Source organism: Petromyzon marinus, chromosome 17 (genome assembly GCF_048934315.1).
Source record: "Petromyzon marinus isolate PM22_M1 ecotype Great Lakes invasive population chromosome 17, UKy_Petmar_22M1.pri1.0, whole genome shotgun sequence".
NCBI classification, from domain to species: domain Eukaryota; kingdom Metazoa; phylum Chordata; class Hyperoartia; order Petromyzontiformes; family Petromyzontidae; genus Petromyzon; species Petromyzon marinus.
The window spans coordinates 15,148,972-15,220,736 of record NC_133683.1 but is presented as its reverse complement, the minus strand read 5'-3'; the positions used below and the strand labels follow the sequence as shown (position 1 = coordinate 15,220,736).

At 52.7% G+C, this 71,765-nt stretch overlaps 1 long non-coding RNA gene and 1 pseudogene across 1 annotated transcript; one reads left to right on the top strand and one right to left on the bottom strand.

Annotated features, from left to right (window-relative positions):
• Nucleotides 1-564: 564 nt before the first annotated feature.
• LOC116943293 (uncharacterized) lies at nt 565-5,978 on the bottom strand. Its single transcript, XR_004402909.2, has 2 exons — nt 4,838-5,978; nt 565-2,083 (listed from the first exon to the last, which is right to left on the bottom strand). It is a non-coding gene; the product is annotated as an uncharacterized LOC116943293 (long non-coding RNA).
• Nucleotides 5,979-29,982: 24,004 nt separating this feature from the next.
• On the top strand, nt 29,983-66,500 carry LOC116943126 (pyruvate carboxylase, mitochondrial-like; annotated as a pseudogene).
• The last annotated feature ends 5,265 nt before the right edge of the window (nt 66,501-71,765 follow it).

Genomic DNA, 71,765 nt, shown 5'->3' with positions numbered 1-71,765 from the left:
CGAGGTAATTATCAGCAGACTTCCTCACAAAAGTGCCAGTCCTCCTCGTGGCAGGGACAAGAGAACGACAGAGCCGGTCGACACGTTGACCTCACTCGCTAATGTAATATTCCGCGTGCAATATTGGACTTTTATCTCCTCCCTTTACCTTATTTTACGGCCATAGTTTACGGCAATAGTTTACTGCACTCGTCCCAAGAATGATCGGGTTCCCCTTGTCGCTCGATGCCTTTGCTCAGGGTCAGTCTTTGTGCTCGTTGGCGGGTTGGACGAGGTTGCCGGTTGCCGAACAGATCTGGGAAATAGATTTAACGGCACGTAAAGATGTGCCGCTCACACGCGGCAGGAAGGCACGACTCCCGTCACGTCGTTCTGCAGGCGTTGTCACGTGATCACCGCCGAGACGGCACAAAACCGTCGCGTCGATTGCTGTCGGATAGATGGAGGCGATTTTGGGGCAAATGGTGCGGCTCCCTGTGGCATGCGGTGAAACGGGCTCTGGGATGCAGAGAGAGAGAGAGAGACGGGGGCAGCCTCAGAGAGCAAGACGGACAGGCAGGCGGATAAAATGGGAAACGCTTTAATAAATATTCCAGCTGGTTCTGTAAAGCGTATTTGAGATAATATCGCATTTAGGCACTGCATTAATCCAAATTGCGTCTTGTAATAAATAATAGCAATATCACACGAACGCAGTTAAATAAAGTGTGCATCATTATGAAACACTCGGCGTGGCCTATCAGTGTGGCCTCCTAGGACGCAAAGCTGTGAAGAGAGAGGAGCAACAAAGAGATGAATAAATCACAGAACGAGGGACATACCCCCCCCCCCTGCCCAAGATGGAGGCGCCCTGCGCGCACGCACACACACGCACACGTGTGTTCTCCGCGCGGTACAGCGAGCAGGTCACGGGGCGGGGAGCAGCGGGGGTCGTCGGTGGCGGTGGCACCGCTGTCTCGCGAGCCGCGCGCCTGCGAGCGCGGTACCCCCACGCGAGGATGGTGAATGGCCGCGGTGCCACCCGGCCCGGGCAGTGGCTGGCGTCGCCATAAATCCTGCCAAGGGTCACGGATGGCCTCTCTTCGGCACGCGCCCCGGCGTGGCAAGCAGCGGACGTCAATTGCTGGAAGTTTTATCCCCGCCTCCTCCAGTTTGTTGAGTCGCGTTTCGTCCCACAAGGTCGGGCGGACGATGTAAAAAGTGCCACGATGAGTCTTGAGCCGCGTGTCGGGAAGAAAGAATCCGGGATTTATGGCTCTTGTGTGCCCGATGTTGTTGCCAGCTTCCAGGAGTTGTGTCCTCCGACTTGTGCTGAATGTTACAAAAGTGTGAGCAACGGACTACCTCTCCCCGGCTCTTAAGTCATAAGTTATTTTGTGTCGGTGGGTTCTAACCAGGCTGTGCACAAAACCCACTGGTTGAATTGTTTGGACGCCGTGCCCGAGCTCCACACGATGTGCTGTCGCATAAATCCGCTCTGCAGGCACGCTCGGCGAATTGTCTCTTGCGCCGTGTGCACAACCGCACTTGACCTACTCGTCTGTGTGTGTGAGCGTGTGCGCGCTTGGCGGTTGCCTGTGCTGTTGACTGCCTGCCCTCGTTCAAGTCGCGGCTCGAGATCTTTCCCTATTCTCCCTGCCCATGCCTGGTCGCCTCTTTGGCTATGTAAAAAAAAACAAATGAATAAATATTGCGTCCTTCTTTCCTTGGGATGGCCGTGTCCCATTGTTTTGTGCAGCTTCGCGAGATGCGGTTGCATCGAGACATACTGTAAATCCATATTGTGTTGTATTAATTTTGCACCTGCAGGACGTGTACATCACACTGCATCAGTAATTATTATTATTATTGTTTTACTAATCTCGACGAATTGACGCCATTGTCGCCGCAGTTTCCAGCGCAGCAGCTCGCGCCTCCCCTCGGCGCGGGTCACAATCAACACCTCGCGATGAAACTCACGCCGGCTGGCTGGGAACGTTTTCGTGATGGTGCAGTGTCAGGACCCAGGGTGGCGTGAACGGTCCCGCGGCCGTCTCGCTTGGTGGGCCGAGTGGTAACGAGGTCTCTGCAGAGCCCTCGCCTCCTTGGAAACAGAGAGAGAGGAAGAGCTTTAAAACAACGTGTTGTCTCAGTCGCCCACCTTCCTGCAGTTGTGCACGTAACGGCAACCTATTGATAGACTCGCCCCTGTCATAGGAATGTTGAATTTCCACCACTGGTTCCGTGCCGTGAACAGGATTTGAACACCGCCTCAATGCTCGTTTAAGGGAGAAATCAATTTCACCGTTTGGACAAAGCAGAAGATTGAATGTCTGTGAGAGTAAATGTAAGTTAAGCACAGCCCTATGGTCGTCCACTGCCGCATGAAGGCCTCCTCATGCTGTGCGTCACCCTCAGGGGTTGTTTGACCGTACTTCGCACACGAAGCCCACTTCACATAACCCTCACCACGGACGTTGGACGTGAGCCACGGCCGGTTATCGGACACGTTAAAACGGCTATCGGACAATTCTCTCTAACTCGGTTGCCTCGTGCGGCCGTGCGTTGAGGGTGGTCAAGATTGCGGCTGACTTCAATAACCACGGCCCCCCGCATGGCGTGTCTGCCACGGCGCGTTCTGTACCGCGCCTGGGGACGCGGTTAACCCGGGGTCGCTGTGTGAACCAAAATGGCGACGTTTAGAATCCCGCTTTGTAGGAACCGTTTTTTTGTTTATGCTCGTTAGTATCTTCGTTTTTTAAATTCGCGCAGTGTAAGAATACCACCAAGCCTGAAGGGCTGAGCCTTTTTTTTGTAATTAATGAGCCTTCATAATTAGCAATAGTGTCACGTGCGATTCCCATCAGGTAAATTTTATTAGAAGTGACAAGAGTGGAGTGTGCCGAAGCGGCGTGTGGTAAAGGTGAAATTACAGTGGAAAACAAAAACGCAAATTTAATCACGGCCTATCTTCCGATCGAATTTCACGAATTTCATAACGACACGCAGCCACCTTCAACAGATGTTACTTTCAAATGCAAGGGTAAGAGAGGAGCTCGTTGGACATCGTGCGACGCTGTAGCTGCGTTTTTGTCCGGCCGAACGTGAAGTCAGAGGCGCTGCCCTGCAATTGCTTTTTCACGTGACTGCTGGCGGAAGGTCCTCTGCTCGAGAGAGCACTTGAGAACCCCCCCATAAAGGGACATTTTGGCCTACTCTTCCACGCCGGCCAGACGTCATGGAACCGGTGGGAGTTTCCCACATTTTACCCTGCCACACCTTCCGACCGACCTAACCTGTGGTGGTCTCAAACCCATTTATGCCGAATGGGTGCGCAGAGGCTCTGGGAAGGATTCGAGAAAATGGCCCACTCGTTCCAACCGCGGAGAGCTGGCCGCACCGGCGAACTCTGCGTCGCGAGTCCAGTGTGTGCCGCTCGTGGTGACGACGCCGCTGCTGCCGCCGCCGCGGTGGTGATGGTGATGCTGCTGTAACTCGTCCGCAATTTCACAGCTGCTGCTTGAGAAGGGACACCTCGTGCGTGTGCCGCTTTGTGCGTGACGTTGTGGGCGCCCGGCGCCGTGCGTAGCCGAACGCTCTCGCCCGTGTTGTGATAATGCGTGTTGAATTGTGCAAGTGCGGCATCGTCGCTAGGGTCTTTGCTCCAGCTGGAGATGATCCGCAGCCCCCTGAATGATTCGTATTGCTTGACGTCCTCCTGAACTCGTCATCTTTGCGTGCGTCTGTTCGTTGTGCTGCAGCCGGTTCCCAGGCTGAGACGTCGCGGCTCGAACCGACGAGCGCGCGCTTCCCTCGGTCGTCTCGCGGTGGCCATTATTGGCCTCTACTACTGGGGTTGTTAGGGGTCATCCAAGGCTACGGTGGGGGGGGGGAGCGGATGGCACGGTGTTTAGTGCGCTGTGTTATGAGCCTGAGTTCCGTTCCCGGCCACGGCTAACATCGGTGGCGAGTGATTTCTGAGCCGGTCATGGGCCTGCCCCACTTTCACCAGCCCACACTGGCCAGCCTGGTGAAGTATGGTCGAACAACCGCGGTCACTGACTACAGCGTGGGAAGGCCTTCACCCAGCAGCGGACTCGCAAATAAGCGTTACGTCATTAATATTCGGCAATGTGGGGGTTGTCACAGAAGGGGCACAGACGAATTTGAGGCAGAATTCTGCTCCTTGCCACCGTAGGCTTATTCTTTATTGTCATGATTAGCCATGATCTATCCACGGGTGGCTGAAGACCATGGGCCTTTCTTGGGGTGAAGCAGAGAAAGCTGCTAAAGACCATCCGGCATGGCGTGGCCTTATTGCAGCCTTATGCTCCACATGGAGTTAAGAGGATTAAGATGAGATCCACTGGTGGACGAAGGCCTCCGTAAATTTTTTCCTGGGCAGTGATTGAAGGCATTCCGGGATCATGATGATGAAATAAATAGTGCGGACAAGAGTGGTGTAGAGTGCTTTTGGAAAACTAAGCAGATTTGTGTTTGCGCCTGCACGATTATAAAAAAAATTACTTTTCAAACGGGAAAGCGACGAACGTGGATTCGCAGAATGTTGCGACAGGCTTCTCTAACCAAGACGTTTGCGTGCGCTCGGTAAAATGTGCTCCGAGGCACGGGGAATTCTTTTGAGAAGAAAAATCCACGAAATCATCATTTGGGTTCCAAAGGGAATTTTAAATTGACAGAACGCCGCCCGTGCCGCGCTGTTATTCCGAAAGGCACGACAGCGCCACCCGTGGCTCAAAGTCTCTAAACCGTCGCTGTGAGACACGGAGAGAGAGAGAGGAGGCACAGGCACGTATGTGTATGTGTGCGCGTATGCAGAGGGCAGGCCCATGTTCACCTTCAAAGGGCAAGTCTGACAGCTTGGAGTCATGGCACGGACGGGGACGGGGGCATGGGTGGGCACGGGCGGGCAGCTGGGCAGGTTGCCTGATGCCTAGAGGCGATAGCACAGCTCCCTCCACCTCCTTCCAGAGTGTAGCTCTCTCTGCTTTAGGAAGCAATGAGGATATTGGCCTCTCCTGCGTGGCAGACGAGATGGCAACAGAGAGAATTCGCTTCAAAGCGCAGCAGAGCAATAGCGTTCCAGACCCTGGGGCCATCAATAGCAAAGGGCCCTTCCTCCAGTTTTTGTACGGCAATAGGGAATGTGAAGCCGGTACTGTCACGGGCGCCGTTTCTTACCGGTGTGCGTTGTGTGTGCAGCGTGTGCGTGAGCGGGCAGCAAGTCGTGGAGGCTGATTGCCCCCCGCGCCACGCGGCTGATGACGTCTGCCACGGAGGCGCGCACCTGCGAGCGTGCAGCTGAAGTCGACAGCCATTCCGTTTACAAAGGGAACGCTTATTGAGCGTGGCATTGCGCGTTGCGCGATCGGTATGGAATATGAGCGCGACGTGCTTGCCACGAATGTGGAGTACAAGAAAGAGAATTCTGCTTCCCACGCTGCTAAAGTTTAGGTGTGAAAATGATAAATCTGTCGCTCTAACAATGAACGTCGTTTGAACATTTACCTGCACGGAGATGAATGATGCCATTTTAAAAGGTTGTGCCACTGTTGTTTCCGAGCCCTTGTTGCCCTCTTCGCCCTGGCAGTGGCCACCGCAAACTGGACTGTACCAACCGTCCTGCGGCCACTGGGATTTGGCCTGGCTGCGAGATTACATTTTTAAAACTTCTTTCTGTTTAATTAGTGCCGCTCGCACCGTTTGTTAGAATGAGAGAGAAGGTTGTTTGCACTTTTTAATTTGTTAGGTGTCTGCTAACGGCTTCTACTGCAGCTCATTATTTGAGTGTTTTCGTGGAAAGTTTTGCATCATTTTCAGTTTCGAATTGTATTTTTTGTCGTGCGATTCCAGAGTCAAGTCAGTATTGCTGGATGGCGACGGCTTAATTAAGATGCATATAATCCTTGGCCACAATTACAGCTCTAGATATCTCAAGCTAATTGGCAGCAATAATTTAAGAGTCGGGCAGGAACATCGCTAAAACTGCAAAAATTTGGGCAGCTTTGTCATCTTGCCGAAGCGTTCGCTCAGCTCTTCTTTGCCCAAGCCAGCTTCAAAAGCAGCATTCGAGCGTTCGCACGAATCCCATTTTCAGCTTCATGGTGACATGAAGCTTTTCAGCACACTCAACGTCATTACTCGCCGGCGCTAAAACCCTCCACGTGCCGATCTGGCGCTGTGTTCCTTTCAGTCCAAAGCGCCGTCCGTACAATTCGGCAAAATGACAAAGCTTTTCAGCTTCATGGTGACACGGTGCCAGCACCGGTGCACGTTGCCCGTCGCCAAATTACAAACGCACATGGGCACTCAGGAGGGGTGTTGGTGCTGTGAATGTGGGAGACACGAGTGATTACCGCCATCGCAGACATTTTTATTCACGCGTTTGCTTGAGCTTTCTCCGATAATGCCACATTTTTAAAGTGAGATTAGTTTCCTTTGTCAGCATTTATTTGTTTCAATCATCTCCCCCCCCCCCCCATTTCGTGATGACAGCATTAGCGTGGCTGATCGGATTGCCGGCTAAATGTGATATTTTAGGTGAACTTTCCGCGCGGTGATTGCTTTTGAAATTGGCCGTCTATCGCTCTTCGCCAATGCTGCCCAGTGCCTGGGAAGCCAATTAGCGCGGCGGCTTTTGTACCGACAAACTAAATAAATAATCTCGCATCCTGTGCAAGACAAGGCTTCAAAAATGGCTCGCGGTTGGCCGCAATTGAGGTTTAATTTACGCCGCTCGTCAATGCTGTTTTGTTTTCAGTGAATTACGGTGGACGAATTGTACGGACGGCGCTTTGGACTGAAAGGAACGCAGCGCCAGATCGGCACGTGGAGGGGTTTAGCGCCGGCGAGTAATGACGTTGAGTGTGCTGATGCTGGGGCTTTCGCGAGTTTCATATTGTGTTGCAAATGGCACAAAAGGGAGAGCTTATAGCCTGACAGCTGGCGCTAGCACTAGCACCCTGGTTGGGGAACCGCAGTTAATTTCATCAATTTGATGTATAAATCTTGTAAATCCCATTAGCCTTTAAATATATTAGCGTGCTTGAGTTACGATAATTAAAATCGGATGTTCGGGATGGAGAGGCTGGCGCAGTGCAATGTGTGCCGTGTCGAACATGTCGGACTATTTTAAGGACAGGTGGCCATTACCACCCCCCACCCCCCACCACACGATTGAAGAAATGGCCTTCATGATCCAGCGTAATCGTTTACATCCCTTTCAAACTCATTTACGGCTTCCCCACGATCTTAGGTCAAATGGACCATCCCACAGGGCCTCTCTCGGAAACGAACTTATTGAGGCTGGCCCGACGAGGCTGGCCGCAGCCGACGTGTGTCAGTGATGGCTTCGTTTTGATGGACAGGTCTGCAGTTTATGAAACTTTAATGCCGCGCGGAGCCGTGCGACATCCTGGCCAGAAATACACGGGGTGTGTGTACGAGTGGGCGGGCTGGCTGGCACGTTGCAGATGATGCATCCCGCCGGCTACTGTGAGACGGGAACGGATGATGGTCTCGCGGAACCGAGCCGCCCCCATGGGGCGCTCAGAGAGACGCTGCTGGATTTGCGAGACATGCCCGCGACACCGGTGGTAGTGGGAGTTTATTTTTGGAACTATTTTCCGGGGAAACAAAATATAAAAGCGTGCGGCATCACCGCACGCCGTAATCCCTTTCCGCCCGTTACGTGCGGCCGCCAAGGTAATTTGTTCATTTAATTGTTTTGAGATATTCAGATAGATTGGGGAATGGGTTTTCCCTCTGGTTTGTTAGTGATAACAATGCGATGAAATGTGTTTTGTTACCAGGCGGGCGCCTATAATTTTTATGCATTGTATTGAACATATTTTATGAAATAGAACGTACAAAGGGGGCGGTGATGACCAGGTCACCTCCTCCTTTATCGTTGTGAGCATGCGTCGTTGGCTTTATTTTCAGTAAAATCATTAATAGGGTGATTCCAACTTTTGAACGTGCTTTTGAAGGCATTTTCTTTGTTCGTAAAATTCTACACAGCGTACGTGGTCTTGAAAAAAGCTGAACGAAGAGGTTTATTTACTAATTTTCGTGACGTTTCCCCAAAATTCCCCCCTGCCCCCCCGTCCTCCCGCCGTTTGTTTTCGCGGCATTGTCATCCCACGGGAGACGAAGACTCCACTTGGAAATCTCGCAGCGCGTTGCGATCACACATGTCCGAGCGCGACTACGCCATACATCGTCGCATAGCTTCTAACAACCCTTACCTTTGTCTCTGCACAACAGGGGGAACACTTTAGCACACACTCTCCTGTAAGGGCGGATATATTTCTCATTGCAGGCAAACCGATGTTTTCATTGTGAGAGCAAAGTGAAAACCCAACATTTAATAAAAACAAATGTTCAGACATTGCTGACAGGACTGAGACCATCAAATGGCTACACTTGAGCACCCGGTGTAATAATGGCAAGGGCCTCAGACGCTTGAGCGCGTGGGCGAGGCACGAAAAACCGGGTAGCCGAGTGACACACGCCACATAGCCAGGCGGGCACAAAGCGTCTTAGCGCTCCGACATCCCTGTGGCTCCCGGTCGCTCTCCACATTTCCCCACGAGTGTCAGATTTAATGAAGTTTGTTATGGAAGTCTGACCCCAGCGGGACGCTCGGCTTTTCCGCAGTGCGGTTGTCGGACGGCTGCCGGTATTGGTTGCCGCTAAGTTTCGCCGCAAAGTTCACAGAAGCTCCACGGCCTGCGTGGCGTGTCCAGGCCTTCATCCGTACAGGATTAGTTTAAAGGTAACCACTCTGGAGAGAATGGCTTTGTGGGAAGCCAGCAGTTGTTTCGTCGTGAGATAGAGCTCTGCCATGGGAATGCAAGATTTTCATCACTGCCCCCAATGCACATTGAACTATTGTTTATATAGAAATAATAATCTGTATTAATTATGTTTATGTCATAAAACACCTTTGTTGACATGTTAACTCAAAGCGCTGTACATAAAACACAAAAGTAAACAATAAAATTACATTAAAAATAACATACGTAATCTATATAAAAAGGCAGTTTTGAACAAATTAATACTAAGGTAGTGACGTAAATGGAGTCATGATGGCGGTTAGCGCCAGCTGCTGTCACAAGAGTGGAACTGCGTCTTAAGTCTCTCTGGCACCAGGGGAGGTATGGCACGGAAGCGGGCCCTAGGGGGCATCGTTCTGGTGATGGTCAGAGGGAGGGCAAGTGAGGACGTGACAGTCTGGGTGAACCCGAGAGGGCACGTGAGCGGAACAGGGTAGCGAGGGGGCCCAAAGGGGGCTTGAGGGACACGTGATGAGGGGCCGAGAACCTTCTGGTGAAATCCAGAAGGGGGCGTGGCAGAGGGCGGAGCGAGGCCACGCTCCGAAGCATAAAGCAGAGGTCCCAAGAGCAATCTGGGCTGGCTGTTGGAATGGAACGCGTCGGTGCTATGTCTCTTCAATCCTCGGTCTTTGGTCTTTATGCTCGGCTTCGTGGGTCAGGCAGTGTGTTACTGACTGAACCGGTTATGTAGTTACCCGTTGTGGTCTAGTTAACCAAGTGTACGTTTATGCAGTTACCCTGTTGGGGTGTTATAATGAACGTGTTGCCTCCAAGTTCGAGTGTGAGTCCCCGTGGAACGCACTACACAACGTAGAGATTTACAAACACCCACAGAAGGTTTTGTGTCCACAGTGGTAGCTCAGCCTGCGACTGTGGCTCAAGTGGTGACTCAACCTGCGAGTGTGGCTCAGTGGTGGCTCAGCCTGCGAGTGTGGCTCAGTGGTGACAGCCTGCGAGTGTGGCTCAGTGGTGACTCAGCCTGCGAGTGTGGCTCAGTGGTGACTCAGCCTGCGAGTGTGCCTCAGTGGTGGCTCAGCCTGCGAGTGTGGTTCAGTGGTGGCTCAGCCTGCGAGTGTGGCTCAGTGGTGACTCAGCCTGCGAGTGTGGCTCAGTGGTGACTCAGCCTTCGAGTGTGGCTCAGTGGTGACTCAGCTTGCGAGTGTGGCTCTGTGGTGACTCAGCCTGCGAGTGTGGCTCAGTGGTGACTCAGCCTGCGAGTGTGGCTCAGTGGTGACTCAGCCTGCGAGTGTGGCTCAGTGGTGACTCAGCCTGCGAGTGTGGCTCAGTGGTGACTCAGCCTGCGAGTGTGGCTCAGTGGTGACTCAGCCTGCGAGTGTGCCTCAGTGGTGACTCAGCCTGCGAGTGTAGCTCTGTGGTGGCTCAGCCTGCGAGTGTGGCTCAGTGGTGGCTCAGCCTGCGAGTGTGGCTCAGTGGTGACTCAGCCTGCGAGTGTGGCTTTGTGGTGGCTCAGTGTGGCCGGGCTTGCGAGTGTGGCTCAAGCTGAGCCGTCCCTCCTCACCTCAGGGAGGCTGCGTGCGTGCTTACGAGCCGGCTGAAGTGTAACAACAACAAAAATTGATGAGTTTAGAATTTGAAAGCTACTGAAAAGAGCAGTGGAAGAATGCCCCGTCAGAGAATGGCCCTGAGTTGGGAGTAGCCTAAACGTGCTGTGAAATTGTCTGTGTCACAACTCAGCATTTTGTAGTCGTTTGTCAAATGTGTCTCGAATTTAATTTGTAAAATGAATGTTTTTGAAAAGCCTCTCAGAGAGGTGCACTCCACAAAACAAAAAACCAAAGCGCATGCACCGAGCGCAAACACACATCGCTAATTTGTTTTAAATTATAAAAATGCATCAAAAGGTTCCGTGAAAATGCACGCGCGTGGCAACAATCTGTCGAATTCCATTTGTTGCCAAGGCTTTGCCGTTCCCTCGCGCGGCGTCTGCAAAGCTTGCCGTGTCGATGGCGTGCCGAAGGGATTTCGCTAAAAAAGGTTAAGATGTTCTTTTCAGCTGCATGGGAGCAGGGAGCGGGGAGCGGGGGTAGAATTACACGACGCTGGCCAACGGCTAATGAATGGCTACACGGCAGACACGGCGCTTACGTGTGAGGCCGTGCGTCCGTCTCGTCCGTTTAAACAAGATCGCTGGAAAGTGCATTAAAAGCAAGATCCAATTCCTCGTCATCCTTTGTGCCTGACCGACGTGCAGAGTCCTCGGGCTGCTGCTTCGACACTTCACTCTTTTGTTAATGGGAGGCATTCGTTGCACTCTACAGATCGCAGTCACGTCACACAAGGTGTGTTTTTAGATGTGTGATTCGTTAGCGTGGGGCATTTCCAGGGCTGACGCTTGTAATGTCATCTATTTGGGTTCCTGTTTTATATTGCAGGTGAATGCTTTGAATGACGCCGTGAGACAGAAAGAGGAGCCACGTGGATTTCAGAACGTAAGAAATTTTGAGACATCGACCGTTTGGAAAAGTAAGCGGGATTTGATCGGGCCTGGCCCTTAAAGGGTTGGTGGGCCAATGGCTGAGGCCAACGATGGAGTGGCAGCTAAAGGAGAGAATGAGCCCAAGAGGGGGACGTCCACCGTAGAAATGAAGCACTGAGAGCAGATCGTATGTACGTATGTACAGAATTGTGTGCGCACATGCGTCTACATGCATTGCAGATTTGCGATGTATTTATTTGATTGCGTTCCTGTCGCGTGAGCGTGTGCGCCCGTGTGTGCTTCTCTGAGCGTGCGCGTGTGCGTGTGTTCCTTCGAGCGTGTGTGCTCCTGTTAGTGTGTGTGCTCCTGTGGGCGTGTGTGCTACTGTTAGCGTGTGTGCTCCTGTTAGCGTGTGTGCTCCTGTTAGCGTGTGTGCTACTGTTAGCGTGTGTGCTACTGTGGGCGTGTGTGTTCCTGTGAGCGTGTGTGCTCCTGTTAGCGTGTGTGCTCCTGTTAGCGTGTGTGCTACTGTGAGCGTGTGTGTTCCTGTTAGTGTGTGTGCTACTGTGGGCGTGTGTGCTACTGTTACCGTGTGTGCTCCTGTTAGTGTGTGTGCTCCTGTGGGCGTGTGTGCTACTGTTAGCGTGTGTGCTCCTGTGAGCGTGTGTGCTCCTGTGAGCGTGTGTGTTCCTGTTAGCGTGTGTGCTCCTGTGAGCGTGTGTGTTCCTGTTAGCGTGTGTGATACTGTTAGCGTGTGTGCTCCTGTGGGCGTGTGTGTGCCTGTGAGCGTGTGTGCTCCTGTTAGCGCGTGTGCTTCTGTTAGCGCGTGTGCTCCTGTGAGCGCGTGTGCTCCTGTGAGCACGTGTGCTCCTGTTAGCACGTGTGCTCTTGTGAGCGCGTGTGCTCCTGTGGGCCTGTGTGCTCCTGTGGGCCTGTGTGCTTCTGCGAGCGTGCGCGTGTGTCTGTGCTTCTGCGAGCATGCGCGTGCTCCTGCGAGTGTGCGCGTGTGTGTGCACGCGGAGCCCGTCTTGCATGGCTGGAGTGGGGGAGCGCAAGTGGGTGTCTGCACGCGGCGTTGGCAGCCTGCTCGGCTGCGCGATATTAAACGAGCCGAAACGTGTTGACACTTCTGCTCACTGGCTCAGACTCCTTTTTCAAACGCAGACCTGAAAATACACTTACCACACTTTGTAGGTAGTTTAAATATATAAACACGCGAGTACCCAGAGAATTGCATTAGCAGTCCAGGCACGGTATTAGGAGGCGACAGCTGTCCCCTCACGCGTCGTACATTCATCAGCTGCGATCTATGTATCCACTGCTGGATGAAGGCCTCCGCCATCGCCCGTGGTCCTGCGGATCCAACGCTTTCATCTAACTTCCGCACACCTCTTTGCTCCGTCTCTGTTCAGCGGCCGTCATCCCGCACGCGTTCCCTTCCTCGGCTGCGACAAACAAAAAAATGATTTAGCAGGAAAACTAAGAGCCTCACAGATGAAACCACCAGTGCTGGCAACATCAAGGGATTAGACTTTTTTTTTTTTCCAGTCGAGGAATCTGCCCTCTCCTTCCCACCCGTCTGCACACGCACATTGATTGTGTGAGTGTGCATCCAGATATCTCGACACTGTTAGCAGGCATCTGGTTCGCTGCAAGGGCTCTCCCTGCAGCGAAGGCGCTGCTGCTGCCGCTGTGTCAACCGCATCCTAATCCGTTCTCAGCCCTCATCACGGTGGGAATTCGTATCAGACGCTCGTCAAAATGTATACAATTCTCGGCAGCAATATCAGTGTTTGTTTATGAAAATATATTTCTGTATGCGACCTATGAAACCTGTTTTATGCATGGCGGTCACCCATCCAAGTGTCATCCAGGCTCAAACCTGCTTGGTTTCTGAGGTCTAACGAGATTGGGAGCATTCCAGATAATTTGGTCGCGGGCTGTCACGAATATTCATTGCCAGGGCGAAAACGTGCAGCCTTGCAAATCATGGGTCGCTTTTCTGACAAGACGATCGCGATTGTGACCTAGAGACATGAAATGTCTACCATGGCTTCGGAAGATATGGGTGATGTGGTGCTGGCAGAGAATATCACACATTTACATGCGCGCTCGCCATACAATCTGACCATGTTGGGGGAAAAAGCGAGGTTACTTGCATAAGAGGTACAAGTGACGAATTGGATTTACATAGAAATAAATAAACGTATGTGGGGCGGTTATTTATGAGGGCTGCTCTCCATCAAGCAGTGTAGCCATTCGAGGTTTGCTTCCCATTGGAGTAATTTTTAAAGTTACATTGAAGTGTACGGGTGGCACTTTGATAGCAGATAATGCCAAGACGGATTCCGTAAAATACGCTTTGTTTGAATCAGTTTTGCACTTGATTGTTGAGAGGAAGTCACACCTTACCAGGCCTCAGCTTATGCCTGAGTGAGGCCACACGTGGCCTACACCGCCAGTGATGTCCCCTCTCAGAATACCTTCGCGGTTATAATTTTAACGGACCAGCGATGTGATCCGGTTCATGTGCCAATGTATAAAAGCTTCCTTGGAATGTAGTAAGCACCGATGCTTCAAATCATTCTTAAATGGTGTCAATTGGTTGGTTGGGTGGCTCGGAGGGCGGTTCGCTGAGGTGGGACCGCTAAGATTGTGGATTTCGAATCCAGGCTTCAGCTGCCCGTGCTTAAATCAAGTTCTTAAGTCGTAGTGAGTTGATGGTTCCAGCTCGGTCACCAATCATTATATTAGAAAAAAAAACGTTGGTTGACTGGCTGGTTGGACGTCATGACTGGAGGGAGGATCAAGTCCAAAGGTTTGTGTGGGCTGCTAGTGTCTGTAAATAAAAAACATGCTTACCCAAAATTGATGATAGCAACCGCACGGGTTTTTTTAAACTCTGATAACTGAAGCGTTGTGTTGATCTGAGCATTCATGGCAACGAGACTCAGAAGTGGGCTTTGTTTTTGTTTTTACCACTGGCCTGCATAATTCCGACCTAAGTGGTAGACGATCACAATGGTTTGCCTTGATAATTTACAAGAAAGCGGCTGCACTGCTGCTTCTGGGAAATCAATCGGATCCAGGTCAGCAGAATTCAAATCAAGTGCAAATGCTTTTCGTTACGTGTTGATGGTTCCCCCCCCCCCCGCTTCACCGCTGTATACATTTTAGGCTTTTGTTTTGGCTCTTTTGATCTTTCGTGCCAATTTTCAGTCTCTTTCTGATCAAAACATCATGCATTGTTAATGCGAGTACCTGCTAGATCTTCAGAATAGGAACTCGATTGATAATTTACAATGACATTTAAATAATGCATTAAGTTTGCTGTGGCTCCCCGTTGCTTGTTTGGGGAGAACGCTGTTATCGTATTTTCTCCAGAAGGGATTTTGGGTACCGAAGGCAGCTTTCACGGCAGATTTGCCGACGACATCGGCACGTGAAGGCCCGCTCCCTCGGTGCGGATTGTTGCCGGGTGGTTTATGTGTCGCAGGGAGCTGCTGAAGTGCGAACAAGAGGATGAATGTTCCCTGCAAGGTTGCTTCGCTTGTTAATAATGCACCGGCAATCGGGGAACCAGTGCCGGGGTCCTGAACTGGTGAAGGTGGCGGCAGTTGGTGGGCGAAGTCAGACCCCAGAGCATCACGGCTAGGCCGCGTGGGGCCACCTCCGCACACTGCCGCCCCCATCGCTCGACCACCCCCCAGCATTTCCCAGCACCCCCCCCCCCCTCGCTGTAAACGGAGCCACTTTTAACAAAGCAGAAAATAACGCCGAGCTTATGAATACTGTAAGAGTGCACCGGTGCCTGGAGTTAGGTTAGTGTAAACAAACGCATAGATACATTTAAAAGCAAGCAAACGAGCATTTGGAAAATTTCCCCCTGCCTTTTGATGTTCGCGTTCCTCTCGGCCAGGGCGCGACGCGGCTCCCGCCTGGGCGTGGGGGTCCACGCGGGGAGCGGTGGGGCACGCGTTTGCCACCCGGTGGCTCTGAGCATCCAGCCAGCCCGTGTGGGGCCTCTCTTGATGCCTTGGGATGAAATATTGCTTCTCCTTTCATCGGCGTGCCAGCGTGATATTGATCAGCGGATTCGCCTTCAAATGCCTGCCGAGACCGCTTTTGGCAGGCGCGCGGAGTAAATCCACGCGCCGTCTCGGATGCCCCAAATTAATTTCGCAGTAAACGCTGCTGATGGGCCCCCTCTGTAATGGTTCCTAAACGGCCTTGACCGCGGCTCCCGGTTGGTCCCCCGCCCCTGCGTCTGCAGCTGCCTCGACGCCGCGCGTCGGGTGGCTTTCCCTCGACGAAGCGCCGCCGTCGTCGGGGATTTGCAAGGCAACGGGACGATCCAACGAACGCCGCCGCGAACGCCAGGGTTACTCCACGGCGGCGCGATTAAGAACGCGCGCCGACGGTCGAAAGTCGACGGCCGGCGGAGTCGGTTTTTGCCTCTTTGACTTTGGTCGATCGTAATTATGACGAGTCGCTAAGTGTATTTGATAACCCCGTCCACGTAACACTGGGACGCGAATAGTGTGGAGATGAGTGTGGCACAGGGTGACCCTGCCTGTACACAGGCAGGCTCGCTTGGGCCTGAGTTGTCTCGTTAATTAGCTTGTTGCATTGTAACTCTTCGAGCGCGCCCGGCCCTCTGTTGTCGAGATTGGAGGCGGCACATTAACTGTGTGGCAGCACTTCATCGTGAGTTCCATGGCAGAGCCTTGTTGCCACCCTGAAATGGAAGCCTTTCATCTTGAGGCTGCGGCGTTTCTCTCCCCTGCCAAACAAAGTGAAGCGCTTTAAACAATTCAAGCCTGGATTTTAAAAAAATATCGTTAAGTGACAAAATGACATTTCGGTGAAAATTAGGATGCGAAAATATTTGATTTTGTTTTACTTTTCGTTATAGAATTGCTTATAAATATAACCTGGTATATGACAGCAACATTGAGTGAAAATAGCCAGGCTATTGAACCCCCCACAGATGTCCTCTCAGGAGATGCTCTCATTCCATGTGCACGGCTCCACGCAATGCCCTCACCACCCACACCCCCCTACGTACAGTGAGGGAAAAAAGTATTTGATCCCGTGCTGATTTTGTACGTTTGCCCACTGACAAACAAATGATCAGTTCTTAATTTTAATGGTAGGTTTATTTGAACAGTGAGAGACAGAATAACAACAAAAAAATCCAGAAAAACGCATGTCAAAAATGTTATAAATTAATTTGCATTTTGATGAGGGAAATAAGTATTTGATCCCTCCTCAAAACATGACTTAGTACTTGGTGGCAAAACCCTTGTTGGCAATCACAGAGGTCAGACGTTTCTTGTAGTTGGCCACCAGGTTTGCACACATCTCAGGAGGGATTTTGTCCCACTCCTCTTTGCAGATCTTCTCCAAGTCATTAAGGTTTCGAGGCTGACGTTTGGCAACTCGAACCTTCAGCTCCCTCCACAGATTTTCTATGGGATTAGGTTCTGGAGACGGGCAAGGCCACTCCAGGACCTTAATGTGCTTCTTCTTGAGCCACTCCTTTGTTGCCTTGGCCGTGTGTTTTGGGTCATTGTCATGCTGGAATACCCATCCACGACCCATTTTCAATGCCCTGGCTGAGGGAAGGAGGTTCTCACCCAAGATGTTTACGGTACATGCCCCCGTCCATCGTCCCTTTGATGCGGTGAAGTTGTCCTGTCCCCTTAGCAGAAAAACACCCCCAAAGCATAATGTTTCCACCTCCATGTTTGACGGTGGGGATGGTGTTCTTGGGGTCATAGGCAGCATTCCTCCTCCACCAAGCACGGCGAGTTGAGTTGATGCCAAATAGCTCCATTTTGGTCTCATCTGACCACAACACTTTCACCCAGTTGTCCTCTGAATCATTCAGATGTTCATTGGCAAACTTCAGACGGGCATGTATATGTCCTTTCTTGAGCAGGGGGACCTTGCAGGCGCTGCAAGTTTTCAGTCCTTCATGGCGTAGTGTGTTACCAATTGTTTTCTTGGTGCCTATCGCCCCAGCTGCCTTGAGATCATTGACAAGATCCTTCCGTGTAGTTTTGGGCTGATTCCTCACCGTTCTCATGATCATTGCAAGTCCACGAGGTGAGATCTTGCATGGAGCTCCAGGCCGAAGGAGATTGACAGTTCTTTTGTGTTTCTTCCATTTGCGAATAATCGCACCAACTGTTGTCACCTTCTCACCAAGCTGCTTGGCAATGGTCTTGTAGCCCATCAGCCTTGTGTAGGTCTACAATCTTGTCCCTGACATCCTTGGAGAACTCTTTGGTCTTGGCCATGGTGGAGAGTTTGGAATCTGATTGATTGATTGCTTCTGTGGACAGGTGTCTTTTATACAGGTAACACGCTGAGATTAGGAGCACTCCCTTTAAGAGTGTGCTCCTAATCTCAGCTCCTTACCTGTATAAAAGACACCTGGGAGCCAGAAATCTTTCTGATTGGGAGGGGGTCAAATACTTATTTCCCTCATTAAAATGCAAATCAATTGGTAACATTTTTGACATGCGTTTTTCCGGATTTTCTTGTTGTTATTCTGTCTCTCACTGTTCAAATAAACCTACAATTAAAATTATAGACTGATCATTTCTTTGTCAGTGGGCAAACGTACAAAATCAGCAGGGGATCAAATACTTTTTTCCCTCACTGTAGCTCGCTACTCACACAACTTCCTTACCTCACCACTCACACTCCCTCAGTACCTCACCAACTCAGTTACTCACCCCTCGACTCCCCCCCCCCCTCCTCCCCCTCCTCCCCCAGGAGTAGCTCACCACTAATCCCCTTTCAGGCCCGACGCTTAAACAACTCAACCGTGTGAAGTCACCCGGCCCTGCGGGGCCCAATTCATGATCGCGGCGACTTCCCCGCCACCGCCCGGCAGACCCAGGCTGCTGCTGCTGCCGCTGCTTCTTCTTGTCACTCCGAGCTCTCGCGTCCCACACTCATCAGCCACTCCGAGTCCACGAATGTTGTCATAACCAACATCATCGCTTACTCTACTCATACATGCCGCTAATTGGTGCCGCTTACAGGCTTTATAGATACGTGGCATAAAAAATACGTGTCTTCCCCCCCACCCCATCCTTCCTTTTGTAATCTTTCAACATTTTCCAGCAGTATTTAGTGTGATAGTTTTACAATTTCATTAGAAATGTTTCTATAATCGTTGTTTTAGTGCACTGTGCTTTATGATTTATTTTGTTTTCACCCCGGTGGCGCAGTGGTGAAGCACTTAGCCCGCACTCAAAGGTGTATGTAATTCGTGCGTAAGTATGAATATTGAACTTCTTTTGCACCGTACGTAGCCAACCGTGCTAATCGTAGGTACGGATACTTGCTACGTCCTTGCTTTCGAGCACAACCAAATGCAGGCATGCTACAGTATGTGTGTAATATGCCTGCGTGTAATATGCCTGTTTGTTTGTTGATATTGTTAATGATTGTGTTTTGCCTGCACCTCTGACAAGTTCTGTTGCACCATTGCCTGTTCCTCTCTACGGATCACTTTGATGTCGTCGTTATTATTCTGTGCTTGCTGGGTAACTGGCTACAGGGACCTTCCATGTCACAAATAAACAACGGTTGATCAAGTGATGTGTTCAAACCCCGTATTGGAGTCCACCAGCGCCTCATCCCTCCTGAGTCAATTAAATAAGTACCACTCTGGAGAAGCCAACGGCAGTAGTTACAAACAGACTCTTCCCCCACCACGGGATTAGGAAAGGCCACCACGGGGCTCCCTGGTGAGCACTGCCGCCTGCTCAGTTGAGTGGAACTCCAGGTCTGGGCTCGTCGTTTGTCTCGACGCTGGCATTGTGCACGATGGCTTCCAACTCCACGTCAGGCGTCACCACTGCAGGTTGTTGCGCCGGACGGCTGGCACCCTTTTGTTGAATGATCTCTCCCAGTCGGTTGATAAGCGTTGCACAAAAACGCCGGCAGCCGCCGTTGCTTGCTGTGAAATCCCGTGTCTGGAAATTGTGCTCCGTGCTCTGCAATGTTTATCTTCCCGGTTCCTCGGGGGTGACCCCCGTGACCCCCGTGCACCTCGCGTAGCCTCGCGCGGTCTCCCTTTGATTCCCAGCCACTCGTGCACGACGGAGCCTCCGTGGCGAAGCCGTGCTCCGAGCGCCGTTCGCTGGCTCCATAAATATTGAGGCGGCTTCTCCCTGTTTTCTGCCTAATTACGAGTGCCCCTTTTTTTTCGGCAGGGTTCGAACTCCCTGGCGTAATCCGTGCAGAACCGGCATATGGCGCAGACAATGTCGTAAACAAAAGTGAGCGTTTAAATCAGCCTTGTGCGTTTAATATTTCACCGGAAAGCACTAGCTTGGGGTGCGGCGCGCGAGGCGTTAATGGGTTATTAGTCGGCTGTTTGACCTCCCTTACTGCCCCCGTGTTGTCAAGCCTTCAACCCTGCCTGCGAGCTTGCTGCTGCTGGCAGCAACGTTTCTCTTTTCATTAATTCCCCCCCCCCCGCCTGCCTGCCCCCCCCCCCCTCCCTTAACACATTAGTTATGCCTCTGCGGCACAAAGGGGAAAAATCAATACGACATGCGTTGCTGCCATTTAAAGGTAAGGAAAAATAAAAACTGTCACGGCGGGGTTGGGGGAGGGGGAGAGAGAAAACCGTGGCTCGACTTGCCAAGTGAAAGCTCAAGCGATGGGCAGCAGCGCCCGACCGTTGGCATGGGGATGCCCACCAACGTGTGACCTGGTTTTTCCCCCGTATCCTTACCCAGAAGCGCTGATTTCGTCATCGTCTTTATCAGCGGCGGCGGCGGCGGCGGCCGCCACGACCGACCGCCACTGCTGGATAAAGGTCTTACGAAACCGTCACCATCTCTCGTGGTCCTGCCATGTGATGTTCCGTTTAGCCGACTGCACGTGAATTGATTTCATCGCTTCCTCTCTAATCATCACAATAACGTCATTTATTCACCCAGAAAATAATCTCTTGACGTTTTAGGAGGGTGCTGCATTGGGCCTTCCTTGTTTTGATAATTAGTTAATTCTTTTAGCTTTTTTGTGTGTGTCGGACACAACTGAGTTACCTAAAAAGAAACCCAGGTGATAACACTCCAATGTCCTTACAGAATGCTCCATGAACATACTTGCTGTATTACTCACTGGTTTTTTCGGTAAAGCCACGTATGTAGAAATACAATAAAATTGTATGAAAACAAAACAATCACGACGTTTCGATCACAACACAAGCGATCTTAATACTTTATTATGATACTTGCTGTATGCCCATCTCCTGGCTACTTCGCAGCTCAATGAAATTACGAGTCTCACAAACATCTACACGATCCACCAACACTGACCTCCCTCCCACTGCAGCATGGACCGTCCATCACCACTCCCGGCCCATTACGACCGATGAACAGGATTCCAGAGATTGGTAAAAAAAAAAAAATTTAGACATTTAAAATTAATTAACAATTCCATGTTTTCCTACACATGTTAGAACATTCATTAACGGCGCATTAATGGCACCCTTTCAGAGACGCTGCCATTATTATTATTATCCTTGTCCAAATGCCGTCCAGCACACGCAGACCCACTCGCCGCGTCTGTCGCTTCTGGTGTGGCAATACTAAATTGCCGCGATTGACATTTTCATAATTAATCCGATGACCCGTTCAGCCTCCGATCGGCTTGCGGCTGTGCCCAGGGCATTGTGGTTAAGCCGCACGATGGTGGCTCGGGTTGTGTCCACATTGCGCGGTTAATGTCAGCGCGAGGGAGGAGAGGCGTGTGCGTGGTCGATGTTTACCCGCGTTGCTCGTGCTCGCACGCTCGCGCTAAGTGCGCCGTGGACCGGGCGGCTGCCCCCGAGGTTCTCGTTAAACAACGATTGCTCCGGCTTCACGTCGCCTCCTCCTGCACATTTTAATTCCAAAGACTCCGGCGGAAACATTTGGCACTATTTTTCGTGTTTTATTATTGCCTCTTTGATGGCTAATGTGTGCGAATCCATCATCATGTGTGTTTTCTAAGCGCACGACTGCCCTATGTTCTTATGCATATTTGATAAGCGAAGTGAATGTTTGTACCTGTATGATTATTAGGCCCAGAATAATGTGTTTTTGTCGTGCTTTGACACATTGTCACAAGTTGGGGTCTCGATTCGATACAAGAATAGGTTATTTCTTGTCCGTCCCATGTACTCTGTCTTGTTTGTTCTGTCCCATTAATTGCATTAGCCCCGGGGTAATATTTATATTTCGCGGAATTATTGCTTATCACGCACATTCGTGCGCCTTGCATAATGTGCAGAGTAATCGATTCTTACATGCACAATTTGATGCGTCCATATTAGCCAGTGTTAACCAAATACTTGCCAACAATTGCTGTATGATGTTTTAAGATTACCGTAATTGCAATTGGACCTGTCCACCCAGAAGAGGTCACTCCAGGTTTTTCCGGGTCGAGGTCACTCCAGGTTGAGAACTCGTGTCCTGATGAAACACGAACCACGTTCCAGTGTTCACTTTCACCATCCGCACAACAAGCGTAACGCAAATTGTACGTGGAAATAATTTGGTTGAAAACGCTTGGCGATTGCTAAAATTATTGCCAAGTGAGTGCGGACCAAGTGTGTTCTCGCTCAGAGTAATAATTTTCGGCGTCGTTTAGCGGTCATGTCCGTGGCGTCTTTACCCAGACAGATCTCAGGTTGTTCCCCGTGGTGGTGGAAGAGCGCTCGGGGTTGTCAAGTGGCATCGCCACGTTATTAAAATGTTATTTAATAATACTGCATCCAAGTGTCCGTTGTCATATAGGAAATAGCCCAATAGGCCCTGAATGGAAATGCTGTAGCGCGTTGAAATGCAATGCACGCAGCAATTATTTCGAGCCTTTTTATATTGCTTATTTATTTATGTAGGGTTTAACTTTTATGAACATGTCAGCGTTAAGTAATGTACTAAACCGGGCTGGCAGTAGGCATTAGCTTGCCTCTCTTCGAGCGAGAAGATCTTTGGACAGATTAAGGACCTAAATTAAATCATTAGGAGGTCTACGGCAGTGCTGCCCCATGAATAAAACATGCATGTTCAAAAAGAAACAACAGTGTCCCTAATTTCCACCCACGTTCGCTTCCCAGAGGACTGTGCGCGTCGTTGACCGTCGCACTCCGCTCGCGTGAGTGACAAATAGACCTGGCGGTGAAGATACACGGGGAATTACAATATCTCCGTGAAGCTAAACAGTCGCTCGCACCCGGGCGAGGTAATCTCTGTGAGGTCGCGTGTCGCGGGCGTGCCACGCGGCTCGGAGCACGGTATTCTGGTGGCCGTGTTGCCGGCTGTCGCTAAATCAGCTCGAAACCAACACAGCGGCGCTTCTGTTGCCCTGTCGAAAAAAAATTAAATCTGCGTTAAACTTTAAAAGTTGAGCGCTAACACGAGCAGTGCGGTGCCTGTAGTGGTTTTATTTACTCCATTAGCATGTTTATTGCCGTAATCTGTTGTAATTTTCAGAGTGTGCAATATGCAATGCGGTGCCATTGCCGCGTGTAATTAATCCACTTTATTATCTGACTCGATACATAATTGTGGCCCAGGTCCCTCCAGATGTGGTGGAGTGAAAGGGGAGTGGTGAATTAGCGCCATGGTTGGAAGCGCCGTGTGCACATATCAGTCACTGTCGAGTGATTAATGCTCCTCGCGGATGAACACGATGGTCCGCAACGTCGCACCGCTGCGGACCAGTCTCTTAATGTGTTTGCCAGCCAAATTGCCCTTCACACATCGCCACACCCATGTTGCCGTGGCAAATCCAGATAACCGTCTAACTGTTGCCGCACGTGCAAGCGGGGCTTCTCCGCGGGGCTTCATTTATCACGGAATATTATTTGGGGCGCCGAAAGACCGGAGTAGGTGGCACGTGACCCCACAGTCACAGCGAGAGGGATACTGGAGGCAGTGTGCCGTGTGTGGATATATTTTCTGTGTTGCTGACCCAGACAGCCCTGGCTTTGCAATTTCCCACCTTCTGTCAATGAGAAGCTGCTCCTGCACCATGGGGCATCGCTGTGGGTCCGTGGGAGTGGCGGGCACCAAGCTTATTTCTCAGAAGAAAATCTCAATCCATAATTTGTCAATATCTCGCATTGCTTGCTCATGCCTTCTACGCGTCGGAGAGACGGGTGTCCCTTGGGCACAGAGTGATCAAGTAATACAATAAAACCTGGTGGTCCAAAGTGCCTCTGTCAGTCACTTGCACATGTTTTAGATTTCTCTGTAAACACACGGCCTTATTTTTTATGACGGCAAGTTGATTTCATTTCTGGAGTTGGTTTAGACATTTCTTGAAATAGATTTACCGTCTCTCTCAAGTCGCGACTTTTGTTTTTCTTTCGTTCATTGTTGCTCTCTTTCATTATTACCGTGGTATTTTTTGGAGTTTAGCATGTGGGCCATCACCGCCTTATTGCTTGGAGTCATCAGGGAATTGAATCGTTCGAGTCGTGACGATGATGTGTTGTTGTTTGTCGGATTATTCGATAAATGTCTGTTCTGAAACAAAACACAGATGAGCTCTTAAATGATCCATGGCCAGGTTTTTTTTTATGAGACTCAGGCTTTTTATTCATAAATCATAATTTAGAATTTCTCTCCAATGTTTGAGACTTTTCATTTTCCACGTGTTTATTTATACCTGTGTAGAGTGGTGGCACATTGATTCGCAAGCTGCGCTATGAACCCAGTGACCCGAGTTCCGTGTATGTGCCAGTGTGTATGTGTCTGTGTGTATCTGGCCATGTATATGTGTGTCTTTGCCTGGCTGTGTGTGTGTCTGGTGAAGTCGAAACGACGTGAATCTAAGCAATTTACAGGGTAGGTGAAGGCGATGGATACGGGAATAAAAACAGTTTTTTGTGTTACGTTTGTCGTCCTTCCCCCACACCTCTGATTAGCACGGTTGGCCACGTCGGGGGTGAAAGAAGTTCAGCATACACAGAAGGATGGATGCTGTCAGCGACGTAAGTGTGGGTTGAGACGACGCACATCGGTTAGCGGTGTTAATGATGAAGTGACGACGTCAATGGGGGAGGCGTACATCGGGGCATTACCGTATTCTTATGTTTACTATTGTGATGCATTCGTTTTAGGTTACTCAAGCGAGGCAGACAGACAGATGTTATTGTTGGCTCTTTGTAATCACGCCAATGTGTAGTTATTTAGTTGTTTTACCGCTGCGCGTGCGGCGCGAAATGTCGTGCGGCTCCATGAGATCGCTGCGAGGGTTCGCCCGCTCGCTGCTCCCCGCCCTGGGACCCCGCGGCGCGCCGCCTTCACGCTTAGGAGCCGTCCATAAATGACGTCACGCGATTCCCCCCCCCCCCCCGGTCGTCACACGGCGTCACAAAAAGTCAGATCCCCCCCTCCAATATGACGTCACAAAGCTCTGCCCCCCCCCCCCCCCCATAAAAAATAAAACATGCTTCAAATCTTGATTTAGAGCTTTCGTGACTGCAGGGATTCGTATTCTTGGTTCTTTCGGTAAAGTCACGTAGAAGGGAAACAATAAAATAATAAAAATATTTTTTTCCCTTCTACGTGACTTTACCGAAAGAACCAAGAATATGCTTCAAATCGCTTTAAACGATTGCCAATGTAGTGCGTATTTAATTTGGCGCTGCACTCTGATGTTGTAGGAGAAAACATTTATTAAAACGTCTATTTAATTAACGTGTTGTCTATATTTATTCAAAGTTGAGCATTTTGATGCAACGTCACATTTCTCAACCCCCCCCACCCCCCCCCCACCCCCCCTAGATGCGTGGCGTCATTTATGGACGGCCCCTTAACCAGCACGACGCACTCGCGCCGTTTTGCCGAGTCGGGGTTCGCATGCGCAAAAGATAGCGGCTATTTATTTTGCTTTCCGTCGCCCGCGTTTGCTCGCCTCGGCCGCGCGTTTTGCTCGGCGCCGGGCAAACGAAGAGGGATTGTCAGCAGCGAAAAAGCGACAGCTGCGTGGGAATAATTCCTGGCGAAAATATTATCCTGCGTTGACGAGGCGTTTGGGCAATTAAGGCATACTTTAATGAGGACAACTTTTGAAATGCAACGAACGGCGGATGCAAATTGCGCCGGAAAAAAATCGGTGAGCGAGCTTTTCCCTTTCCACGATCCCTCTGCTGAAGATCGCTTCCTGCCTCTGTGCCGTGGGCAGCGCCTGCGGAGATTCACCACCACCCCCCCCCCTCCCCCCCCCCCCCCCGAGATTAAATTAAAGACAAAAGTGCAGCCCTGCAATGGCCTGCTCATGCCACTGCTTATGGGTGGTCATCTACTCGAGGGAGCTCTAGAGAGATTTTCTTCCACACTGGCACGACCTCTTTGAAAATGTGGGAGTTACCCACACTTTACCCCACCGCATGCGACCAGCCAGTCGATGAACTGTATTGATTTATGCTGCTGGATTGCAATTCCAGTGCGCTGAAAATCGTTACGTAGCGCCAGCATCTCCCGAAATTCGATATTTTTTCAATTTGCGGTTCAATTCAAGAATTGTTTCTCTTTTTAACACTGAATGTGCTTGAATGTAGCAGCCACTAGAGTGGTTTGTGAGTGGCACGGGATCCAATTAAATACAATGTAACATGTACTGCCAACATATAAAACACATTGATTCTCGCACACATGATTCCATGCGGGTGTCGGGTTTGTGAATCAATATTAATCGATCAATCACAGGATCATCGCACCTATAACACCCGTGCTTAACGTAGAACACCAATCGAGACGACGTTTGATTCTCCCCCCTCCAGTGTTGTATTCCCATTGAACCCCACATCGAGATGCTTTGGACATTTCTGCTCAGCCACAGCGTAAGGTAGCCCATTGAACCCCACATCGAGATGCTTTGGACATTTCTGCTCAGCCACAGCGTAAGGTAGCCGCGGATTTAATTCTATTACACCGGATCGTTTTAATGGTCGCGGGTGCGCTGTGTGTGTGTGTGTGTGCGCGCCGGTGCGCGTATGAAGACGGAGATTAACACAATGAAGTTTTCCCATTAATTGAGTTTCACGGTAGATGGTGTACGCACGCACGCACGCACGAGCTCCCGCAACACGCACGAGGAACGGTGCAGCGATTTATAAGCGAGCGGCTCGTTGAGGGATGCCGCTCGCACCCTCTGTCCGGATCGACTCGCCTGCGGGCGGTGCGCAGCGCCCGCCGCGTGACCGTGGCGCGCGTTCGAATTTTCGGGGCTGGCGGTTTGGGAAACAATTTGAGTTAATCATACCTGCAAACCCCTTATCAGTGCGCTACCTTATTACAGAGAAATTCAGACCTTATTGGTCACCCCGTGCCCCTCATAAATCTCAACGTTCGTGCTGCAAAGTCCCATCACGAGGGAGAAATACAAACAAAAGAGTCAAAACATTGTTTTTTTTGCCCTTATTGAAACGGCTGTACGCCGTATGGACCTGAAAACTCAATTTCCCTGCACAAGAATACGGGGCAAACCGTTTGGGTTGACAGCCATGATAATTACCTTTTATTTTAGCGTTGGGCGACGTCGGCGATAACATTGGGCAACACCGAGGTTTAATCAGCGGAGGTGACCGGGGCAATTAAAACAACCGTGTGTATGCACTTCGTTGATGGATGCGGCTTCAGACAAAAACACGGGGGTTTAATGCAGTACAATTTGCTTTTAATAAAGCGTAAAACATACTAAGTGATGATTACGTAATCCACGCTCTCATGTAGATTAGTTAATTTGTGCGACATGACTTGGAACATGAAGCAGTTGGTCTTCCTCTGAAGTTATGCACGTGACTGCGTGGAGGAGGGTGCATGTGTGTGTATGCAAATGTGTGCCTGTGCATGCTTATGTCTAACCGTGCCTTTGCTTTTTGTACAATTGAGCTGTGGTATGGTAGTGGCCAGTGCACTGCGCTACGAACCCGGCGACTTGAATTCAATTGCCGACCACGGCCACCGTCGTTGGCGAACGACATCCGAATTGGTCCAGGACATGCCCTAGGTTGACTCAACCATTTATGGGTATGTGGAGCAATGTGTAAACTGCAACCTTACTGGTGGAATGGTGCTCGCTGTCTACACCACTCCCTTGTGTGCCGCCAGCCTTAAATACTCGCTCACGAACGGACACCGCTTGCCCCAACGGTCTGTGTGGCTGTATTACAAGATGATCGCGCGTCAATTATAATCGATTCCACATTCTCACGATACGCGCATTAAATCGTCTGTGCAATATTTTCTTCTTGCAATTTATATACAAATGTGGCACTGTTACGTTCAGAATGGCGTTACATTCAGGGCAATAAAACGAGTCGTAATCCATCCACCGATGCTTCACCAAGCAGTAACCATCTCTCACAGTCCCATGGTTTCGCGATGCAACATCTAGTTCCCGCACGAGAGCTCTAATTTCATCGCTCCATCTCCGTGGTGGCCGTAAGGCAATGAAACTTAACGAGAATGAACCAGTTTGTGGTTGCCTCATAGGCCTGCTGCTGCCAATAAATAATATGGCCACAGTTGTGACTCTTTTGTGAGTTGGTGATAGGTTGGTGATGACACGTGACATGCGCGGCATGATAGGAGAACCTATCCAGTTTTCAGGATGGTGCCTCTTTCTGCCTATAAATCACCTTTGGCACGCATGATTAACTTCATATTACATCGATTGTGAGAGATGGCGGTGGCTTGGAGAGGCCTTCATCCAGCGGTGAATTGACCGTGTCCAATAATGATGACGATTACTCTTAAGTTCTGCACGTCCGTGCAGTGGGATACATGTCTCTGCGTGGGCACGTCCTGGTCGTGTGGAGTATTGGTGTCTATGTGCGTGTGTGCAGTATTTATCTTGGGGGGGCAGCGGCGTGCTGGATCGCCCGCTGTGCTCACGTCCTCGTGGTTTAATTCGGTTCCCGAACACGCCACGTCGGTGGCGGTCGCCCTTCGTCTCAGCGGTGAGGCTCGCTGACGGCGAGTTGGCCTGGCAGGCGACGATCGCGTACGCGTCCAGGTCGATTCCTGTAACGCGTGCGCGGTGCTGCCCTCTAGTCGGTCCACTGCTGGATGAGGGCCTCCCTACGCCGTGCGGGTCGTGGGGGTTGCGTGTCCGCTTGGCCACGGCTGGTCAGTGCGTGGTGGTGAAAGCGGTGAGCGAAGACGTGGGAGCATAGAAGCACGGTCCAACAAAGTATTTGGCTGTACTTCCCCCTCGTGGCATAGTAGCCCCGCAGCAGCCTATGACCCCTGTTATGCATGGTGATCTCCTAATTTAAGCGTTATCCAAAGCTACACACGACGGTTTTACATTTGTGCAAATGCAGAAAGATGTTTTATAAGAAAACTATATTATTCTGTATTTACGGATATAAATAACACCCACCTTGGTTATTTTAAAAGAATGTCGATAAAATGCGTGGTTATATTTTTCATCGGGCGAACAGGAACATTGGCTTGCCTGGATCTCTGTTAGGTACAAATGATGAGTTCCTTGGCTTGTCCCATCCAGACTAAGATAGAGAGGCGTTGGGCCTTCCCACCCTGTCCCGTATTAACGATAAAAGACAAGAACCTTGACTGCAATGGTTTTGTGATGTGCGATTTTGTCGCAAAACAACAGCATCTTTTTTTACGGTGTGTAGCTCAACACAACGTGGCGATCGCTGTCCTTGTCCGTGCGCAGACCAACATCCCCTTCCTGCAGAATGTCCTCAACAACTCCCAGTTCGTGTACGGCACCGTGGACACGCAGTTCATCGACGAGAACCCGGAGCTCTTCAACCTCAAGCCCGGCCAGAACCGTGCTCAGAAAGCTGCTCTACTACCTGGGTAGGCCTCGGGCGTGCGCACGGTGGCACACAGCCTTGGTTTCTGTCACGGGCGGCCGAAACCCAGATCCGAACCCCAGGATCTGAGCGGAGCTTGTTCAGCGCTCTCACATCGCCTTAGATCGTCTGGCTACTTCGCTTTCGGAAGAAAAAAAAAAGACTTTTAACTGCGCGAACAAATCTTTATTAAATTGGGCAGTGAGTGCGGTGGGCATGGGCAGGACGTGTCGCTCGATGTTGCAAAGATGTGATCGAGACTAACGATGGAGTGTGGCAGCCAAGGAAGGGAACGCGCCCGAGAGGACGTCCGCCGTGGACACGGAGCGATGCGAGGGGCTCGTGTGCGCAATTTCCATTGGGTTGTGCATGGTAGTACTGTGGTGAATGCAGGGGCTTGGAGAGGCCTTCATCCAGCAGTGGATGGAACATTGCGAGCGAAGCTGCTGCAGTTTTTGTCACCTTGGCTGATGATGATAATGATCACGATTACTATGTTGATGTCTGGTCAAAGAATAAGAATGTTATTTGTAAAGGGTAGGCACCGCAGATATATTGTTAGGCGCACACCGAGACTCCCCGCTGTGTGAGTGCTGTGGGCCTGTGGGGTCCAATCCGGGCTCAATTTGTCGATGACAGCCGCGACGTGCCTTGCCTCAAGATACGGGGCGCTCTAGCGCCACGCTCCATCACCGCTAACAGCAGCTCGGTAACTTTTGAGAAGTTGCCGCTCGCGCAAATAAAGCAGTGGAAGAACAGCACGATTAATGACGACGTCGGTTGCTTTTCCATTTCGGTTTTTGGTTGGAGATGTCGGAACAATCGTACGTTGTGCCGCCCCCCCCCCCCCCCCCCCCCCGGGTCACGTGATGGTGAATGGAGCCATGACCCCGCTTCCAGTCAAGGCCAAGGTCACCGACGTCGATCCCGTGGTGCCGGACGTCCCTCTTGGTAATGGATTCGCTTCCACAATCGATCCGCTGTTCGCAGCCGGGCGAGCTAGATGGCCCGACTGGGCCCCCTCTCGTTTGTGACTCTTCTTATGTTCTTATTTACGTTGTATAATGACGCGATCTGTGCATGCCATCAGCATCGTCATCGTACTCATTCAGTATTTCAATAATTTAACTCACCACCCGCCTGTGACCTTTGGTGATGTCTAGGGGTCACTTTTTTTTTTAAAGAATCGTTTTTGTTGTTGTTTTGGATCTCATTCACAGCAGCAGGACGTTAACTTTCTCGCCTGGTATACAGGAGGTCGTGGGTTCGAACCCGACCCTGACGCCTGCTGTATATTTGGAGTTTGCATGTTTTCCCCGTGGCCGCGTGAATATTTTTTCGGGTCCTCCGGTTTTCCTTCCACATTTAGAAACTCGCGTTTAGAGTATTTGGCTGCTGTTCATGAGCCACTTCGTTGAGCTATTGTTTGTGGCCCGGTTACTTCTGAAAGAGAGCTATATTGCTCGGTGTGCCTTGCCTGGTAAAATAAAAAGAGTTTAGTTTTGTTCCATTAGTTTAATGTACGGTGTTTATATGATTTGCACGCATTGTAAATTATCCACGCTTCCATGCACGATCCTGCGCACGATTGTTAGCAATTAATCAACTCGTCGTTACTGTACCTGCCTTTTACTTCGTATCATATTGATTTATAAGATGCATTTTTTAAAAGCACAATTAGCTAAACTTATCAAAACTGTGAAATTTCAATTAATCACGATTACATTTGTTTGCCTCATTTTAAGTGATGCCATCTACGCGCGCTTCCCACACGGGGACCCGGCGTGGCATCTGCCACCTGGCTAGCGGCGTAAATAGCGGCGCTCGTGCCAACGTGCGAGAGTGAAACTTGTCACGGAGGGATCCAATCGGAGCCGAGCGCTCATTCGAGCTTTAATTGACAATAGCGATGATCCTCAAACCTTGGCTATCGCCGTTAATTCCATATTAATTCCCAGAGTGCGTAGTGAATATCTCACCAGGTTAGAAGTGTCTTTTATCCTGCATGAGGCCACGTTTACACGCGGCATTATCGGGCGAATGCTGCGGCGTGACGGCTCAAGAGGAGATTTAACACGTGGGAAGTTTCGATTCAAAGCTTTCGTGACTGCAGGGATTCATGTTCTTGGTTCTTTCGGTAAAGTCACGTAGAAGGGAAACAATATTGGTTCTTTCGGTAAAGTCACGTAGAAGGGAAACAATATTGTTTCCCTTCTACGTGACTTTACCGAAAGAACCAAGAATACACATGGGAAGTTAATGGCTTTGCGGTGCAGTGGTGGCGGCGGAGCCGCGTCTAAAATTATTACAGTTTCTATTTTTTAATGGGCTGGAGGCGCGGGTGTTGATGATTAAACCGTGGAATGCGGGGCCATTAACTCTTCCTTATGGACTTTGCAGAAACGTCCGCTAGTTACCTATAATTCATAAACGTCCGCTAATTACCTATAATTCATCTTGGGGTAGCGCAATGCTGATTGAAGTTGATCTTCAAACCGAGAAAGTTTATTGCCCAGTAATTCGAGTGGATCTTAATCAGCGGAGGGCTTCATCCAACCACACACGATGGGTGGCTGGACCTGGACAGCGATCATGGGGCTTCTGCAACCAAATGAAATGTATTCTTGTTTTTAATTGAACTCCGTCATTCACCTCGGTTGTTCGCGACGAACAAAGAGAAGCGATCGCACTTTTGTAAATCTTTAAAACCGCTCAAATATGAGCGGCTCTGGACCTACAGAGTAAGGATCGTAGCATTTCGCCACGGATGTAATTGAAGCGAACATAATGCAACGTTGAGGTGATAAGCGTGCGACTGTGCCACCGCAGGCCTGTGGAGGCACAAACCCAGCTGACCACGGAGAGCGCACAGCAAACCCCAGCACAGCGACCCCGCGTTGTTATGTGAAGTTGTAGATAATGAGCCGCTCGTCTGTGCTCGTCGGCTGGCTGCGACCTGCAAGCGAGTCCTGCAGCCATGCGCCTCCCCTTGCGGGATTATTAATTATTCACCGATCGGCGTCGTGATTCAATTCAAGAAACGGTTGTTTTATTTATACTGTGATGCATTGCAGCATGACAAAGTGGCTCTAAGGGGGCTCGCGCGAACTGACCTGCGTACAACGTATACGATCGATTCCCACGCACGATTCGACGTGTATCCTGAGCGTAGGAATCACTTTCCGTTGCTCGGTCGATGCATCGTTACACCCCTGATGCATGGCCATGCACGATGGATCGCCCTACGACTCGCGTGCGTAGGCAGGTTCATGTTCGTGGATGAGTTGACTGTGTTCCCTCCCTATGCACAGGGGAGTTCATACATCCACGCAGGGCTTAATTTCTCGCCAGATAATTACAGGCTTACTGGTAGACTCGAGTACGTGGAATGTGGCGAGTAGGCATGGCCATAGAGAGAGGCATTGTGGATGTGGTGTGCTGGGTGCATAATTATATTCTGGGTCGCTGATCCACACAGACCTGGCTGAAAGCTTGCGTCTTGTTCACTTGGCACTCACCTGCCTGCAGCTCAGCTGATTGAACGCTCTGGTCGTTGAACACACCCCAGGTGAGTCGATGGCACGTACCGCTTTGCTCCCGTCGGGATTCCGGGACGTGCTGGTGACACAGGGTCCCGAGGCCTTCACCATGGCAGTGTGGAAGCACCGCGGCCTGCTGCTCACGGACACCCCGTTTCGCGACGTGCACCAGTCGCTGCTGGCGACACGCGTGCGCACGCACGCACGCACGCACGCACGCCCTCAAGGCCATCTCTCCGTTCGTCGCTCACTCCTTCGGCAACCTGTACAGCATCGAGAACTGGGGAGGTGAGTGGCGTCCAGCTAAACCACCCTCCCACGCCGCTTCTGCCCACCTCGCGGGGTTGCGCGTATAACCCTGGAGGTGATGTCGGTAGCGTTGAATATGGCTCGGCAGTCTGGAGCGGCTCGCGATTGGAAGCTTGTAAATTCAAATCTTGGTTAGAGGCTCACTCGGACGATCATCCCTTCTTCCTGGAGTTGATAAAAAAAACTAAGCTTTGGGAAATCAGCTTTTTTTTTACAACAAACTCAACCCTGTTATTATGCCAGGTAAGGCGGCCCCACTGAGCTGTACAGCTTTGTTTTAGACACGACCTGGCCACAATGAATAACTCAACGAAGTGGATTTAAATTTCGATTTAAAGCTTTCGTGACTGCAAGGATTCATCTTCTTTGGTTCTTTCGGTAAAGTCACGTAGAATGAGAATAAAATAATAAATTGATAAAATAAAATAACACAATAATATTCTCACGACGTTTCGGCCACAACACAAGCGGCCTTCATCAGGTGAAGGGACGAGACTGTCTGGAGGACAGCGCTGGAGTGAAAAAGCCACTCTCAGATCACGAACTTTAAGCTGTGTGAGAAGAAACAAAGCGCCTTGACAAAGGAATTAGCATAGAATTTAGCATTGAAATAGCTAAGTTAAAGCATACACATCCGCAGAGGCACCCCTTGACAAAGGAATTAGCATAGAATTTAGCATTGAAATAGCTGAGTGATTAGCTTGTAACTGGTCACAGAAATAGCTATGTTAAAGTCAGAGCATATACATTCACAGAGGCACCTAGTACAAATCAAACAGGAGAATTTAGCATTGAAATAACTAGGCGAATTTAGCATTGAAATAACTGAGTGATTAGCTTGTGACTGGTCACAGAAATGGCTATGTTGAAGTCAAGGCCTACACATCTGAGCTATTCACAGTAACTGGGTATACACTACAATATATAATGAATACTATATAGTGAACCAATAAAAAAAACTAAAATATAGATTACCTCAATGTTATCAATAAACTCTATATATTCTCCAATCAGCTAAGCTACCAACAATAAGTCGTTATATATCACAATGCTATATGGCGAAAAAGAAAAAAAATGGGTGGATTCTTTCCCTCAACTTTAGCAACACGGATAGCTACGGGCCCCGTTCAGACGGACGAGTTCATCCATGGTCGGAACAGAGGAGGGGGAGAGAGACAGCTGCGAGGCGCTGTTATACTCCATGTTGTAAACCATACCATTAACCGTGGTGTGAGAGGTATTAAGAGTCAATGCCAGCGAAAGAGCTGCGGTCTGAAGGTCATCGTAAAATACAATTAATTAAGAACGGAAATAGTTTAAAACATCTTTCCAATGGTTACTAAGCCAGAATCCATCTTCCCGGTTGAAATTGTCTCTGTGCTTGTATATGTGAATGGCCTCATGAACGAATCTTTCATGGTAGCCGGTTGGTTTGCATTGTTAGTGTTTTACTTTTTGATTTAAAGCTTTCGTGACTGCAGGGATTCATATTCTTGGTTCTTTCGGTAACGTCACGTAGAAGGAAAACAATAAAATAATAAAAATATAAAACAATAATATTCTCGCGACGTTTCGACTGCCACACAAGCAATCATCATGAGGTGTGAAAACCACAGCAAGAATTTTATTCTTTTATTGTTTCCCTTCTACGTGATTTTACCGAAAGCACCAATAATGTGTTTAACGTTCGATACAACTGCTTAATTTTCTAAATAATTACACGTTTCTGTATTAAAAAAAAATATTCCTGTATTCATAGCATAATCCACAGATAAAGCCCTTTGCTTCCGTTTAAAATAATTAAAACGTCCTACGACGTTTATAAGGCTTAATTGACGCTGTTCGCTTTGGGAAATGCCGTTTGAGTTAAGATGAAAAAAAAATCTCAATTACCGTCGAGTTTTTGCACCTCGGAGATTCCGTTACAACGGCCTTTGAAAGGCACGAGACTTGAGAAAACTCGACCTTGGAGCACGACCCGGCGCTCTACCCCAACTAAGCCTGCACCCGCAGCACCGCGGATCTCGCAAAACAGCACGCGTGTGCGTGGATAAATTGAGGCTTAGCGCCGCGGGATTCCGAATTACTTAGCGGCAGGCCCGGTGGGCTGAGTCTGTAATCGGAATGCCTTACCTCCCCGCCCGTGGACCATCGCTGTGGTCATGACGACGTGTTGGTGAGCGCCGTCAAACGCTTTTGTAGAAGCCGCGCTCAGAAGCGACGCGGACACACACGTGTCGAGCGTCGCCGGAAAGAAATGACACGCGGAGGGGTTCACTTCTCCTGGCGTTGCGCGTGTTGGGGTTTGTGTTTAGGGGCGCGTGTGGCACACGGCGCCTCCGTGACACAGTCGCCGGGGATCGCGCTCGATCTCGTCGGATCTGGGAAGCTAAGCAGGGCGAAGCCCAGATCGTGCTTGGATGGGCGACCGCCACGCATGTGCAGGTGTTACAGGCCGCGAGTCTACATGGCGGGCCGCAGGGGCCACGCGGCGAGATCCATCATTGTACCCTACTTCTGCGCACGCACGTCTATGCACCCCGAGTTCCCCAACCTGCCCGGTGTGGTGAAGTATGGTCAAATAACCACGACCGTCCACACGGCGTTTGAGTCGCCACTCGCCGCTGTGGTTTTTTAATCTAACAATAGATTGCCAGATTCCATCGGAATGTATATCTATATTCGTTATATTTTTCCCAGTAATAACAAAATTGTGCTATGTTATGAGACTAAGAATACATTCCATTCTGTCACACAGCCGTTCCACCCTTCATCTTATAAAACAGCCCACGGAAGCGGACATCTCAGAGCTAAATTTGAGATTCCTTCAAGTGACTCCAGTTCATGCAGCAGGGGGCAGCAGTTTCTCGCCAGCTCTATCCCTGAGGGTCATTCTCATTGCTTGACAGCCAAACAGGTATCTGTAATTCCACAAGCTCATATTTTGCCAAGCTAAGTCCAGAACCAAATTGAATGTGTCATTGGAGACCATCAGCTTGAGAACACCTTTGAGAACCTGGTTTAATCCCAGGTAACTTAAACCTGGATTCCAACCCAGACTCTCAGCGGTGCCACCTCAGCACTCTGACCTGTGAGCCACCCCGGCTGCCACTATCGATGAGTAATTTTAAGAGCAACAAAAAACGATGCTCTCTTCAGTGTGGCCGCGAGTGGGGGCTGTCGCTTCCTGTCAGGGACCACCACCATCTACATTCGCCCTGGTCGGCCTCCCACAGCGATGGAGATAATCTCATTCCGTGTGACACAGTTTACTGACCGAGCGCTGCCTTTTCATTGCCATCTTTCCGCTTTCATTTTCGAGCTGTCACACGCGGCTCGCTGCCAGCGGGGTGGAACGAGAGCGGCTCGTGGTTGGCAGCGATGCCCGGCTGGGGCGTCGTCCCCCAAATTCACGCACGCGAGTTTGATTGCCACCACGAAAAAACGGCGAGCGCCGGTGGAGGGCGGGCGTTCGACTCATTCCCGCTCTCGCGCGACAGTGCCGGAGTCGCGTGATTGCTCGCGGACAGAGGGCACCTTGGGGATGCGGGGTCAGAGAGGTCAAGTTCGTCGCGGCCAAAGCCTTGAGGGCACTACACATCGCTGTCACATCCTCCCTTCTGCCAGAGCCCACGGTCGTTAAGTCTATCCCAGAGATTTAAGGATCACTCTTTAATCCCCATGTCTGGCTTGTCCTCTTGTGACATGGGTGACACCTCTTTTAAGGACCACTCTGACAGTCTCGTCACCTCCACCGTCCGACTTTAGATCTTCTCCTTCATCGCCAACCACTGGGTGCCACTCCAATAGCTGTCGCGTTTACCTGTCTTCCTCCACCCTGCACGTGCGTCCCACCCATCCATCACAACTTCCTCCCTCATCAAACCTAACCCGTCGATGAAATTCCTAGCATCCTGCACGTGCAACCTGTTTTCAGAGGCCAGAACTTTAGTTTGAAGTTGCTTTGCTAAAGTCTAACTCTGTGACGCGTACATTTCCACGGACATTAGACCTGCCTCAAACACCCGACCGCTCAACTCCTCCAATGCGGTTCATGTGGTCCATTGAAGACCCGCCCTGCTAACTCGGCGTGTCAAGCCGGTGAACGAGAGAATGGATGGGGTTATTTTTCTAGGCATCGCGAAAGAAGTGTGATACACCGAGAGGATGTGAGTTACTCGGGACTGTTTGAGAAACGAACAAAAAGCAGCCTGCGTCTCAACACCGTGCTGCGCGCAATGGTTGGTTCTCATCTGGGACGAGGTCTTGATGGTCGTCGTGGTTGTCACCACCGGCGTCAGCGTCATGGCCATCGTCGTCGTCGTCGTCGCCACCATCGTCGTTGTTGTGGCTGTTGTCGTTGCGGTCGTCATCATCGTGGTGGCCGTCGTCGTTGCTGCTATGGGCGTTGTCATCGCCATTGTCATCGCCATTGTCGTCGTCACAAAGCAGAACGAGTGACCGTGCAACCCTTTTCACTGTGGTGCCCTCAAGACCTCGATGAGAGTTGGGGTGCGAGCTGGCGTACGGACCGCTTCTCCCTAAGCACAAATTGACCGTTTGTTTCTCTCCATTGATGGAGCAGCTCCGGAGCAGCTGTGCACATTCAACTTCACTTTCAATTAATTTAGCTCATGCTTAGCGACGGGGCAGAGGAGGGCACTCGTTTTTGTTTGTTGTTTTTGCCGTGTGGCCATTAGTCGGCGCAATTTTAACCCAGCGCCGTTGCCTCTGAAGAGTGTCTTGGGTCGGAGCGCGTCTGTAAAGTTCCCGCCGTCATCCTCGAGCGTCCTCGTTGGTAGGCGCAGGCGTTCGTGCGAAGCCCGCCGGCCTCCCGGTGGGCCGCACCGAGGTTGCGGCAGGGCCATTAGCGACGGCAGCCGTAGCAGGCCCGAGCGCCGCGGTGGTGAGATGTTAACTACCTCGCCTGGTGTGCAGGAGGTCGTGAGTTCGATCCCGACGCCGACGCCTGCTGTATATTTGGAGTTTGCGTGTCTCTCTCCCCGTGTTCGTGTGGATTTTTCTTCGGGCCCTCCGGTTTTTCCCACCGACTTTTTTTAATCAACATCACGCGTTTAGACTAATTTCCACATGATAAGCCACTTCATTGCACTATCATTTGTGGCCAGGCCGCTTCTGAAAAAAGAGATATGTAGCTCAGTGGGCCTTACCTGGTGTAATAAAAATAGTTTAGCTTAGAGCGAGACATGTGCTGTGACAGCTCGGCGGTATTTTGATATCGTACATCGGCCACACGCCAATTTGGGAAGACGCGCGTTGAACCGCGGTGGCCTGGCGCCCGTGCGGGAGGCTTCCTCTCGTGTTGTGTGCCTGTGTTCGTTTGCATGCGTGGAGTGTGCGCGGCACGCACGCTCGCGTTATTTTTTATCATCTCGCCTTCTTCCCCAAAGAGAGAAAATTGGCGTGAAATCCGGGAAACCCCGGCAGCTCGCTCAAGAAACGGGAATTCGTTTTCACGGGATGCTAACCACGGCCACGCCACGGTGACCCGCGCCTGCACCAGCTACGCAGCCTTGCGACAACGAGCTGGGCCGTCACTGTGTGCCGGTAGATCTGACTGTGCCCTTGACGGGGGTGGTGGTGGTGGCTGGTGGTGGTGGTGGCTGGTGGTGGCTGTTTGTTTGGTGGGTGGTGCTCGTGGCTGGTGGCTGGTGGCTGGTGGCTGGTGACTGTTGTTTGGTCGGTAGTGGTGGCTGGTGACTTGTTTGGTGTGTGGTGGTGGTGGCTGGTGTTTGGTGGTGGATGAATTCTGACCCACGATGCTCTCCTCCCCCGTGCCCGTGTCTGGGGTAGGGAGTCGCCCTTCCCCTGGGATTTGAGGATATTTCCGCGTCTCTGTCTGTGTGATACGGTAACGCTTGGGGCGGTTAACGTCCCTTGTTCGTTTCTGCGGTCCACGGTGAAATTGTAAGCAACAGCCTCTACGGGAATAATACTTGACACAAATAATTACCGCTGTAAATGGTGCGCTCTCAGAAAAATGGCCTGTGCAAATGTTTAAACTAGTTATTATTACAGTCTTTGCATTGTTATCAATTTTCCCAAGAAGTCAATTTTTTTTGGTAATTAAGTGTACGCATATATTTGTGCCTTTGTTTTTGTGCAAACGAGTGCCATGGGAACAGATGCCGGCAACGAGCTAATTAATCACGGCCTCGTTTCGGTTCCAGAAAGTGGGTCCGGCGTCTGTTTCACGTTCCCTCGGTTCCCGACGATTCATCACAGCTGGGTGCGCTCACGACGGGAGTCCACGGGGAGCGGGGGGTGGAGGGAACCAGTGGTACCGTCCACGGGAGGGGTGAGGACATCTGAACTCTGATCGGGTCTTGGTAGGGCAGGAGGGCAGCCGAAGACGGGCGTCACAGGGCAACGAGAAACCGACAAAGTGCAGCGAGCGCCAATCACCGTGGGCAAACAACTGTCCTTGCAGCAGACGGCGGCGGAATTATCGTCGGTTGCGTTGGCGTCATTATTTCTCAGCTCGAGACTTGTCGGTTTTGTTCAGCTCGAGTGTCACGTTGTCCCTTCCGTTTTTCAGTGCGAGCGATGCCTCCTGCAGTGAGCGGCGGCTGCATCGTTAGGGAGCGATGTGGGCGCGTCGCGACAAGCCACAAAGCGCCAACGCAACGCTCGTTTCAACCGAGTCTCCCTTTTGTCGCCTTGAAGATGTCCTGTAAAGTGTCATCTTGACCCGTTCACTGCCGGGTGAAAGCCTCCACAAGCCACTCTGTCAGCCCTCGCCGGGGAGCGCGGAAATTGGTGCCGTCACCCCAGTGCTAAGCCGGGCCCGACTTCGCGCACTCGGCTCCGCCGCCGCGCTCTGCGGTGACCATCGCTCGTCACCTGCTGCAAACGCAGGGCCTGGGTGGCCTGTAACGTGGGCTGGGCGCTGCCCTGCTCAGGTAGTGACAAAACCGCAATGCATTCGTCAATAACACCGCTCTGTAGCAAAAAATACACGTGTGTGTGTGTGTAAAATAGATGACGTTTCAGGCAATTACCCTTTTTAATGGCGCATAGGAAAGTCCAAAAGATTCAGTGAATAATAGTTGTAATCTGCACTGTATACCATATACAGTAAAAACTTGGAATGCGAGCATAATTCGTTCCGGAAACGTGTTTGTAATCCAAAGCACTCGCATATCAAAGCACTCGTACTACTCGTATTGCAAGACCTCGGTCGTTTATCAAATTAATATTTATTTAAAGAAAATTTCTCGTCTTGCAAAACACTCGCAGGCCAAGTTACTCGCAATCCAAGGTTTTACTGTACACCATGGGGCCCAAGTTATAAAAATATTGCCACTTTAACAGTCTCAAATTGGCAAATGAATGGGTTACCCTTTTTGGGTATTCACAAACCCTTCACAAATCGAAAGGTTTCCGCATACATTCAATTGTATTAAAAGCAAAGCCCTGAAGTGGTGTCAAACACCATTGCATTCACACACAGCAGGCTGTGAGGTGCGAGCTGTCACGCTTAATAAGTGTGCCCGAGGTTAAACCTATCGTTAACTCTGTTAGGTTCTGATCTGTTGTACTCGAGCAGGAACTGCAGTGTTGGTGGAATGGTTGGGTCCTTGCAATTCGGAGATTGCCGATTTGATTCCATATTCTGGCATGACAGGGGAAAAAATGGCTCAGGCTTCTCAGACCCCCCACCAACCGCTTTTCCACCGAGCAGTATAAATGGGCACACCACAGCTGATGAGCAGGCCACGCATGCATCCGACGAGATGCATCAATCCCTCTAGCACCTGCAGACGAGCCGATTTCATTCCTCCAATCTCCGCGGTGGCCGCTCTTCTCAGGCGTATTCCCTCTGTTGGCTGCCACTCCATCGTTCGCCTCGGCTACCGGCCATCGTGGCCCCCAACCATAGCGTGTCCTGCGCCAAGCCCGCTCACTTTTCCTCACAGTCGGCCTATTGTCATCGCCTTGCACGTGTGTTTCCCGAATCCACGCACTCCTCTTGCTGTTTTTCAGTGTACTTACAAGCCTGCATCTGTCCACGCTTCTCCGCCGTGCTTTTCACAAATTTACTCAGACACCCGAAGTGAGAGCCGCAAGAAACCTGTTACCCTGTCGGACGTTGAGGCTTCCGAATCTTCCGCGCGCTTCGGCGTGAAAACATTTCCCAAGGCCCGCGGCGGCTTTAAGTTTTCACGAGTGATCACGGTGAGGTCTAGAGCCTAGGCCCTCAGAAGCGCCATTGATTGTTTTGTGGTCGTGCCGCCGCCGCGTCGTAAAAACCGCTCTCCGCCGTGAGCGCCGCCGCTCGAATTCAGCTTGAATGGCAAAGTGCGGCGCTGCGGGCGATACGGGGTGTGCGGTATTTCAAAACGTCCGAGGGAAACGCGTCCGTCTCCAACCCCCCGTGACTAAACGTTGATGCTGTGACCGCGAGGGTTGAAGCCTCTGGGTGAGAGAGCGTGTGGCGGTGCTTTTCGACACAACACGCCGGCTTATGCGTCTAAATCTGCTCGGACGCGGTGTTAATCATTAGCAACTGCGTTCGTGCCCTGAAGCTCCTATATCCATCACGATACAACTTTAGAGCAGCAGCCATAGCAGCAGCAGCAGCTTTGTTCAGCATGATGTCCGACGTTTCGCTCTGCTAGCTAAGAGCTGTTCAATTCCTGAGGACCGGTTTTGATATCGCTCTCGACCGACATGGCCGGGAGTCAATGCACTCACCGCCGCGCCCCCCGCTCTGTCCAATTCCTATGGAAGCTTTCAGCGCGTGGATCGGGAACGGCCAGTCGCCACGCCGAACCGCACGTTGTCCAGCCCGGCAGCACCGCGGCGAGCTATTTGCATGGGGTTCCTTCGTCCCTGTGTGTGGGCCTTGCTTTGGGATAATGGACCTGTTTAGCCCGAGAATTTTGATCGATATCTAAAATCCCGGAATAATTGCCGTCTTATCTGGAGATTGCCGGAGGCAGAGGAGTCAGGGGCGTCGTTCGCTGGCATTTGTGGGAATCGGATTCCGCGCACGGCTTCATATTGATCCCCCGCCTTTTCCTCCGCCGCGCATCTCCGCCCAATCCGCAGATGTTCCCACCCGTAGCTGCGCCGCTCGCGCGCGTGGCGCCGCACCGCCGCGGCTCGCGCCGCCGTGCCGCGGAGGGCTTGGGTTGCGCCGCCACGCCAGGGAGAGCACCGGGTTCAGTGCCGGGGTAAGCGCCTGTGTGCGTGCGCAGCTCGAAGAAGCCCGGTGGAAATATTCAGCCTTGCCGCGCAATAGCGGCGTCGGGCAGGTGCCCGCTCGCTCGGACGTGCCCTCCGCGGTCGCTCGTTGCCTTTCTGTTACGACGACGCACGGAGGGGATGTTCGAGGGGCGCAGCTTTTTTGCCAATTTATCTTCTTGAAGTCCAAGGATGGCGACACGCCACGGACGATCATTTCGTGCAAATTTAGCGGCTCTCAGTTTTCTTGCTCGTGGCCGGTCGCCCATGACCGCGCTCACGAATTTAGAAAATTGAAGCAAATCTCCGTTGTTAAGGCAGCAGCTGTAATGCCCCCCGCGTGCGCGAGACGGAGGAACGTGCGGGGGCGTAAGTGTCGGGGAGCAGGGAGGGCACCGCGTCACGAAAAAATGGAGATGCAAATTTCATCTGGTGCCGGCTATCGCTTGGCGGCTTCATTGTTGTCTACATCGCCGTCAGCCGACGAGCCACGAAGCTACGGCTGGCTCTCATTATCTCGCCGAGGGGGAGGCCTTGGCAGGCGCCCTGGCAGAGTCGTCCTATGAAATTTTAATGCAGAGCCTTCGCTTCGCTGCCTCTTCCAGAGATGTTTCATTATCGCGTTCGCCGACAAGTCGTGACATTTTATGTTAATTCCCCTTAATAGTGTCATCGTGCTCAATGGAGGGAAGAAGAAGAAGAAGAAGAACAAAAAGAATCTCTGTTTGTGATAAAACGATTAACAGGCAATGAACTGTAGGTTTTATTTTTAAGTAGCCGGGAAACCAAGTGTAAGCGTGCGCGTGTTTGCTCACGTGCGGTGCGTGCTTACAGCACCAATGCTGTTGATGAGATCGGCAGAAATGTAACGGAAGAAAAATATAACGCAATTAGGCCATAATTTGCATAATGATTAACGCGATGAAGGGCCATTCGGATATTTTTTTTTTTGTCTGGGGAAAATGAAAGGGGATTCCGGAGGAGTCCAGGGATTAGCGGTGGGCTCGCGCGTACAGTGATCGTGCGTGCACGTGTGCACTTGCAGGGATTGAAGCCACTGCTAGACTCCTGCCCTCGGCCGCAGTGCAACCTTTGACATGTTCACCACGATGGACTCGATGGAACTTGACCTTTGACATCTTGTCCTCCCTCGGTTGATCCATCTTAGAATACAAGTTTGCCGTTTTGGGGGGGGGGGGGGCTGGGGTGGCGAGGGGGGGAGTGAACTAATTTCTAAAAACAAAATGGCAAGTTTGCGTTATAGGCGGGCGCGGCTATGCCTAATGGAGATTACAAATTTGCGCACGGCGCTTTGTGTCCGGGCAAGCAATTAAAGTGTGTTTGTGCATTCGTTGGCAGAGGAGCGTATAATGAATTGTATTATCGCATCAGACGCGGCATTGTCTTTGCGTGTTTGCCTTGAAAGTGCGGGCACTGCCGGTGTTACGAGGCAGCCGCGCGCCGCGGAGTCGTTGGCGAGAGTTAAACGCGCTTTAATCTTCCTCGTTTCGCTCTGGGTCTGCATTTGATGCGTTTCATCAGCGAGAGACACAGCTCTCGCTCCGTGTCGGGCCCCATGTTTTTTTCTTCGATTGATTTTCATTTTTCGTTCTCACAAAACCGCCGATGCGGAGCCACGGCGGGCGCTACGCGGCGCGCGGAACCTCGCCGCGAAGCCGACAACCTGCGACACGCGGGTGGGGCCCGCCACCGCGGGGTTCTGCTGCCTCTCGGCTGCCGTGAGGACGTTGGGGGAGCGCTGGCGAGTGACGGGGAGCGACGGGGAGTGTTGGGTTGTGCTGGGGAGCGACGGGGAGCAACGGGGAGTGTTGGGTTGTGCTGGGGAGCGCCGGCGAGCGACGGGCGAGCGACGGGGAGTGTTGGGTTGTGCCGGGGAGCGCCGGGGAGCAACGGGGAGCTTTGGGGGGCGCTGGGGAGTGCCGGGGAGTGCCGGGGAGTGGTGGGTTGTGCTGAGGAGCGACGGGGAGCAACGGGGAGCTTTGGGGGGGGCGCTGGGGAGTGCCGGGGAGTGTTGGGGAGTGACGGGAAATGTTGGGTTGTGCTGAGGAGCAACGGGGAGCTTTGGGGGGCGCTGGGGAGTACCGGGGAGTGTTGGGGGGCGCTGGGGAGCGTCGGGGAGTGCCAGGGAGCGACGAGGAGCTTTGGGAAGCTTTGGGGGGCGCTGGGGGGCGCCGGGGAGGATGCGAATGCTGGCCACGAACCACGATGCGAGCCTCCTTGTGGTATGGTCAGGCCGAGTGAATTTCGTTCGTTCTGTGCGGTGTCTCGTCTTTTCGTTGGTATCGCACAAGCGGGTGCCAGTCACTCTGGACGTTTGAAGTCGCCGAGCGCGGTTTGCGCCGTGTGTGACTCGGTTGAACGTGACAGGTTTATTGCGATGACCGAATGTGTCCTCGCAAAGGTAAGCATCGCACAATCATGTTGGGTGCGCTGTGAGATGATTACAGTCGCGCGGAAAAGATAAAAAAAAACACAACCCTCCCTCCCTCCTCAAATTCCTATAGCGCATCTTGAAGAAGTAATTTAAATGTGGCAGAGTGGCTCAGAGGTCAGAGCGCTGAGCTGGCACCGCTGAGATCGTGGGTTTGAATCCAGGCAGCCACCTATGATTGAAAAACCGGGTTCTCAAATTTTGTGAGTCGATGGTCTCTGATGACTGCACGAAAAACATGACGTTACATTTGGTGCTGGATTTGTTTTGTATAAATTTCAGCACATTGCCATGTCACAAATCTTACTTTCGACGTTGGGGGGAACGTGACAGAAACGAGAGTTGGGGAAAGTTAATTAAGTCGAGTTACAAATGCCATCTCGGCATTGTTCTGTGCACCACGGCTATGCAATTATCTCATTAGGGTTTTAGCAGACCTGGATATTTTTTTATTCCTTGTAGCACTCCCAAAATTAGGGATCCAGCTCCTGAGGAGCCACTCCCCACCGTTACTCCATCTGTGGATGCCCAGTCCCCAATTATGCCGCCACTCCATACACACCCACTGCCGCCATGCAGATGCATTATTTATGCCACCCGTTGTGGGCATACGGTGGCGCGCAGTGTTTGTTAAAAATTCAGGCGGCACACGGGGCCCTGGTTTCGCAGTTTTGGCGTGAGGTCTTGAAAGAAGCTGCATGCAGAGGGAGAAAGATTCTAACTCAAAATCCCAACTGCTGCCACCACCTCCCCCGCTTCAATGTTGCATGCTCGCCTCGGCACGTGTGTGTTTGTGTGTGTGTTCTTAGGCACAAATAAAAAGACCCCCCGTATAGCCTTAATAAACTGTTGGGGCAAGTGCTGTTAGCGTGCATCAATGAAAGCCGGAACGATGTTTACACAATGCACTGAGTACTCATTTGAGGCTGAGACGACCTAGGGGAGGCCCAGGACTGGTTCAGATAATCACAAGTGGTGTTGACCGTGAGCGGGATTCGAACCCGTGTCACCGGGTCCGTAGCGCAGCGTGCTAACCGCTACGCCACCGCTCCCCACACACACGCACGCACACGCACACACGCAAATACACGCGCTCGGGCGAGTGTATTCCCACACATGCCTCTGAAGGCACTGATGGTGCTCGCCGACTCAATGGGGCATTATGCTGCGAGCACAGCCTCTGTTTGAACAGCAAGTTTACCGAGCTGCGGTGGCACGCAGTTAGCACCAGCGGCGAGTCTCAGCCAGACTCGGGGGTGGGGTGTGGGGATGGAGGCAACCGTCCAGCAGGGAAGTAAAACTATTTGTGGATTCACGTTACGGAGGCGTTTGTCATGTTGTGCGAGTTTTAATGTTCGAGACGCCACCGACGTGCTTTACGGACTGTCGCACGCCTCGAGCGCACGACCACCGGGTCACCGTTCTGAGCCAGGCCGGGCCCCGCGCCACCCGGCAACCCACTTTGGGACTACGCTTCCCCGTCGGTTCCGTAACTGGGCCACCGGGCGTCCGCTTTTGTAACGGTGCCACCTGCTCAGTTCAAAGGAACTCAAAAGCAAACGCCTCGTGAAAGACCCAGCGCGGAAGGTCCCTGGGTTTGACCTTCCACAAATCTCACGGTCTACCCCAAACTGCATCCGCACAAACCATGTGGCAGTAGATGCGGATACCTGATGCACAAATGGAACATTTAAAACTCTCCAGTTAGTGTGCGACTGTGCGTCGTCCAGAACGGACCGTGCGACGCATTGCGACGCAATTTATGAAGGAGACATCACGGCGAAAGCAGAAGAAGACCCGCTCAGAACCCGCGTTGAATGGGGCTGACCCCGTTATGAGTCGTGATGACATGGGAGACCAAAGTGGCGTCTGCGTGCCGTGACGTCACACTGTGTATTGCGGTAAAAAATACTAAATACACGGCAAACGATCGATTGATGTGAATGTATATGTTTACATATATATACACATAAATATTAACATTTGTATCTAACAACGTTGTGAGACGAGGCTCAAAAGAAAGCTGTCTGGTGTGGACCAATCAGTTTCAAATACAATGTATCATATTATCAGAGTATGTTTTTTTGGTTTTGCATTCTGGCCACAAGTATTGCGGTTAATGCAGACATGATTCCCTGTAAAAGGTTTCAGTTTGGTGTTTTAACATCTTAACACAGCTGTTTTGTTGCCAGAAAAAAGGGGAAAACCTCTTCTTATATTAACATTTGCCCAACCTCACCAGCTCTTGTGAACCGGGTTAAAGCACACAGCTGGTTTGCCCGGTTTTGAACGCAGGATGTAAGCGGTGCCGGCTGGGCGCTCCGACCTCTCCGCCACCCTGCCCCCCCCCCCCGTCACATCAGGTCACGGTTTTTGGTGTTTGCTGGCGACGGTCGACATCCACACGAGGTCCCGCCAGCCGTGTCGGGGTTAAACCCCCCCACTCAGCATCGCGCCAACGCTTTTCCGTAACCACACTGATTCATACTGTACACAGCAAACATTCAATGGCACGTAGATAATAGAAAAATATGTGCATTCCGTTTTTTGTTACTTTGGAAGCATGTTTAAATATTAATGCTGTTTTTTTTTTCAGAATCAAAATGGATTGCTTTCCAGATTCCTCCACCGAGCTCAGTCATTTGTACATATATTTTATTTAATGTATCATTAGTCTAAGAGAGTAGTTGTTTAGCCTTCGTGAATGATTTTTACGAGGTTTCTGCGATGCCCGGCGGTGCCAGCCCACGGCTCGTGTGTTCTCCACGAGACTGTTTGGCGGCGACTGAACGCTCGGTATCTGAACGCTCGGTATCTGAACGCTCGGTATCTGAACGCTCGGTATCTGAACGCTCGGAATCTGACACCGGGGGCCGTGTAGGCGAGGGCCCAGAAAACCGCGCAGCCACACGGGGGCCGCGGGTATCAAGAGTGCAGCAACACAAATATATCCGACCTGGCCACGGGACAGCCGCTCCCTTTCACCGCCGCGACTGCATCTCGCGCGTCTCTCCACGCCACCCATTAACGTCGGCTTATGACCAAGGCCTATGTGGTGGGCATCAGAAGGCAGTGCAGCAAAATCCATTGTTGTACTGTACTTCTACACTCCCACGTTCATGCAAACCACTTCCACTGGCACACGGGAGATATTTGACCAGTGCGGGCAGGTTGCAGTGGCTATACAAACTGGCCGTATGTATATATTTATGAGAAAAGAAGGTTTACGCTAACACCGGGGCTGGCTTGTCCCCTGCCTTGCCCTTGCCTCGCCCTCGCCCATCTCTCTGCCACCTCCCAGGGGCGAAGTTCGACGTGGTGATGCGCTTCCTGTACGAGCGCCCTTGGAAGCGCCTGCTGAAGATGCGCGAGCTCATTCCCAACGTGCCCTTCCAGATGCTGCTGCGCGGCGCCAACTCGGCGGGATGCGCCAACTACCCCGATCCACTCCGCCTTCGAGTGAGCGCCTCGCACCCTCCCGTCCCTCGCGGCGGCAGCGGGATAAACCGGCGCCGTGCGCCGTCAGTTTTTTTGTCGCGGGGCCGAGGCGAGCGTCGAACGTGTTCATCACGGGACCCGCGGTTGGTCCCGTGATGAACACCGACCACAGCGGGCGCTCTCACCTCCAGCCCGTCGGCCTTGCTTGCTTAGGCTGAATGGGGGGGACGCTCACCTGTGGTCAGGCGATTTGGGGGCTCGCCCGTGGACAGGTGGTGATGGGGTGATTAGTTGTAGTCGGGTGACTGGGCCCTCGCCCGCAGTCGGGCGATGGGGCGGTTAGCCAGAGTCAGGTGACGGTGATCAGCGACGACAAAGTGACGGGACCCTCACCTATAGTTGGGTGAGGGGGCGCTCACAGGAGAGGTACCACTCGCCTGTGTGTGTGTGCGCTATGAGGATGGGTCGTTGTCCAAAACATCGCCTATTGTTGTCGTTTCGTATCGGGGCATTGTTGTTAATGAGCGAGTTGAGTCTTTACAATGGTACTGCAGTTTGACGTGCACTACGTGCTACTCTGGTTCATGAGTAATGCAAGATATATCATAAGTGTAGGATTCTCGAAGTGTTGTGCCAACCTTTCATAGAACATTACTATCTGGGGAGCGTCTCGCAAGTACAACTATAGTTGGGCAGTCCATAATAAGTAACCTGGGACTCTTTTTACATCAGAATGGCGAAGGCACGCAGGGAACATGATGTGAGCAAAACAAAGCTTCTGACCGTGAAACACACCTATATTCTCGCGGGAAACTGATACAAGACGCATAAATCCAGGCGCAACAAAGATTTTAGGAGACATTTATTTCACGCGGAGAGTTGCCACCGCATCTGCCAATTTACCTCGCTTGCCCACCGACGTTGGACCGGCTGATTTATTTATGCGCGGCGCGCTTTGGCGGAATTAGAGTCGGTTTTCTGCCCCGTGCCTCATTTGGATATTCATGTTGTGCCGTGTTGCGGGGGCACGCGTGTGAGCAGCGTCGGTCCGCTTATTGATCCCAGTGGTGGCACGAGATGGATGGGCTGAGCGGGTCCGCTGCCGCTTTGAAACTCTCCCTGGTTCTGCCATGGAAGCGCTGCGTGCGCCCCCCGGCGCGGCGATACGTCAGCCGATGGCGCCGGCGGCAGGCCGGGCTTCTTCACGACTTAAAGAGGCCACGCGGAACGGAAAGCTTCGCGTCTAGGAATACCTTCGGAGGTGATGATAATTATCATGATTATAACAACGGTGACGTAAATTGATTAGTCTCGGAGAACCGCACTGAGTGTCAGGTTTCGTTCGTCGGGAGGATGCTACGTTGGGATGCTTGGACAATTTGCTTCGGTAGGCTCTCGCCATGAGTCCGGCGACCAAGGGGAAGGCCTCAGCCTAGGTGGTGGGAGACTGCTAGGCCGCATCTCAGTGGTCACGTGGCGACAGTATGTCAGCTGCGGGATCTGGTAGAGGGTATCCAGCGTTGCCAGTGAGGTGTGATGGTGGCATGAACAGCTTCAGCTACGATGACATCTTGATCTTGGATCACCCTCGCCCCTCACCGCTCACCACAACTCCAAGGCTGCGTGGGCACTACCCGGACATGCCGATCCACGTGCGCACTCGCGACACGGCGGGCGCCGGCGTCGCGCCCGTGCTGGCGGCGGCCTCGGCACGTCCACCACGCCAGCACGTGGTGGACGTGGCGGTGGACTCCATGTCCGGCATGAACTCGCGGCCCGGCATGGGCGGCCCTGGTGGCCTCGCTGCAGGGCACGGAGCTCGACACGGGTGGGCGTGGCGGGAGCGCGCGGCTCGGGGCAGACGCAGGCGGGCGGGCGGGCGGGCACCACCACCGCCTCGCAGGTGGCTCTCCTCTGAGTTTCCGGGTCGTGCCGTGCGTCGTTTGGCACGTTGTCCGACGTCGGGCTCCGCACACTCGAAGCTTATTCAGGAGCTGAATAGAGTGGCTTGCGCGGTGGTTAGCGTGTGGCGCGATGAACCTCGTGACCCGAGTCTGTGAAGAAGCTCCCCCGCATGCGGAGTGAAAAATGTCAGGCATGATGCCTGTACAAGCTGCAAACACACTGGACAGCAGAGGTATTGGACGGGCAAAAAGGCGCGTCGGTGTCGGGGGCGGGGGGGGGTGTGCGGAGAGCGAGAGGCGGCGCTGCCCACCGCGCGTGGGTGGTGCTCTTTTATCGTTTGAAGTGCTGTTTTAATTGGCTGCTGTAGTCTCATTAAGACCGTGTGCAGTTGCTATCCGTTCTGTTTTTTTTGCAGGACTTTTCCTTCTTGCTTCTCAAGTCGAAGTGCTTATCGACCGAGCGCCCACGCTCCTCGAATATATATTTTTAGTTGTGTTTTTTTTTCATGCCAATTATATTCCGATTGTGCACGCGGCTATGAGATGAAGAAATCCATGTGTCGCGTGGAGCAGTGCACCGCCACCACCACCACCACCACCACTCCCGGAAGGTGACTTCACTGAACTTCTTCTGAAGAACCTCCAGGAGCTTCTTCACAACACCAAGGGCAATGACTTTCATACGCCTGCATCACACTTCAATCAAACTGACATTTTTTTATTCCACAGCTGGAATTTTGCCAAATTAACATAACTTTTTTTTTAAAATATATATCATGGGGTTTTTTTTTTAATCAGCAGGCATGAGCAAACCAGGCCAAGGCTATGAACTCACTACACTCGAGAACTCAGTTTTATCTCGGCAGTCCCAGCTCAGTGCTCTGACATGGGATGAATTCCCTGAGCCACCTCACTGCCCTCTCACCCGTGTTCTGTCTTTAAAAATCTTGCAAAGCATGAGCCGGGTGGTGGGGAGGGGTGGAGATTGTACGCACCCGGATTGACTGCTCACGAATCGGCAGCCTTCACCGCTAGCCAACGACGAGCGTGCGACCTCCCTCGTCGCTCAGGAGATGTACGACCTGACCCTTATCCCGACCCGATCTCTGCAGAGCGCTCGCCGTCATTTTTCGTAACTTCTCAATAACACGCGGGCGCGAATCGGATTCCCCGCAGGCATCGACCTGCAGAAGGTGTTCGACTACAGCGAGTACTGGGAGGTGGCTCGCCAGCTGTACGCGCCCTTTGACTGCACTGCCACCATGACGCCGGGCAACTCGGACGTGTACGAGAACGAGATCCCCGGCGGCCAGTACACCAACTTGCACTTCCAGGTGCACAGCATGGGGCTTGGACACAAGTTCAAGGAGGTGAAGAAGGCCTACGCCGAGGTTAACAAGCTGCTCGGGGATCTCATCAAGGTGCCGCCCCCCCACGTGCTGCTTGCACGCACCGCTTGCAGGCGTCGTTTGCACACACCGCTTGCAGGCGTCGCTTGCATGCACTGCTTGCAGGCGTCGTTTGCACACGCCCCCGCGTGCACGGCAGAGTATAAACTATTAAATCTTCCCTGTGTGCTTGCAAATAAGGCCCGAGTCTCCCGTCGGTGAGCTGCCAGAACGCACCGCCATCCCCCCCCCCCCATCGTGCCCCCCATGGCTGCCCCCCCCCCACCGCCCGGCCGCAGGTGACGCCGTCGTCGATGATCGTGGGCGACCTCGCGCTGTGCATGCTGCAGGATGGCCTGACCCGCCAGGAGGTGTCGCTGCCCGAGTCCGTCGTGGAGTTCATGCAGGGCCCCACTGCGCAGCATGGTGAGAGTCCGCCCGTCGCTCCGTCCAACTCCCATCCAGCGTCTGAACCCTCAACCTTCCGATTGCGGAATGCTCGCTGTACCGCTGAGCAGACTGGCCGGTTAATAACATTACGACTGACAATGCAGTATTATTTTTCTGCGTCTCATCGACGGAGTTAAACAAATGCTGCCGAGTTGCCCGGTGCCACCAGTAAGAGCCCTGCGCCAAGAACACCGAAGGACCCGTTGTGTGTGAGCAGTCGGGTTTAGCGGTGCGACATTTCATTGCTGGTAGCCGCGGTGCCCGCGCGGGTGCCGGAGCCTGCGCGCATCACCTGGTGAGCCCGGGGCAAAGTATCCCCGGCCGCACGGCGTCCCCACATACTCTCGTTGTCATTTCACTCGGCGGAGGCTCGTATCGAGCCCCTAGGATGAGGGCAGTGGTCAAGGTCTGTATCGGGGATGCGCGTTATGAATTATTGATAACCTGTCATGGGACTTCTAAGCCACAATACCGCGAGGATACTTACACTTCAAGGGATAGACGCTTCTGGGTGCTGCACACGTGGGCTTAATTTGTTAGTGTTGTGCCCAGAAGGAATCTCGGGCAGCTTCACGAGTACACGGAACGGGAGGGGCACATTCATCAACTTTCGTGAATCTGGCGGGCAGTGATGGGAGCGCTCCGTTATTATCGGCGTTCTGTTGAGTGAAGGCCATTTGGCGAGTGCAGGGAACGGATTGGGGGTGGGGGAGGGGGTCGGCGTGGAGGCTGGGCGGTGCCGTGGCACGGCGGACCGAGGCGCGCTGCGCGAGTGATGGAAATGACGGTGGTTGGAGCGGTCCCCTCCATGACTTTCTCCCCCTGGGTAAATGCCTGCCTCGTCGGTGGGGTCGTGCGCACCGCCGGCGTGGCGACGTGGCCGCTCTGCTTTAACAACGCTGAGGACGGCGAACCACAACGACAAAGAGAAGTGCTCGTGTTTATGAAACTGGCTGGGTCTAAGATAAGTCGAGTGCTGCCGGACGGCTGAATTTGGCAATTTGGAAAGCGACACGCCAGCCTGCCTGCATCGTTTGCGCTGTGTGTCACCCGCGATGGCCTCCGGGAGCAAGGGACGGTGACCCAAACAAAACGTAAGCAGCAGACGAAGCATACGCAGAGAAGCGTGGAGAGGCGTTCACTTGGAATCACTGTTGGGAGAGACCGGAGCGCATGGTCAGGGAGCCAAGCACGAATCGTGAACACGATATTGACCGTTAGAGAACGTACGTGGGCGTGGGCAGGACACGCGGCTTGAGGAGGAGGACGATGGCCGGCGTGATTGCTGCGTGGCGTCGCCTCCACGTCCCCGAGGTTTTAGTTTGGCGCGAGCGATGGGTTGTAGCGGCAGATGCCGCGCTCCGGATGCCGCGTAACTAAAGGGATGCGGGGAACAACCGGTTGTGAAAGGTGAGGCAGATGCTGAGCCACCGAAGGCTGTAGACGCTCTACGATGGGTATAATAAATCCACACAATGCTATCATACGCACGCGTCTACCCCGAGGCGCGCGTTGCTTCTCTCGCGCGGACAAGCGATCGCCGCCTGCCCACGGACGTGCGCGCCTGCTGACCGCGTGCACACACGGACGGACGCACGTGACGCGCGCAAATGAACGCAAAACCACGAAATCGGCCAAACTGCTGCGAGTAGCGAGGGCGGCGTTTTGCGACACGAGCACCGCGGTAGAGCGCGCGGGCGACGCCGGTGGATCGCCGGCGGCTCGCGGGCCGACGTGGGAGCCATCGCCGAGGGGTTCACGTTTGCGTGGGCGCTCGCCCACCTCGTCGCGAGCCGTGAGCGCGGTGCGTCCCCCGGCTGGTTGAACCCCTCGCTCGCGACGCAATCGTTCGTCGACCCAATCGTCAGGAACTCCTCCCCCTCCCCCCCCCCCCCTCACCTCAATGAGGACTTGTGGACAACGCTCATAGCTGTTAAGCAGTGCCGGGCAAGCCGATCGATCGCCCCTGCAGGGCGTGCAGAGGAGGGCGGCTTCCGCTACCGCCCCTCCTGTTGCGCTTGACCCACGGAGGGGTCGTGGCGTCCTCCACTCCAGCCGGTCACTCGCGACGAGCCCCCGTGTCATCCCGCTCTGGCGGCGCCACCGTGGCGCACGCGTGGCGGGAGCTTGCCGGTGCTCAATTTTCGAGTTTCGTTCGCCAGCAAACGCTCTGCTCTCTGCGATGCGTGTTTTTTTCTATGGCCGTCACGGCCGCCGATGAGGCGGACGTAATTGTGCCTGCGCGGGGATAACGCCCGGTAAGCTTTCCTATTGGAAATAACGCCGCTGTAGACGTTGCATTGAGTGACAGTCTACCGCATGAGTCTCATTCACCGTTTCACATATAATGCCTTTCATGGCACCCGTTATGGTCCTTAGATCGTTCATAAATCACCCCGCGTACAACCCCGGAGCTGGAAGTAATGCACTTGGCATGCTTTATTGAACACTTGCAGTGTAGGGTAATTCTTTAAATCTCTGAAACGACTGTAAATTACATTTTAATTTATGTATCCCCCCACACATCAAAGAGGTGTCAGAATGCGTTATAAACTGGGACGCGTTCTATCGGTTACACTGAAGGTGACCACAAGGGGATGCGGGAAGACTAACGGGGCTTTCTTCCGCAGGCGGCCACCAGTGCTCGCGAGTCGTTTGCAAGGCCTGCTGCTCGTTCCCGCAAACAAAGCACATTACGCCGCGCTTGTGGCGACCTATATTTAGACACGATCGCTGCCGCTGCATCAGCGTTTTGCTAATGGTTTGTCTCCACGCGCAGGAATTAAACGCACATGGATTGTAGCGCCGCGACGGAACTGGCGGTCGCTGCGAGCGACTGACATCCGCCTCTCGTTGCCGTCTCGGGCTCGTCCCGCCGTTCGTTTTCGAAGCCAATCGAGGCAAATGCGAATTATGACGGTCGTTGGCCCGCTCGCGCCCGTTGGGTCAAAAACTCGGTTACCGTTTGGAGGAAGTTTTTAATTATACTTTTTTCCCAAGTGCGTCACGTTCACGACAATAAAGAGATCTGTTGCAGTCAACCAAATCGCTTATAATAGGGCGATAATTCAATTAGTACAGAGGTGCTGTGCAGTTCCCAATCATATTAAAGGACCCATAAAATTCCTCAAGCAAGCTCCCCAATGGTATCGCGTCACTTCACCGTGGACCCTTAACGATTGGACCGTTAATTAAACGGAGTTTATATAGCATTAGATGCCCTTAGATGACAGTGGATCATTATAATACCACTACGGATCATTAACACTAAGTATTGCAGTATTATAGTGGCGAGGTGATACCGGCTACGTGCAGCGGGCGTTAGACGTCAGGTCACAACGGCGCCGGATTTTCTCGTAGAAACAGTGGCGCGAGCGGACCGCGGCCATAGCCCCCGAGTCAAATCGCGCTGTCTTAATTAATAATTCTCTCTCGTCGGATCCTGCCCGTTGCGTCGGCTCCGTGGTTTTTGCCGGTGGCGCACATCTGGCTCGATGGCGTGCGCTGTTTAAGGAGGCGACACCGGCGCGCATGACCGGAACGTAATTGGGTCACACCGCACGACGTCACGTGGGAAGGAAAAAAAAAACAGCTTGCACCGTCGCAGGCAGAGTGTTCCTTGCCGTCGGCTGTTGCAGGATTTAGGCAAACGCCGCGAAAACTCTCTGTTTTCAGCACCCGCTCTAAAGCTCGCTGATAACAACGCCGTCAGCCTCTGCCTGTCAAAAGGTTTCACGCAGTGTTGAGTTTTTTTTTTAATTGTCATCGCCATCATCATGATCATCACTGCAAAGGAGGTTATTAAGGATATTTCCAGAAAGCACTTTTCCTCTCCCCACCCCACCCCCCCCCCCGTCTCCTGCTCCCTCTCCGTCCTCACCGTAGCGCCGCCCCCGTCTCTCGGTGCCCGCGGTGCGCCAACATGGCCGCCCGCTGGCCCGCCGCCTCCCGTTTCGGTGGTGAGCCGTCAGCGGTGATTGATGGATTCGGTGTCGCCGGCGCTTCTGCTGAGACGTTGTTTATGGCTCGAGCGCCGAGGAAGGACTCCATTGTTACGCGCCATAAATAACGGCAGCGCGGCCCTCGTGCCGAATGCCGCTCAGTGGTGCGTCCGCAAATGTCCGCGCGCTCCATCGCGCTCCCTTTGTGCGCAAAGGTGCAACGCAAACCTCTCCTGTCTCATCGTCGTCGTCGTCGTCGTCGTCATCACGGGCGGGTTCGCGCTGCGGCGGAATGGGACATTAGGCTCCCCGTTCGGTGACATCAGTCACCGGACTCACCGCTGTGCCGTCGCGATATTTTTAATCGGTGCGGAAGAGGCGGTGGGGTGGCTTGCGGGGGGATGCGATAACCGCGCCGGGAGCACTGAGCCGGCAGCGCTGAGTGGCCGGGCGGGTTTTAGCCCCAGGCTTTGGTTGCGGCAAGCTGCAGCCGTCGAGCTACTGGGTTCGAATCTGCGTCTCGGCCGCCCGGGATTCGCTCGGGCTCTCATATTGACCAGAGTTTTCTGTACAATTACAACCGATAAAGGTTTTTTTTTTTTTTAAATTAACTAAGGATATTCCAACTCTGAAATGAAAATTGCATCACCGTGCAATTACCAATCTTTGCAGAGCATATGTACGCACATATATAAAATTATGCCTCGCGTTTGAATGAGTACGCAATATGGCCAGCGGTAGAGCAAGTGGCTCGCAATTGGAAGGTTGCGAGTTCACCTCCCGGTTGGGCGTTGACTTGGCCCATCATCCCTCTGGGATCAAGAAATAAATACCACTTTGTGTGGGGGAAAGTCAACGGCAGTTGTCCTATGGATAGACTTGTTCCCACCACACGAACGTGGAACTTCCCCCACAAACCCAGATCGGTAAACAGGACATGCGCACCGCGTCAGTGCTCATTTGAGCAGGAGATCACTCTGACTTTTCCGGCTCGTATGAATCAAGAGGCAATTGAAAAAGACTCAGAGTTAGCTCTGTGCAATCATCTCCTGGGGCGGTGATCTGGCACAGAGTAGTGCGCTGCTAGATGGGCGAGTCGATGGACGCGTCTGTGCGTTGTGACGTGACGCCGCATGATTGGTGGGTGGTGCTGCAGGTTAGGGGTGTCGAGGGCCACCATCCCAAGGGGCTCAAGTGGTGGTTTTTAATCTTCTTTAAATTGGCCCTCATCAATATCCAGGGACAGTACAAAAAAACTCCCCACTTTAAATCAAGACGTCTGCTTGTCACTGCTTTAAAAAAAAAAAAAACCTCATTCAGACACTTCATTTAATATTTATACTGTTTATAAGGTTCACTCGACTAGGCGTGAATTGTGCCGGCTTGGGGAGCCCTTCATCCAGCAGTGAATTGAACATGCCTGCTGATGATGGTTAATCGATGATGATGATGATGATGTTTAAAAAAAAAAATGAATCGGCTGAACATGGCCATGCAGAGGCCCGCCGTGCAGCAGGCAGCCACGCGACCCACGCGCGCGGGTGGGGACACACAGGGGCCCGCCGCTATTGCCGCCAACGCGGCAACGGCGACGCACCCTCCCGGCGTCTTGCGATCGTGCGCCGCCGCGCTGGCGTGCCAGAGCAGCGCAGCGCCGACTGGTAAACCGCGCGAGCGCCGCTGTGCCGGGGCGCACCTTGTAATTCCCTCCTCTCCCCTCTGTCATGAGCTGCTGTCTGCAGCCGAGAGAGAGAGAGAGAAGAGGCAGGGGAAGAGAGCGTGGCGGGAGGGGAGGTGGGGAGAGCGGAAGGAGCATTGTCGCAGGGGCCGTACGGACTCCGCGAGGCTCTCACGGGGAAGGAGGCATCTTTTAAAAAAAAAGATGCCGCCGCTGCATATGTTAGCAATCGCCGGCAATTGGGGCGATCGTGCCGTACTTTTGACCATGCCCAATCAGAGCCTTCGCAAGTTCAGGTCCCTCCTAGCAATCTGTAAAAGCGATATTATTTTTTAATTGGCTTGTTGTCATTCCCGTTGGCAATATAATTAAATATCCCTCGTAGGGGGGGGGCGGCGATGAGGCAAGGTACAACGCCCCCCCTACCCCACATAAAGGTCAGGATCATCTTCCCGAAGGGGTCAGGGGTCACCTCCCACAATGGTCGAGGTCACACCAATGATGTGCTTCTCTTTAAGCATTACATCTGCCGGTCATTGAAAGGCCACGCGCGGTTACGCTGGCTGCTGAGATCAAACATCTTTCAGGCCCGGGATTTTTGTCTGTGTTCAGCTCACGCGATGAGGCTCCTTCCTGGACTTTAGTTGAGAATGCTGTAATTACGGTAGCTGATTGTGCAAATGTTTTATTTTTTTATTATCTTACAATATACATCCTGGATGAAGGTGAAGCTGTCCCCCACACCTTGTCGGTCTGGAAGTTGTTGGACTATACTTCACCACACTGGTCACTGCGAGCTGGTGAAGGGAGGGATCCAGGGCAAGCGCAGATATCACTCACCATTGATGTTAGCTGTGGCAGGGAGTCGAGCTCAGGTGAAAGGTTGCATAGTGCAGTGTTTGGCCCGCTGCTCCTACGCTCAACGTTGTTTAAAGACGAGCAATAGCAGCGACATTCACAAAACATTAAAAATAGGTCAAATTCAAGATGTAAGTGACGAATAACATTGTCCCAAAGTCTTACAACAAGAGCTTTTATTCCCTTCAGATGGTAACTAAGACCACCTGAGCTGCGGCATTCAGCAACGCAGATGTCCAATATGTCCGATCGTTTTGTTTCGTCAGTCGCATTTGGCAATGACTCTTGCTCCCCCCCTCCCAACCGTGCCTCGAGACGGCCGCGTCCCCGCGCGTCTGTAAGGCGGCAGACGGACCGGCGGGCTTGATGGCTCTCGCCGCGGAGCTACAAGCTCGTTGATAGCGTTCCAGCGGCGCGTTATTACCGCGGGGGCGGGGGGGGGGGCGGCGAGGCACGGGCGCGAGCGGACGAGAACATCGGTCTCGGAGGCGGCTCGCCAACGCCGGACCACCTGGTGGCGGCGCGGCCCCCCGCGCCGTTAAAGGTGCACGCGGAACCGCGGCGAGCGCCGCCCCCGGTCCGTATTCAATTATCGCGGCGAAACGCTCAGAGGTGTAACAGCCTCCTCGGCGTGGGCCTACAGGAATTTTAATTGCGCGCGTTGGAGCTCGAATATTCTTCGCGCAATATTCTCTCAATGCTTATCGGGCTTATGATCGTTGAACACATCGCGATTTTCTGCATCATCTGTCCACTCGGTCTTTAAGTTCTCGAAGCAGAAAATTGGGTTTGTGGTATAAAATAAAATAAATCATGCGGTAAAATGGGCCCGATTAGCGGCTCGTCTGTCGCTCGCATCCCGAATGGGTGTCTGGTGCGGTTCCCTCGGTGGGTGGAGAGCCCCTCGGAAGAGGGCCGACGATAATCTGGCACTCACCGGCCACCACAAATAATATTTATCGATCTCGTGGACGATTTGCCGTTTTGATAATATACACATTTCATTGATTTTTATTTCTTGAAGCATAGTCGCCGCCTTTCATTTGTTTTGCGCGTTTGGAAAAAAAATAGCTCACAGAGAGCATCGAGGCGTCTGTATTGTTAACAGCTTTGTCTCGCGATGATTCACAGGCGAGCGATCCACCCACCACCAGCTCATTTCACGTTGCGTGCGCTGAGCGCTCTGCAAGGAGACTCAACGTACCGGCGAATGCGCCGCGCGTGTGGCACGAGAGATCGGGGACCGCGCCGAAAGTGTCACGGTTCACCTGGAGACGCGTCCGGCTGCCGCCCTCCGGCCGATTTGCCTTGCACGCATTCCGGCACGGGTACTACGCCGCAGGGCAACGCGGCCTATCCAGTCGCGGTGCAATTGAGGGATGACTTCCAATCACGGTTTGCCTCCTAACGGAGAGAACGTTTGGCTGGATTGCGAGTGAGGATCGTGGCGACGCTGGTGGTGATGCACGCCGATCGGTATTCCGTCCGCACGATGCCCGTTTGTTAAAGTCCCGTCTCTGTGTGGTGAGCAGCACAGGGTTAAGAGGCGGCTTCTGTCCGGTTACCAAAGTGGTGCGGCAGATTCTCTCGTGCGCCAAGGATTAACGGCTTTCCCGGCCACCATGTTTCGCGTGGCTTTTCCAGGATGTGACAAAAAGTCTCTAATTTACGTAATTGGCTCCATCGGTGTACGGTACAATGGAGGTAATTTGCGGGAATGCTGAATAATTATCTTGCTCCAGGTTTGTGACCGCACTCTTCGTCCAAGGCAATTAGCAGTCGACAAAGTGTGGGCGGTTACGTCCATTGTGTCCCGGTTAGGGTCGTGCAGTGCAGTTTATACTGCACTGTGCATTTTATTTGGGTCACACAATAATCTCTGGTAATTGTGGAGAATATAAAATCACAAAATAGATAAACAGACTGTACGTCTCCTTTATATATGCGTCTCTCCACGTGAGAAATAAAAGTATTGAGTACACAATGCGTCTGCCCCACGGCCTTCTCGAAGTGCGTAATTATGCTGCCTTGATTCAAAGCAAGCTTACTCGACATGCAGTATATCGTCAGCAGAATCAGCCTTGCTCGAAGCAATCTGTGAATGTCCACATTTTATAGGCAAGGATCCCCCCTTTAAGGTATGAAATGGAACAAAGTGTTTCGTGACATTGCATCATCAGTGGCGCACGAGCACAAATGATAAAACACTAAACGCATAAGTCAATAAAACTCTTGCTTTCAAAGAAAAAATAAATATATGATAGGTGACGTTTTTGGAAATGGCCCCTTCTTCATAGCGATGGCCCTTCATAGCACATAATGTGGCTACGAAAAGCCACGTCGTGCGGCTATTAAGAATGGCCACGTGATATGCTATGAAAAAGGGTCATCGCCTGAAACGTTGCCTATTATATACTTTTCCATTCAAGGCCACGGTGCTATTGACAAACGTGTTGAGTTTTTTTTTCTCTTTAAACAATCGATCGTCGCTGTGGAGAATATAAATAACAACAGATAAGCTGACAATCCACCTCCTCTATCAATTGGGTGCCGACATGCTCAAATGCTGCTGCACTGGTCATGGGTTCCGGACTGGGGCCACCTGCCCAAAGCGTCAGTTATGAATGAGGCTATTTTGTCTCTCCATCATCCATCGCCCATCTGTCCGTCGGAGAACACTCCGCAAGTCTTTGCGAAAAAATACAATTCCCGCGAAGCGATCCGCTGTGAAGCGTCCCGCTCGGCTCGCCGGCACCGGCGCCCTGAACCGGCGCCCTGAACCGTGCGTAGCTGTTGGGTCACGTTGGCGACGAAACATTTAGAAAGAAGCACGCGTATTTAAGCATGGCTGTATTAATTAACGATCTGCGTGCCCGTGTGAACGCCGGCACGTGCGCCTAACGCGCGCCTCCGTGCGTGCGTTAGGCGCGCGCACATTTTCTGTTGCGGTCAAAGCACCGAACTAAACTCCGACTCTCTTAATGGATTGTGGCATGTATGCATGCACAATAATATTTCAACAAAAATTACATCTCTTCGTTCGAACGTTTGTTGAGGTGTTCTCCGCTGGTAGTGGCCCTGAACCGGTTATGGGAATGTTTAGATTCTGTGGCTGGGGCTGCCGTGCACACAGAGTGAGGTGAACGTCCATTGGTTGACGCTCGTGAACGACTCCCCTCACATGGCACTCCCATGGCTGATTGGTTGTCAGTTTTCCATCTGTCTACCTACTCGATTGTCTGTCTGTGTGCCTGCTTGATTGTTTGTCTGTCCCTCTGCCAAACTGCCTGTCTGTCTGCTGATATGCCTGTTTTGTCCGTCTGTCTGCCTACCTGTCTGTCTGTCTGCTTATCTGACTGCGTATGTTCCTGTCTGCCTGCATATATGTCTGTATATTTGTCTATCTCTGTCGGCCTAATTATCAATCTTTCTAAATGTCTTGTCTGTTTATCTGTATGTCTGCCCGCCCTATATCTGTCTGCTGACACGTTTGTCCATCTGTTTGTCTGCCTTACGTTTCTACTTGCCCGTTGTCCGCCAGGCCTACCGCTTGCCCGTCCGCTTGCCCGTCCGTTCACCCGTGCGTCTTTTTCCGTCGTGTCCCTCCAGATTCTGAAGGACATGGAGCGGACCGAGGGCCGCCCCGGGGCGTCGCTGCCTCCCCCGGACTTCGTGCAGCTGGAGAAGGATCCGAAGGGGCGGCACGGGAGGGACACAGCCCGGAGGACGTCGTGTCGGCCTCCGTGCACCCGCAGGCAAGGGAGTGCGCCGCACGGCGTGCTCGCCGAGCACAGAGGCGCAGCGCGCGCACCGGCAGGGTCCCACATCGGGCACCGTTGTCAGACGCGATCGATCCACCGCTGGACGAAGGCCTCTCCCCGTAATCCAGCAATCATGATCTTTCCACTGCTCGGTGAAGGCCTTCCTAAGGTGTCTCATCATTGGCCGTGGTCTATCCACTGCTGGGCGAAGGCCTCCCCAATCCGTCATCGTCTCTCGTGAACTTGCGGCACAACGTTCCGTCGAACTCCTGCACATGAGCTGAATTTATCGCTCAGCCTCCACGTTGGTTTAGCTAAGTCGGTGTGACAAACTCAATCGGTTAAATTAAATGCAATCAGTCAGAGGTGGTCGGGTCACTTGGAAATCAGAGGCACTGCGCTGATACCGCTGAAAACCTAGGTTCGAATCCGGGTTTCCGCCATCCGTGATAATTACTGGGTTCTCCACAGTAGCGAGTTGACAATATCGGCCGGGTCACCAATGACTGCACAAAAAAAACATAATATTCCGTTGGGGTTTTCGGTACGCCAACGGTGCCTTTCTTCCGCCACAAGGAGTACGCCGACTACAAAAGTCTAAAACTGGCTTTCATGGTGGGTTGGGGGGGGGGGGAGGCATGGGACGGAGCTGACCCTGAAGGCGTGTAAATATACATGCACAGATAGTGATGCCAAGAGCTGCCACCGTCAATCTTACCCGCTGGATATGAGACATTTCGGAGTGCGGTATTGACTGGGTTCTACTCAGCCAGTCCATTACCGAGCATCGAGCATTGGCAAGCCCCGAGCTTCCGTGTGGCCCAACCGCACAGGTGATGTGAGCGTTCCTATGCGGCAGTGTTTTTGTTGTTGCGCCTGTTAATAAATGTGCGTTTCATCTCGGCGTGCGAGTTAAGTTCAGAGTTGGCTGCACAAGTTAAGTTGTTTGAACGTGCAGAATTTTTAATGCAAGCTAAGATGCTTGGGCTTTGTGATGTTTTTTTTTAAAGGTTTTATTTGACGTGGAATATAACCCCCGCTCAACGGGGTTGTCAAACATCGTACGAACAAATTCAGAGATGGAATGAGGTGAAGTGGCGGCGCGGTGAGCCAGCGTTGACGGTAGACTTACACTGAGTGGGGGGGTTGGTGAGCCAGCGTTGACGGTAGACTTACACTGAGTGGGGGGGTTGGTGAGCTAGCGTTGATGGTAGACTTACACTGAGTGGGGGGGTTGGTGAGCCAGCGTTGACGGTAGACTTACACTGAGTGGGGGGGTTGGTGAGCCAGCGTTGACGGTAGACTTACACTGAGTGGGGGGGTTGGTGAGCCAGCGTTGACGGTAGACTTACACTGAGCTGGGGGGTTGGTGAGCCAGCGTTGACGGTAGACTTACACAGAGTGGGGGGGGGGGGGGGGTTTGTGAGCCAGCGTTGACGGTAAACTTACACAAGGGGTGGGGGGGGGGGTGCCGTGTCTTGCAGGTGTTCGACGAGTACAAGGAGTTCACGGCGCAGTTCTGGCCGGTCGAGTGCCTCAACACTCGCCTCTTCCTGGAGGGGGACCCCAAATTGTCGAAGAATTCCAGGTGAGGCCTCGCACCTCGTCGTACTTCGTCATCCCTCGTCGGCCCCGCGAAGGGCCGGGTCACTCACCGCGGCGCTGCCCCCGTAATTCACGGAGCCGTGGAATTGCGTCATCGTCGTAACGTTTCCATGCTCCGTCGCGGATGTTTTTTTTGCATAAACGCCCGAGGCGATTTCTCTTGATGACCAAAGGCAAGCTGAGGGCAAACACAAATACCGACTCATGCGCACGCACTCACAATCAGTTTGACCTTTATTTACGTGGTTGTACGTTTCGTGGCCGCTCGCGAGGAAGGGACTAGAAAGAGATGCGTGGAGATTTATTTTTTGCTCGGTTGCATACGGTTAAGAGTGATGCCTAAGTAATAATAACGTTGCGGTTACATCTTTAATTTCTTGATTTATTTCAAATTCGCTTGAGACGACGGTCGGCTGTTTGGAAACGCAGCGGACTCCCCCCTCCCGCACGGTTGTGGCGGTTGTTGTTGCGTCCCCGCTGCGCCGAGCGTAATTACCCCGCGTGTCGATCTCTCTCACCCATATGCCTCGCTTTCTCCTCCGCTGCCTCCCTTTGACTCGTCTATCCCACCGGGTATAAATCGGTCAATTATCTAACCTGGGAAATGGGACGTTACCCTGAGGCTTGAAGCTCATTAAAGGATGTCTTCTGTTTGGGGAATTTCTCCTTGCCGGTAGGCAGCATATGGCCCGCCATAATTGTGCGTGGGACTCGCGCGAGGCTCCGGCAGCGCCCGCGCTTGACGCGTTGCGGCGCCACGCCGGGGAATTTGCCGTCCCCCCGAGGGGGGATCTCCGGTTTGTCGCCGGCGATTGTTGTTATTTTCGCCGCGACCGCTCGACTTGCGCTTTCGAATTGTCGCGCCCCACACGTTGGCCGCTCGTCGACTTGGGTTGCATTCATCACGCAACAATGCGTCGTCCCGAGGCCATCGGTCACGCCGGCAATCCTTCCACGAACGCACGGTCTCGTTAAGAAGCGGATACCTGCGCTTATGCACGCACGGGCCCGCGCACCCGTACGCACGCGCAAAGTAAGGGCACTGACATTTTATTTTTTAAACAAACCTCAGGTCGCCGCTAAATCACAACGCGACGGGTGTTGCGCAGGTTGAGCTGGAGAGGGGGAAGACGCTGATCATTAAGGCGCTGGCTCTGGGAGACCTCAACAAGGGCCACCGGGAGGTGTTCTTTGAGCTCAACGGGCAGCTCCGATCGGTGCTCGTCAAGGACACCAAGGCCATGAAGGTAGAGACGCACGATCCAATCGTCGGCCGTGTTAGAGACGCGCTCCATTTTTTATTCGCCGTATAAATTATGTATTGCCGATGTCTCCGCGCGATGCTGTGATTCCTTTAATAAAGAACGGGGTTCAATCGCGTGGTCTTGAAAAGAGTAAAGATCGGCAGCGTCGCCAGGAAGCCCCCCGCGACGAGGGTGACAAGCGCGGTGACCGCGACGCGTGACCTCGTTGTGTCGTCGCCTCCGTATGCGCACAGCAGGGGGGCCACGCCGCCCTGCGCCGCGTTGGCCGCAATCGAGCGCCGACCTCTCCGACCCCATCGACCGCCGGCCGATGGAGGGGGAGAGGCTCACGCTCGGCTCGCGCTCGGCGTGCGTGCGGGGCCACCGGTTGTGGAGGACGCCGTGCAAGGCCGCCGGCGGTGACGGCTCACGCTGTGATCTCGTGGTGTCCTCTGCTGCTCCTCGCCAGGGTGAGCGATCGTCTCCACGAGACTCGGTGTGCACCACAGTCATGGGGCGGCGTTGGTTGTCGCGCTGCGCTGTGAGCTCGACGACCCGGGTTCGAATCCCGGCCACGGCTAACATCTGTGGAGAGCGATGTCTGAACCTGTCCCGAGCTTCCCTTGGATCGACTCGGCCTTAAACGAGTACCTGGTGTGTAACCACGAGTACTCGTGAAACAAAGACGGAAAGCGGTCTGTGGTCTGTGCGTGAACGTGGTTTCTGCTCTCGTTCACAGAACATGCACGTGCACCCCAAGGCGCTGAAGAGCGTGAAGGGGCAGTTGGGGGCCCCCATGCCGGGCAGCGTGATCGAAATCAAGGTGAAGGAAGGGCAGCAGGTGGAGAAGGGGCAGCCCCTGTGCGTGCTGAGCGCCATGAAGATGGAGACGGTGGTGAACGCGCCCATGACGGGAAAGATCACCAAGCTGCACGTGCAACCCAGCATGACTCCTGCGTCGAATGAAACGCGATTGGACGCGCCTGCGGGAAAAGCCTGCGCTAGCGTCCGCGCACGATTCGTCCGGGAGCAAGGCGTGTGCCCGTTCGTGGGTATCGCCGCGGAATTCGAGCATTGCAGCAATTGACACTGAAATGATTACCTCCGCCCTCTGCTTTCCGGGGCTCGCGAGTGAGCAGGGCAGACAGCGGCAAGCGCGCGCTGAACCGACCTTCTGTGAGACTTGTCGAGCGCACGCCGTCTGCAGAGTTAGTTGAGGATAGCTCGGCGTTCCCGCAGACAGCACAGATTCTCCCCGCACGACAGCATGCCATGCCGCAACCACGGGTAATTATATGCTGAATTCGGAATGAGGAAAAAAAAGTTTCTAATTACATTTCAAATCAAAAATTTTAACCAGGATGTGTATTAGTCCCATAATCTGTTCTCTGTCTGAGAGGGGATGAAGGCGGTGTGAGCTATTTCAACCCTTTGCTCGCAAGAAGACGGAAGTGAAAAGAACAAAGTGTGAATTAAGTTAATGCTGCGCTATATTTCCAGAAGTGGGCAGACAAAAGTAAGAATGCCGGGGGCCACTATCTTATGAGTTTATGCATCGTTTTTGAATCAATAATTATTTTTTTAACCAACCGATGGGAGCTTTTTGTTGTTTTTATTTGACCCTTCTTGGTTCGCGTGCCTCTCGGGTATCAACAACGGCCCACGCCGTGCCAGCGGGATGGCTGCTCGCTGCAGCGGATTCGCGACGTTGGGGACAGGGCTCTGGTCTCCATGTTACAGCCACGGAGGATCCTACGGATGTCCCGCTTACGGAGAGTCGGGGGGCGGCGGGGGGGGAAATGCATTTTGTTCGACCGTCGGTCATTAGGAATTCTGCCGCGGCCCTTGGCTCGCGGCTGATGAGGAGCTCTGTGATGAGGTTTTTTGGAACACGGCGCACGTAGCGGCGAGAAGGATTCTTGCGAGAAATAATAAGTGGGCTGAAAACTAAAATTAGGCCGTAATTATAACTATTATGTATATCGCATTAATCAGTGGGGGCACTAATAAGTAGGAACGCGGGTGATGGGTGTTTCAAAATGTCTTCACGAGCATAACAGTATCGCGTGTCATTCTGTTTCCTTACGAATTATAAACACCACACATCAATCCGAAACAAACTGCCGACCAACAAATGCTCGTTCGGTAATTTCAGAATGAATTTTCGATTGAGCCGTTTTACTCGCCAAAGAAAATTGGAGAGCGCGAGCGAACGAACTTACAATCCCGAAATTGCGCACCGCAACGTAAATTTCAGCGGCGCTGCTGATCTTTTCCAACATCGGTTGCAGCCGAAACGAGTAAACGTGGCAATGGCACCGCGTCTCGCTCAACGTCGGTTGAAGCCACCCGGCCGGTGCCGTTTTCGTTGTGAGGGTCGCTCGTGCTGGATAGAAGACAAAGATCCCCTGTTGTGGGCTACGTAGGCCGTCGAGGCAAGTGCCATGAGCGAGCACGCGCACGGCAAGAAACGGCGGTCTCTGTTCCCCCCGATCGGGATCGCACGCCACGAACGATGATGACCAGTTGTGACGCGTTAATTGTACGACGGGCGCAGACGACGCTTTTACTAATCATTCGCGCCCGTGGAATTACGTCAGGCCCTTTGTCAATCATGTTTACTTTTGAGTTTACAAAAATGCTTTTATGTAATTATGTAACGATCGAATGTGATTGAAATGAATCACGCCGCTCGCAGCACAAGAAGACCGCTCACGTGCGGAATCGTCAATCGTGGAGCAAGAATAATAATAATAGAGCGTGGGAATCGTGAAGGGGGTTATTTAAAAGTGTTCGTAAGTCCGACACTAACACGTGGTATTATTACTTGAACGAAGACGAACGCCTTGTAAATGTCACGCTGTGTGTGTGCGGTCGACATGTTCGCCGTGATTGCCGTCACCGAACGGGGGGGCGGGGGGGGCGGGTTGGGAGGCTGTGCCGAATGTCGGGTTATGGGTGTCAGCCCTGGTGCGTGCCTGTGCCAGACGTGATTAGCTCCATGAGTCCTCTGGCCACAACGACGGCACCCAGTGGGGTGTTTAACTCAGTGTGTCCCCCCCCTACCCCCTCCCCAACATGCTTTTGATATTTAAGCATTGGTTAGCTCACAGATTTGTGAAACTCCCAAACCTTCCTTGCCTACAGGGTGGCCAGGAGATGGCGGTACAGTACGGGAAAAAAAAGGATTCCTGAATCCATCCGTGTGGAGGTGCGAGCGTCACCGCCCCGTGTTTCGCGGTGAGGTTTTTGTACGGGCACCTCGGCGTGCTGCCACACATTGCACGACCCGCAGGAGCCCTCACACCGAGTCTTCGAGACTCGGTGTGAGGTTTCCCTGGCCCGAGGGCAACGCAATATCCTCCGGATTAAAGGACGCACTCCTGACACTTGCTTTAAAATACAGGGGGTTGGCTGAGGCCGAGCGTCTCTTATAACCCGGCGGTAGCGACTCTTCACTATTTACTGCCGGCGCGCCAGTGGCTGCAGGGGAAAGAGAGGCCACGCTTGTCCTGCACCGTGCCAGGTCGGCGCGACTCGGGGAGGGCAGCCGCTCGACGAGCGACGTGGCACTTCAAGCGGGGCGATGGCGCGGGTGTCGCGTGCCAAACCCGCGTCCGCTGTCGCGCGGACGAGATGAGCGCGACGCCGCCGCCGCGGGCTCTTCACGCCGCACTTCCTCGCGGTTCTCCGCGTTTAATATCCCCGCCCGCTTATTTTTTCGTCCGCGCCGCTCTCCGTTAACGGCGTCGACGGGAGAGGATCGCGCGCGCGATGAACGCGGGAGGAACAAAATGAATGTCGCCGTCTGCCAATCGCCCCAAATTCCTTGGACGCAAGCACAGAGGCGGCTCGCCGTAACGATGATGACGGCGGCCCCGGTGGCGGGGAGGGGGGACGGCCTAGAGATGACACGGCGTTCCAACGGGCTGCCCCGTGCGGTACGATTCCGCGTCGTGCGAACGCTGCGCCCAGCATCACCGAACACATCGCGTTGCTCAAGCAACCACCGTCGTCATCCTGTCAAGTGATCCCTCCACTGTTGGACGAAGGCCGGTTGCGCCTCTTCAAAGTGCGTCTTTAATTGTTGAGCGCACCTGTCCGTGATTTCTTGTGCTCGTGTCGTGACCACAGCTCTGTGGTCTTCTATAGCAAATTGTTTGATAATTCCCCGCAGTTCATATCCATTGCGAGCTCAAATGCCTGCCTATCGTGGGCCCACCACGACAGGCGGAATCGGCCTTAATTGAGTACCTCGTGCGCGTCAGCACTGCGGAGACAAACGCAGCCAGGGATTTTGCTGTCCGGCCACGTCACTCCCCCTGTGCGCCAATGCTGTGACCTCAACAGGTGCTGGCTAGCAACTCTATACCAACAGGGCATTAATATAGCAAGGAAGACATTTGCTTTGTCAAAAGGGCATTCGTGTATAAAATATATATCAGTGGACAAACACACTGCAGAATCGCCAGTGACACACGAGCTCACTCAGAAGAATCTTTATAATGGGTAATATTGGTCGTAAAGGCCTATGTGTTAAACTGACACGCACACACACACTGCAGAATCACCAGTGATACACACAGGTCACTGCAGAATCACCAGTGACACACGGGCACTGCAGAATCACCAGTGACACGCACACACACTGCAGAATCACCAGTGACACGCACACACACTGCAGAATCACCAGTGACACGCACACACTGCAGAATCACCAGTGACACGCACACACACTGCAGAATCACCAGTGACACGCACACACTGCAGAATCACCAGTGACACGCACACACACTGCAGAATCACCAGTGACACGCACACACACTGCAGATTCACCAGTGACACGCACACACTGCAGAATCACCAGTGACACGCACACACACTGCAGAATCACCAGTGACACGCACACACTGCAGAATCACCAGTGACACACACGGGCACTGCAGAATCACCAGTGACACGTACAGCTACTGCAGTTCACCAGTGACACGCACAGGTATTACAATAGAATCACCAGTGACACACACGTACTACAAAATCACCAGTGACACGCACGGTCACTGCAGAATCACCAGTGACACGCACAGGCACTGCAGAATCACCAGTGACACACACGGGCACTGCAGACTCACCAGTGACACACCACAGACCGCGTGCTGCAGGATGCCGTTGAAGGGTTAAACGCGCGCCAGGTGCCACGAGCGGACTCCATCACCACCCTGTGGCAAGGGGAAATTGCCGCTCGCTGTTTATTCCCGGCCTCAAGCTGCTTTGGAATAACCGTTACAAATTGGCCCATTCCAGAGCCCAGCGGAGACCTTTTCTCGTGTTAACTCGTTTAAGACCGCGCGAGTCCAAAAATAGCCGTAGAACCCCTCCGGGCGAGGATGGGGCCCGCGGCGTCTGTCTCGCCCCACCCGTTGCCGCGTCGCTGCCTGCCGAGCGAGGTTCTCTTGCGTGCCCGTGACCAAAACGGCTCGCTCGGGCTCACGGTCGCAAGAGCCGTGGAATTGCTCGCTCACGCCGCTGCTACCGGCGGAAGGGCCTCACCCGCTGGTGGGGAGCTCTCGAGAGCCCCCCTCGTGCGGCACTTGGCCTGCTCCTCCACGCTGGCCAGACGCCTTGGGGGAGGTGGGAGTAATCCCCAACACTTTTACCGCAGGGCACACGCGACCCGACCATCGACTAACCGTGGTGTATCCATTTAATATTACTGCTGCGTGGAGGATTCAGGATAGCTGCACCACGCGATCGTACTGGCGACCACTTAATTGCCAGTCCATTGTGCTCCCCATTACGTACCGGCAGCATCCCTATACGGGGGGAGCGGTAGTGTAGCGGTTAGCGCGGTAGTGTAGCGGTTAGCGTGCCGCGCTGTGAACCCGACGACCCGAGTTCGATTCATGCTCACGACCAATCACAGTGGGCAATATTTGAACTGGTCCTGCGCATGGGGCGTTGGGGAGACAAAGGCAGCCGGGCGTGGTGTTGGCCACCCCCACCCCCCACTTATTGTGCCGTGCCCGCTTTTATGGATGATATTCACTAATAGCCCTTGCCCCAACAGTTTGTTAAAGGCTACACGGGGGGGGGGGGCGCCTTTGTCTTTGGTGTGTGACTAAATGCGGCCGCGTAAATGCCTTCTTGGTCGGATGTCCCCAGATTTTTCAGGAGGGCCCTGCCCCGTGAGGTTTTGGCCAAATCCGTTCACGAGTGACAGGTGGGAGGAAATCAGAGCTCCTGTAGACAACCCACGCTCACCGGGGAGATGACGCTCGAAGCTCCACACAGATGGATTCAAGCATCTGTGTGGAACTTATCTCCTAGCCACCCCGCCTTTTTCCACGTAGTCTTCCATCCAGGTATTAACCAGGCTCGGGTTTTCTGCTTAGCTTGCGAGGTACGATGGGGTCGGATCGCAATCTGGGCTTCTGCGGTTGCGGGGAACATTGCGTCGGTGTTTGCGTCGATTCCTCCCAGCAGAGATGCCATCAAATTTGCCTTTACTGCCAGTCTTGAACAACGTCTCAAAGGGCACGCGTAATCGCTCCGCACAAACACGCGCACACAAGGCAAGCAAAGCAGCAGCAGCAGCAACAACAACAGCCAGCCCCACGGGCAATGTTTGAACAAGTTGAGGGCTTAGTTAATCACTTGCTGCTTTGTTGTTGTTATTGTTGTTGGCGTCACCCACGCCGCGATGAGGGTGGAGCGGTGTCGGGAGGGGCCTCGTGCCACGGAGCTCCCCTCTCTGTGTCACCCCCCTCCCTGTGTCACCCCCCTCCCTGTGTCACCCCCCCCCTCCCTATGTCTCACCCCCCCCCCTCCCTGTAGTAGTCACGCCAGACCCACCA